We start from the raw sequence: 53,953 nt of genomic DNA, 5'->3' as shown, positions 1-53,953 counted from the left end.
TAAGTCTTGAACTATAACCATAAACAGTAAAGAGGCTCAAAAGCTTTATTTACAAATGTTTAAGTAATACAACAACTATTTTCTGTTGGGTTTTTGACAGTCTGTAGCTCCAAGGAAGCTTCCTCAAGATCCTGTATGACATTCTATGGAGTTAAATATGCCACAAGCAAGGTAGTTTACATAGGGGACCTTTATCCCCTAAACAGAGAGCTTGTCTAGCTGTGGTCACCAGTTCCAGAGACCATGCAAAGACTGTAGAAGTACAGCAATAAGGAGAGCAAGATGTTTTCATATAAAACCTCACAGGAAAAACAAATATTCCATCAGCATGAAAATTCATCCAATACGAAACTTAGGTTATCACCCAGGTAATGTCATCTGTATTGCAAAACAAAGCTGTTAAAATTATTATCTGAGACATTTTGGCAAACAGATTTTTTTCTTTCCGAAACATGCTGTTTATGTCACTACATTAGCAAGACCATTATGAAGAGGTGCAGAAACGGTTGGGAAGATAGATTCTGTCCTGATTAATTATTTTTTAAATAATATTGACACATAGAATATTTTTATAGTTTTTTCTTGTATTTTTTTACCAAGTGTAATTAATTGTTTGCGTTTTTTTTAATTTAAATGTTCTTGCTAGCTTTTACTGTTTGTCAACATCACCAGCTGTGTCATTAGAAATCCAAAAGAAGTATCTGTTACAACTTGTATTCCCTGTGTTGGCACTGCAGCAGCAAAACACAGTGTTTTTTTTAAATGGTTGTTTCTCTCTGTTGCCTGAGGTTTGAAAGCAAGAAACAGAAGCAAGAAACATGCTTCATTTTCTCAGAAAAAAAATAATTTCTTTGGAGGTGGTCTTCACTGTTTTTTAGTGTTGTTCCACACAGCCTCAGGTGTTACCAGCTTGACTGCTAGGGTGTTCAAAAAAAAAAAAAGCATGTAGTTTTCAATAAAAGTATAAGGCCTCCGGCTTTATGCCTTAGTTTCTTGCAAGCCTTTTAGTGTATGTATTTTTCAAAGTAACAGAGGATAAAGAAAATGACCTGAAGATGTGCAGAAGTCACTTTAAGTAACTCTGAAATCATGTTATTGTTGCTACTGCCCTTCTTTCCTTGTTTTCTCCATCCTTAACTGTTTTTGTTGCTCAAATTGGTGTTCTGTACAGAGAGGAAATATACTTTGTTATTTTCTAGGATGCACTTCTTTTAACTGTTCTGCAGAATGATCAACTGCTTTAGGTACTGCATAAATAATGTTACATTGCCTGTTGAATCTTCACTAACTATGCTTGTTTTACCAGGTCAGTTGGTATATTTTAAGTTCTTGCCAGAAAAAAGCTCATGATATTTGAGATAAAAATTAATCTGTGGCTGTCACAGGGATCGAGGTTATTTTGCTGAGCATCAGGTAATTTGAACTTATTTTTATAGCTTCAAAGCTGCTTTTCTCATGTTTATTCAATCTAATTATTTTTACATTTTAATATTTTAGTATTTTAGTTTACCTCTAATAACGATTTTGATTGGTTTTGAAGTAGGAAAACTACTTCTGCATATTTAGGTAAACCAGGAAGAGGAAAATATTTATTAGTCTATAAACCCTCGCTTGCACAAGTAGCCCTTACAAATGCTTCTAACACCTCAAAATTACAGCCGGTTATTTTGCGAGTGCAAATTTATGCACAGTTCCCATTTGGCTCACGATCACTACATTGCGGATTTGATCACAGTTCAAAACTGCCTTTGGAGATTTTATTGCTAGTAGCAACAGCGCTCATTGCTAATGTGGCCGTTTTGCTCTGGAGGAACGTGCATGTCCTTTGAGAAGGCGTGAGGTCTGAATATACCTTACAGGGATCCAGTAACTAAATGGTGCGGTTAGCTCTAAACGTGAAGAACTAATGACGTGTAACTCTCCTGCGCACCGCAGCTGCGATACTCCTCCGCTCCGTCGGCGGCTGCCCGGCCCCCCCCAGCCCCGCCCGCGGCCGCCGTGCCCGCCCCGCTGCGGCGCGGCCCCGCCCTGCCTGCCAAGGGGTCTCCAGCGGCAGCTGCTGCAGCTGCTCGGGAGCTCCTGCTGGTTCCGGGGCAGGGGTGCAATGTCTCTGCAAGGGGCGGCTGGGGCTGACGACCTGATTTTCTATGTAAATGGGAGGAAGGTAAGTGCTCCCTGAAAGGAGCGTGAAGAAAGGGGGGCTGCAGCTCCAGAAGTAGCCCCAAAGGGTGCAGGCATAGATTTGGTTTCCTCGGACTTCCTCATGGGACTATAACCAAATCCTCACACAGGCCTCCAGAAGCATTTCTTCCCATCTCCTCCTTGCTGAGTAAGAAGCGAGACAGCGTCTGAGTATTGCGTTACTTAGCTAATGATCTTCTGCATACAGCAAATGCTGTTAGAAGGCGAGAAGAAGCAGAGGACAGGTGTGATTACAACATTCCATTTTAGCCAGCTCTGTTGCATTTGGGGGGAAAAAATACATAAAAGGGAAATGAACTTCCAACTGGGTATCAAATCTGGTAGGTAAGCAAACTAGTTTTTCATTTGTACGTGCCTGGCTTCTCATCTTTGATGGTATCAGAGAAGAGGTACCAGGTTTTCAGAGGCACAACAGAGAGACTGCAAGACTTGGGTGCCAAAATATGGACTATTGGCCAGTGTAAAGATAATACTGAAAGATCAAAATTAAACTGGTTGTTGATTCAGTGAACTGGAAGGAACCAGCTGATTCTAGAATAAGAAATACTGTAACCAATCAAGAATTTAGGCATTTCTGTTGCACTCTGTTGTTGGTTAAAGTTTATATAAATAAGGCTGGAAGAAAACTGGTTCCTGCTGACAGCCTTACAGGCTTCCTGTTGTGTTCATCCCAGTGTGTTAAAGTGCCAGGGAGACTCTGAAAGCTGCAATTAATTAATTCTTTGTGCTATGCTGCCTCTATTTTAGCAAAGGCCTTCATTTTTATTTCTAGTGTGGCTGAAGGTAACTTCCCTCAGTATGACCTTCCACTGAGCAGCAGTTATTTTTAGTGGTTGCGAGGTGCCCTGGCACTTCTTTCCTGGAAATGTTTGTCTGAGACAGAATTTCCAGAACAGCCCAAACTCTCCCGTGGTCTTTGGCAATTAGTCTAGTTCTATGAGAGGGAACCAGAGAAGGATTTTCTTCTGGCTTTGTAGGAATGTAGTATGAGCCCTGACTTTTGAAAAGCCTTGATTCCATGGTTAAACCTTGTTTTTAATTTCTTCCTGCAGATAATAGAGAAAAATGCTGATCCTGAACAAATGCTGTTGTCTTACCTGAGAAAGAGACGTATCCTTTTCTTGTCTGTTCCCTTAAATCACTCATTTGAAAGTCTTATTTGAGCAGAATTCTCATAAATGCTAATTAAAATGTGATTTACCAGGTTAGGGAAGTTGTGACTCCCTTAAGATAAAGCAATCATATTAAACTGTGTATTTCTTAAGTCAAATACTCCTCAGTGAGCTGCTGTATTTTTAGTGTAGTTCCCTAAACAAACAAAGTTATGTCATCAGGTGTGCTGTGTATCTGTGTTCCTCCCCTCTCCGCCCATAAAGAAACCTAAGAACCTTTTGGCCAGTATACATAAAGCTTGACAGAATAGTAGTCTCCAGGTTTTGTAAGTGTCTCTCTCCCACGAAAGGGGAGATCTTGTCATGAGACCCTGAGTCTGCTGGAATTTTGAGGTAATCTCTCTTTTCTCATGATAAGAACTCCAGACAGATTTCTAAAATCAAAACCCAGGTTTAATACTAAGTAAATATGAACAAGTGTGTTTTTTAAAGAGAAAAAAAATAAATTAAGTAGACAGAACAGAAGTAGGGAGAGCTAGAGCTCTCACCCTGCCAGTTTTGGCTTTGCAAACGAGGTTCTTTCCTCCTGTTTTGGTTTCAGTCCACAGCTCAGTGCCTTTTGGTTTACTACAAATTGTGCAGCACTTCCTCTGATCTTTTCTCTCCTTCACTTCACCATTTCAGAGGCCTGACCGTGTGTCTGCTCTCAGCTGTTCTTAGGCTACCAAAATCTGCTGTGCCACAAATTTATTCCCAGTGCTCATGAGGCTATTCTGTAATGTTCTGGATACTTGTAGGGACTGAGCCAGGAGCAGGGCAGAATCTCTCCTTTTTGCAGCTTCCCATACTGTCTTGTGAAACATACCCCCACAGGACAAGTGATGTACTGTATACTATAGAATTCACACCAGAGACAGTTTTTAGACTTGTCTCAGAAGAAAAAGTGAAGTCAAAACATGTTTGTTACTGGTCAGTCATAAGGAGTCTGTAGCAGAATAGCTTGCTTGCTGTAGTTCTGGTGCTGATGAAATTATTCTTCGGTAATTTGAACAACTTCAGACTTCATTGGACTATAAAAAGTGGAATTGTAGAGTCATGGAGTCATTTATGACGGAAAAGACCCTTAAGATTGAGTCCAACCATTACCCTAGCACTGCCAAGTCCACCACTAAACCATGTGCATAAGTGCCACATCTACATGTCTTTTAAATACCTCCAGGGATGGTGATTCCACCACTTCCCTGGGCAGGCTCTTCCAATGATTGATAACCCTGTTGGTGAAGAAATTTTTTGTAATATCCAATCTAAACATCCCCTGTCATCTTTTTTGAGGCTAAATGTCATAGGAATTGGCACATTAGACCACTGTTAATAACTGAAAGGCCTGTTGTAAATTAACAAGTAAACAGGAGTGCAAGAAGGAAAGAAACTATCTTAAAATGTATTTGGTTTATCTGACAGCTTAGGATGTCTGTGAAAGGGCTCAGTAAAGCACTTTACAGTGGAAAAAGTGGTAGAGCTTAGATAAGGCTTTAAAGCCATACGTGCATCTCAAAGCTTTATTGCAAGTGAAGAATGCTAACTCTCACATTGACAAAATTTTTTTTTCTTTTGACAATGTGGGGTGAAAAGAAGGTGGCCTGTTTCTCTTCCCCTATTCCCAGCTCCTGGTAGACAATTCTCTTCCTGCACGTTGTGCCAGCTGTGTTGTTGCTCAGACCTCTCTGTGTACTAATTACATTCCTTAGGCCATCAGGAAACTAACCCAGGAAAAAGGCTTTCAGCTGGATTAGGGACTAGGTCACTAATCAGTCAGCTTGTCTTTAGTCCAGGGGTCTTCAAACTACGGCCCACAGGCTGGATACGGCCCCCCAGGGTGCTCAATCCGGCCCCTGGTATTTACGGACACCCCCCTGCTCCCCCCGCCGGGGCTTGAGGGGGAAACCAAACAGCCACAGATGACTGCCTGCCACTTCATCCGCGCGCTAGCCTCCTAGTTAAAAAGTTTGAGGACCCCTGCTTTAGTCTGTTCATGGAAGGGACTGGTGAGAAAACCACTTGATGCACAAGGTCTTGGGTTATGAAGCAGATAACGTCAGGAAGAAGAGGGACAGCAGAGGAGGAAGAAATGAGGAGTGAGGCATCTTCCCTTTGGTGTGGCTCTATAACATTAAATCAGCTTTGTCAATTCACAGCTTCAGGTTGGCCACTGTTCCAGATTCATAGAAGTGAGCACTTCTCTCAGAAGTATGATCTTTCAGATGAGATGCAAGGTTAATATAAATGGGCCTTCTGAGAAAAACTGGGATATTGGTTTTAGTGTTCCACTGGAACTTCATATATATAGCTATTTACATGTCTTGGCTATTAAAACATAGCTATTTATATATAGCCCATTATACATCTTCCTTGCATATTTTCACTTGGAAGACTGTTTTTCATTTCCTCTCTCTGTCCTAACTTGCTCCTCTTCCAAAAGAAGTCAGGATCAAGTTTTCTGTTTTCTTGAGAACAAAATTTTGGTCATATCATTCCTTAGCTTCAGTCTTAATTTTCACTGAAAATTTTAATCCAGCATAAAAAGGACTGTGATACATATGCTATCATACCAAAACAATTCTATGTTCCTTAGCAGTTCAGGAAAAAAAGATGGCCTCGAGCTTTTGAGCAGAATAAAGACCAAAATGAAACTTGATACTTTTTTTTTCCCTAACGGCAGCATTTTCAGTCCGTCTTACAGGAACTAAGTATGGCTGTGGAGGAGGTGGCTGTGGTGCCTGCACGGTGATGATCTCAACTTATGAGCCAGCTTCAAAGAAGATACGGTATCCTTAACAGAAAATTTTGGAAACCATACAGAATTTTATGACTGTAGATACCATTTCCAGACATGAAACTGTAAAAACAAAGTTGCAGAATCTGTACATAGTAATAAAATAATCCAAAGGAAGTGTGACTTTATCCAAAAGAGAACACTGTAAAATACTGTGATTCGACTATGTTGTAAATTTGCTGAATTTTCATGCTTAAATGCCTAATTTGCTCATATATGCTGGCAGCTCCAAGAATTTCAGAGACCTACATTTAACACCCTTTGTATTGACCACTGGAATGTGTCTCCTACCTGCAGCTTTGTCATATGACTGGTGGGAAGACAGGGCAGGCAGAAGTTTGGGTCTTACCAGCCCTTTAATACTGAACTCCTTCTGTACACCCCACCCACAAAAGGAAAGACTTTGAAACTCAAAACCAGAGTTCCATTAAGCTAAAACCTGGAATAAATTACTTATAAATTCATAAAACTCCAGTCAAATTGTTAAACAGTAACATGTCATTGTCATCTGAGTATTTTTTTTTGGGGGGGGGGGGGAGGGGGGTGAAGTCAAAACATTCCAGGTGTTCCTTTTGACAATTGCGTTACATTGGAATGCAAGGGAAATGAAAATGTTTAAAGTTACGAGAGTCAAAATTAAAACAGTCAGAATGACACTTGAGATGAAACATTTCAGCAATTGTAAAGCAAACAGTTTCAATTATTAATGATTAAAAGTGTTGAAGAAGTTTTATTTTGGTATGTCATTCCTATTTAGAGTGGTATTTATTTTACGTCAGAATTTCCTTTGGTTGAGAAATTTGATTATAAATTTGCAGCCATAATTCTTTACTTCCTTCAAGTGACCACACCAACCCTCCCTTCCCCATTTTCCTCTTCCAAAGCATACTTGACAGATTGCTTGTGGGTGGGAGGGACAAGAGGGCAATTAGAAAAGACTGAAGTATTACAGAAGATATAAATTCTACAGAACTGTCCTCATAGATATGGTTTTTATACTAGGGGACAAGAGACACAGCTAGTAAGTGATCCCTTCTATAAAGCTTATTCTCTCGTAATTCCAAATTATATAATAATGACTGCTTTGTAAGTACAAACTATGTCTTGATTGATCACAAAATTATATTAATGCATCTTTGTTATAACACAATAATATTCATGTTCTTTATTCTCCTTTATGTCTCCAAAGACATTATTCAGCAAATGCATGTTTGCTTCCCATTTGCTCCTTGTATGGTGCAGCAGTGACCACAGTGGAAGGTGTTGGAAGTACGAAAACCAGGATTCATCCCGTTCAGGTGAGAGTACGGTGTAACTGTGTAAGAGGATTACTGATTTCTTCTTTTTTATGGGGTGGCTTGAGTGGCAGTGCTTCTAGGGCACAGGAATTTCATATGGTGATTATTCTCCCTGCTAAACCATAACAGAAGACAACACAAGTTTCTGATGGTTGGTTGATCAAGGCTGATGAGATATGGCTCACAGTAGATGCTTTGATACTGACAGCCTGATTAGATGTACAAATTATTGGAATGGATCAGGCTTGTGCTCTGTTTTAGCTAATGTTGCATTTTAGACAATGCCTCTTTAGCTGATGTTTTAGTATGAATGCGGAAAAGTCAGAAGTCCACTAAAGGTTAATAAGTTACCTTAGTAAGATGTGCCTGGGCATCACACCCAAAATAATTATTCTTATTTGAGATTGCATAAATAGTTTTACTCTAAAAGTCTGATTTACTATGAAGACAGTGTTTGGCATGGCATCTCCTGTTTAAGACAGTGTTCATTAGAATGGTGATGTACACTGGAAGGAGTGCTATTTGTGGTGTTTCATTTCAGGAAAGGCTGGCCAAGTGCCATGGCTCCCAGTGTGGTTTCTGTACCCCTGGAATGGTGATGTCCATATACACTTTGCTAAGAAACCACCCAGAACCAACTGCAGAGCAGATGATTGCAGCTCTGGCTGGTAAATATTGCCACTTTTTACTTTGTAGGTATGTCCTTTAATACTTTTCTTCAAATGCTTTGTGAGTGCATGTCTGTGTGAGAACACACACATGCATCCATGTGTGTATGCACTTTATACAAATTGTGCTTCCCAGCAGATTTGCTACTGAATACAGAACTTGTATTCTCTGTCATTCTTTTCTCCTGGAAAATGAAGCATGGAACTGGGGATTGTTTCAGGGACAGCGTTCAAAACATCCCCATATATGTCTTTTGAAGTGCTTTAAATCAGACATGAAAAAATGTTGTCATGTTGGAGAAGTAGTTGTGTCTGAACATCTCAGAGATCCGTGCATTTGGAGTTGAGAAATGTCCTAAGACTCACAGGAGAGCCCATTTGTGGTAGGAATAAAACAGTCAAATAAAGTGGAGAGATACAGACCATCTTCACTAAGGGGAAGTGTGAGCATTTATTGCAGGTAAAATAGCATTCTGTCGTCTGTTGTGCTCCAGAGTCACAGTGGAGCCAAAGACATTCCCAGTTACTATGAGGTGGACTTAGACAGAAGTGTAGTGCTAACAGTCTTCAGTATTAGAAATAAGTCAGGGGGAAGGAGAAAAACATTTTGAGGGTGTTAAAGAATATTGTACCATCTCCTGCATACTAAGCCATAGCCAGCATTCCCTCTAGTGCAGCTCTCAAGTAATTTGTACTGTCCTTGAAACAAGAGCCTTTTTCCTCAGAAGCTGGCAGGGTCCTAAGTCTTGTGATGCTGATCTTTTTTGTCTTTCAGAGAGCTAACACTTCTCCTTAAGCTTCAAAAATACAAACCTCATATAAAGACATGATATTTTAAAGCCACATGCTTTTTTTTACCCATTTCCTTTTTCAGGGAACTTGTGCCGCTGTACCGGATATAGGCCAATCCTAGATGCCTGTAAAACCTTCTGTAAGGTAAGTAGTGATGACAGGAATGCTGGATTGTGCCCATTAGTGTATATATGTGCACAAACCGTCAAGATTTTCATTGAGATCATCTCTTTCCTCTGTTAAGAGATGTAGGTCTGACTAAGGTGTATAGTGGCCTAACCCATCAGGAAAATTTATTAACAGAAATGAACTTGGAGTCTAGCCTGTATTACGAAGAGTAATCTGAAGTAACTCCATGTGTTTTACTGTGGGTCAGTACTGGCATAAATAAAAGCAAAACTTGGATTGATGTTTTTAATAATTTATCATGTAATGCAACATGTCAGAAACCTACAGTGAAAGAACTGAGAGTGAACAGTGGGTAAAAGAAATGATAGAGACCATCTATGTGTGCTCTCACAAGGTCAACTGAATTTCACATAGTATGAATTATTTTGTATTAAGGGCTTCAACATCTAATGATTTTGTTGTTTTTTAATACCACTTCTTTAAGAGACAATCCTTCCAATTTAGCTTATTATTAAACTTCCATCTAGAACCTTATTAAAATATAAAGAGACACTCTTACCAGCTTCAGCAGTGTTTAACTCATTGCCATACTGGGCAGTATTTCACTAATGGAATATTCCTCTTTAGGACTCTGTTTGTTGTCAAAGGAAAGCAAATGGAAAGTGTTGCTTGGATCAGGAAGATGACTTGTTTGACAAGGAAGAGAAGGTGAGGGTTTAAGTATTTTACCTGTGATATTTAGGTGTAAGATTTACAGAAATAATATTGCATGGCTTTTTTCTTGTAATTAAAGTAAATGCAGTCTACTGTCGTTTTTATGCTCCACCTTATTCACCTTACATATTAATTACTGAATAAGGTATTTTATTATTACTCTCTAGAAATTTGGAAACATTCCTAAAAATTAAAGATTCTTTGTGTAGATTTGTATGATGAGATGATGATGTGGTGGCAGATAGTTGGTATAAGGTAGTTTGGAGCTCCAGAGCTGAGATTTGAGCAGTTCTTCAAGTTCAGAAATATTAATACTCTCAGCTCTACTCACACAGTGATCATCATATTGTGCAAGGAATCAGGGCATATGTGAAACTGTCTTAAATCAGTGATCCGTGATGATCTGAATGTAACCACTGATCTCTTCAGAATCTGTCTTGAGTCTGTAGAACTGATATGCTCTTCAAAAATCAGTCATGGTTGTAATTTTATATGAAACCTCTTATCCATACGAGTATTTGACTTTGTTCTCAATTTTCTTTCAGTAATGTCTGATCTACTTCTCCATTTTTTGAGTACTGCAGGTTGGCATGAAACCAGCTACTTTCTTACAGTAGAACTACAGGAAGCCTGTACTTAGTCTTTTAGTTGCTTACCTCCACATTGTCATTTCTGTTAGCAGTGAACTTTGGGAAACTGTTATGCACACTTCCTTAGGTGAAATGCAGCAGCTTCAAATGATGCATGGTAGTTTAGCACCAAATCCAAATGATAATGGAATTACTAATTTTCTGCTGACTTCAGTGGGGACCCTCATGGTTTGGTTTTGGGTTTGCCTTTTTTTTTTTTTTTTAATGGAATTAATGATGAGAGAAAATTCTTGGCCTTTGCTTGTTTTCTTTCCTCTTAAGGTTTCCACTAGACTGTTTTCAACAGATGAATTCCAGCCCTTAGATCCCACACAAGAGCTTATATTTCCTCCAGAACTAATGGTAATTTTTGCTGCTTATAGACTGTTCTTTAGCTCTGTCTTTTCCTTAGTAGTCTATAGTTCAGAACTCATTCTGAAGTCCTGATTAGCAGTAATTCATCAGAAGAAATGTCATAATACTTCAATATAAATCCAAAATTATATTCCTTTTTTTCCCAGTGATCTTATTGAATTTTCACATACAAAAATAATTATATTGGGAAAATGAAGTTGCAGAGTTTGGTATTAAGTGAGAGGGAAAAGTAGTAACCCAAACTGAGTTTTCAGTGCAGCATCCAAAAATAAAAATGCTTCTCTGCAAACTGAATGGCAAACACTTTCTAACATTGGCAAAACAATGCATTTTCCCCATTTTGGCTCTTAATAGTTTGGTCTTCTCTGTCAAAACATCAGCCTCAGAGAGCCACCCAAACCAAGGAGCTGCAGTGATTAAAATATGACAAAGATATAAGCAGCTGAAATAAGAGCACTGGAATGGAAACTGTCAGGCATCCTTACTGACAGCAGTATTTGCCCCAGAAAAACTGAAAGCTGTTTGCTTTATGTTATTATCAATCTACAGATTCAAAGCCAAAATCTCTGTCACTCGTTGGCTAATTACAGAGAAAGATTGATAACTGTGGTACAGGAGTTCTTGGCTGTGGATTTGTACCACCACTAGTTCTCAAGCTATTTCCAAGTGAGCAGTGTTAGAACAGCCAGAGACATCCACATGCATGCTTAATCTAGAGAGGGATGCTGCTGCCAGTGTCACTGGTGACCTCCAAGCAAGCTAAGTGTGCAGACACCTCCCTAAGTAATTTTTATCACTTTTCTAATAATTTCAGCAATTTCAGGATCTATTCTTACCTTTTTTTGCTTGGGGGCTATTTATTATCAATCTTATTAGCCCATTGGAATTAATTGCAGATGTTTCACCCACGCAGTCTAGAAGTTCACCACTGTGCAAAAAGCCAACATAACAGTCCCATTTCTGCCCAATTTTGAGGGATTAAGTAGAACTGCCATTAAGAACTTCTTTTGACTTTGTCTAGTGTCTCTTAGACCTGGCACTTGTCTGTATGTCCAGATATTTAAATCTGCCATATTTGCCCATCAGAGAATGGCTGAAAGTCAACAGAAGAGAGCTCTGTTTTTTCATGGGGAGCAGATGACATGGATTTCTCCTGTAAACTTAGATGAATTACTGGATCTGAAAGCTGCCTACCCCAAAGCACCTCTTGTGGTTGGGAACACCAGTGTGGGTATGTATACAATCAGAATGGCTCCTGTTGCCATCGTTCCAGTGTGCATGGGAGGAGTGGGGCTACATTTATCATTCCTTTTGCGTTTTCGTCCTTAAGGTTACTCTCCACTATGCTGGAGTTGTTATTATGGAAGATGTCTTTTGTCTAAATCTGTTCCTATCTGGTAGGACCTGAGATGAAGTTTAGAGGCGTGGTCCATCCAATTGTTATTGCTCCTGCAAGGATCCTGGATCTGAATGTGGTGAAATTCACGGATGATGGTCAGTAGCCTTTACTTTGTTCAGATGTAGGAAATTCCTCTGCAGTAAGGGATGCTGCTCCATTCCGTAGTGCTGAAGATGTGAAGTGCTGTGCAACTGGTTCTTAAGCATGCTTGGTTCTTTCCCAGGCCAGGGTGGCTGTGGTGACTGTCCTAGTGCATGATACAGTTTTGTTTTCATGACACAGTGCAGTACTGACCAGCAATATTGTCTTGGGCTCCATTAGTTGTAATAGTGCAAGGGTAATTATTCTGCTAATACTGGTTCTGGTGCTAAGTCATGAAATACTGGCTTTGTGATCTCTGTACTGTGCTATGCTGTATAGCAGAGACACACACATACAGAACCACAGAGGAAGTTAGCAACACTGCATGCTTGTCTACATTAGAAAAAAAGGCTGTGATTAAACAGGCATAGCTAATATGCATTAGACAATCTTGTTCTCAGTCATAACAGCATTCGTTATTGTGTATTAAAGATCTCATACTCAATTCATATATATATATAAGATGAGCGTGGAGATTTTTTTAAAGTTAGACTAGGTTTTAGTTTTTAAATAAATTCTGTTGAAATTAGAAATAACTAGAAATACATTTAAACTTGCCATAATAGCCTAAATTAATTAAATATAAATTAAGTTGTTCAAGTTTACTGCCAAAGTTTTAAGGAAAGTCAAGCTCTATATCTGATGAAGATTACTTGCTGTATGCCTGAAGCCGCTTTCTTGAAGTGGTAAACTGTGTTTGACAGTTCTGTCATTGCATTTAGAATACCTCTTTCTTTTCAGATCAGTTATCCAGTTCTAGTCAATGAGTGGTTTGTTCTTAGTTGAAAAGTAGCTGGGAATTGAGAAGCAGGGAGAATCTTTACTGCTTTTTTTTTAAATCTATAGATAAAACTTCGTTATGACTAGGTGAGACTAACTAGGTCTAAAATGAGAGATCTGCAGTTTAGTTTGCCAGCCAGAAATAGTATTTCCTCTCTTTATCAGATTTAAATGTAAAACGTGTTTTGATTAAGTTTTTGTTTTAAATACAAAAAATTTAGTACTGCTTTACTTGATTAATAAAAAGCCATTTAAAAAAATACGTCTTTTATTTTATATTTTTGATGGAATTCCAGTGTTCATTCAGAACATTCATACATCACATAAATGAAGTCTATTAATAATTTTGAATAGAAAGGCACTGTTTACTGTTTTATAATATTGAAAATTGTAAAAAGAATTTAAAAAGATAAAATGTATAACTACTCAAATAAATACATATGGTTATAGGTTGTCTTTCTAGTGGGAAAAATGATACTATATTCAGTGTTAGGACTGTTTGGGTTTTTTTGCAAATACTACCTACCCATACTGTAGGAGAATAACTGGAATGTACATATGCAAAGCAAGATCAAATTATGATGAAAATCATGTTTAAAAATAGGAAATGCCTGTTGAAAACATTTTGAAGCTGACTTACCTTTCGGTTACTCAGTAAAAGTTGGTGCAAGGGAAGCAGCTAGAACAGGCAGCTGGAAGCAGAGAAGGGATTTCCCTTCTGGTAGAAGTAGTGAGCTGTTAGCTAAATTTCATAATTACATGAGATTTTACCCTCGGTCTCCTGAAATGAAAGGTCACAGTCTCTTTACTATGCAAAAGCCCCTCCCTTTATATCTGCCTGTATTTCACATAAGCAGTCGTAGCTCAACAGTATGAACATAGTTTAAAACCCAGGCAATATAGCAGTGCACACATTACATTCACAATCTTTTGGTTACAGGATTAACTCTGGGAGCTGTCTGCAGCCTCTCTCTAGTGACAGACGTTTTGACAAATGCAATATCAGAGCTCCCTGAAGAGAAGACAAAGGTTTTCTGTGCTGTCCTGAAGCAACTGAGAACTCTGGGCAGCGAACAGATAAGGAACGTTGCTGTATGTTGTGCCTTCCTTGCTATAACAATTGTAACAACTTGTAAAAAATGCGAAATTGCTCCTGACCACATGTAAAACTTGCATTTTTAATTCTGTTTTTAGCATGAGTTTTCTATCAATGCATCTTTTCTGAGCTTTCAATATATATAAATTCATATGTAGTCTGCATGTTATATTGTCACCTAACATAAAAACATGAAGGTGATAGGAAAAGGTAACATAAATTTCTTTTTTTCAAGTCATTAGGTGGAAACATCATAAGTAGAAAATCAACCTCAGACTTGAATCCTATTCTGGCAGCCAGTGGCTGTATGCTCAATCTGGCTTCAAGAGGTAAGAGGTATCCTGTCCCTGTAGTAGTGCCAGAGGTACAGGATCCTATTGTATGGGGAGAAGGGAAATAACAATAGGTGAACATTTGTTAAGGAACGCTTTCCCCATGCTCATACAAGATTACATCTGCAAGGGAAGCAGCTTCCAAATGAACATGTCACAAGATTCTCATGTCAAGGGTAAATAAACATTCAGACCAATCAGATTACATGTACTTCTGTGCACAGTGAATTGCTATAAGCACTCATAAAACCTCACAATTTGAGTGGCTGTATACTACCTCCCCACATCCCTGGTATTTTTTTTCTGTAACTGATGCTTTGCCATAGTTTAAAATCACCCTCTTGGCCTGAGGAGGACTCTGGCTTCTTGTTCTTCACAGTTACTCACTTCTGATACATGAGCCACTAGTCTAGCACGTTTTTCACGGCCATTTCCTTAGTTTCCTTCCATCACTGTATATATACTCCCCTCTACCCGCTCCTTTGTTTGTGCGCTACCTTACCGTTGGAAGGTTGATGGAATTATTGGTAAACATGAGCTATCTGGTGGCCTAGAGTTGCATGTTCTCCCTTCTAGATGGCTTATGTCCTTTTTGCTCTTGACCCAGACAGAGTGAGTGTTGCCATTTCAGACCATGTAATACTCCACTCAACACCCTGAAATACACATTCTTTAAGGGGATGTTTCTGAGCCAGGATTTCCTGGAACAGATACACAAAAACTTAACACTGTGTGATTTCCATGACTTCTTCCTGCATGGTTTGGTACTGAAAGGAAAAATACCTGTCAGAATGTTGTTCTGACAAGTGCAAGTACAAGCATTTCCATCTTCTTGCTCAACAGTTCTAACGATGAGCCTACTTATTTGAGTGATGAATAAGATCATTGAATGATACCTGTTTCTGCTACCCTGGCAGAACTTTAGTGCTGGGAGAGGGTTTATAAGCATTTTTCACAGGTTTTTAACTTACTTTACCAAACGGTGGTCAGTAAAACATAGAAAAAATAGATTGTTCAAGAAAAGGAGGTTGCAGAAGCACTGTTAGTTATTATTATTTATCTTAGATCCCAGTGTAAGGGAAAATGCACCTAAATCCTTGCAGACTCAAAGGTGAGGTTAGACAATGATCTTTATGTATGTAAACCAGGGGTATTCTGGAAGGAATTGCAAAGGCAAAAATCCAGAAACACAAGTGCTGCTATTCTTAAGAGTTTTATTTTTCAGATTCACAGTTCAGCAAAGTAAAATTCCTTTAATGAGGTTTTGCTGTCACAGTAGTTATATCTGAGGAATGCAATTTTAATGCTAAATGATATTCTACAATGAACAGGTTACAGTGACATCGTCACATGTAACATGAAAAACATGAAGAAAATAATCATGCTGTAAAGCAGCCAGTCTTGAGGAATCACAATCATTGAATGTGATGGGAGTATTGTAATATATAAATCTTTTTAAAATGGCACAGGAGATTATCTGGTTATAGAAAGTCTTGGGGTAGATCAGGGCTACTGTAAGATAAATAGTGTCTAGTGATAAGAAATCATTTATTTAAAAATGCATTGGACCTCTTAGGTAGCATGTGAAAAGTACAAAGAAGTGAAAAGTACAAAAAAGTACAGAAGACTAGTGAAAAATCCACTTTGACTTCACCTGTCTAGCACATGTGGATAAATTCCACACTGGTGAACCACTGTGGATTTCCATCTGTACAATGCTTGTGCCTCTGTGTTCTTGCAGAACAACAATGCTGCTTGACAGTTGTGTTACTGGCACAGTTGCAGTCCTACCAACAAAATGTCTTGAGCCAATGGACCTTGCTTAATTAATAGAACCAACTATATGTGTTAAAATACTGCATTTCCAGAAGTCTTGCTGGCTTTACTGTGTAGCAATATTGGCAAACCCAGTGTAGCATAGATGAAGTTTAAGTGTTCAAGGGGCTTTTAGAAGTTTAGGTTCCTTGCCAAATTTTGCCCTACTTCCCTTTTGAAAATTCCATCTTTAATAGTATTTATTGTAGAATGACAAACATAGTGCTGTTAGAATAATTGATCAAAAAGAGAGAAGAAAAGGCTGTAGCATTTATTCCCTTCTGAATTCCCAGAAGTATTCAGAATCTCAGAACAAAGCAAATAAACAAAAAAAGCCAATGAAAACCCAACCACCCAATTTTTTTTTTTTACTTTTGCAGCAGTTCTTCCCCATTCAGTTTTCTTCCTCATTCTTGATGTTTTAGAAGGGAAGGTAGTGATGATGGCAGCTGCTAAGATTTGGAACAGATGGACAGAAGTGAGGATGGGATGGGATGGGATCATCAGTATCAGAAGGGAGGATTACAGAATGGAAATTAATCTCTGAGCACTTTCTTAGGACTCTGGTGTTATGATGCTATGGAAGATGGAGCGGTCATTTATATTTATAGAGCATACCACTGTTCATTTGTTATGTAAACTCTGCAGTTATTTACGCAGGAAGGCAGCAGGTATTTCTTGACAAAATATGATTGATGTATGTTGATTGCACAATTGTACAGAAGTTTCTGGATTTGGGATTTTTTTTAGGAAGAAAGCGACAGATTCCTTTGAATGGTATTTTTGTAGATGGAGTTGGTAACAATGCCATTACACCAGAGGAGATCTTAGTCTCTGTCCATATTCCCCATTCTAGGAAGGTAAGTTACTAGTTTGTTTAGGTTTGCTTTAAGCAGAGTTAAAGACTATTAAACAAAGAGCAGGAGGGGGCATAATCCCAATGTTTAAAGTCACACTACTACTGCTCTCTTTCTGTATTCCTTGCATTTGATCCTGTCAGTGCCATGCTATGTCCCAATTTCAGCCAAAAAACACAACTCTGCAAAACAGCTGGTGATACATAGTGATATTCAGACAGAAGTTTACCCTGAAATGATGAGGGCAGTAGCAGTTATCTAGATGCCCTACAGAAAGGGTCTTGGACAAGCTGCCATAGTCCTCACCAAAGCAGGCTGCTCACCAGTGTTATGGTTGGCATCAAGTAGGTAAAGCATTATTACCTCTTGAGGATTTTTCTTAAAATGAGGTAAGATTGGACATGTGCGTGGTGCTTCCAGAAATGTGGCTGAACTGAGTAATAGTCTTTAACTGGTATTGTGTTTGCAAGAGTGGGTATGAGATCTTGTAAGAGAATTACAGGTCATGTTATCTGAGTACTAAACTTTGGCAGTACTTTGAAGCCTCTAAGCTTTTGGTCTTGTTGTAAATGCAACTCCACAAGATCCTTGCCTTCCAGCTATCTACCAGGAACAATTCTAGGCCATCTGAACTGTGTAGCTGATGGAAGACTGGGTATGGGCAGCTAGAAAATCAAAGGTGGTGAAGCTACTGAAAGGTCAAGAGAAGGAAGCGTATGGTCTTGAATGCTCAGGAAGTTGAATTTGTGCTCTTTGGGTTTTTATTCTCATTTCATGCAGTGCAATAATAAGTTCTACTTCCAGATACTTTCATGTCTGCACTTCTGTCTGATTTTGCTCAGGGGGAGTATGTCTCTGCATTTCGGCAAGCACCAAGACGGGAAAATGCTCTCCCAATAACCAATGCAGGAATGAGAGTCCTTTTTGAGGAAGGTGCAGACATAATAAAGGATTTAAGCATTTTTTATGGAGGTGCTGTCTCTACCACGGTCTGTGCAAAACAAACCTGTTGGACACTTATTGGAAGGTACAATTTTTCTCTCTTCTCTGTATTTCTGAATAAAGGGACTTCGAGAGCTTGGGTGTACTTCCTTGGAGCCTGAAAGTACAGAAAGATTTCACTTGCCTGGCCAATGCCATGTCTGTTCAAGTGAATGACCTGGTCAAGCCTTAGTGATGACTTTTCAGGACTGTTACATTTTACAGTCTGCACATGGATGCAACTGGGTGTGAAGTATGCAGAGAGATACGAGATGTGAGATAGGTGGATGAGATATATGTAGTCAGTTGTGCATCTGAATGCAGGCATTTGTGAATGATGCTGGATCCTGTAGGTTTGATAATCCCCTAGTACTGGTGTTCTTCGGTCCTTCAGTTTGGCTCTAACAGAAAGTTTAAGAACTTCAGATGTGCCCAATATACTTAGGAGCACAAGTCAAGCCTTACCAATCTCTTCATCTACAAGATCCTAATAATCTCTGAAATTAATCCCTGACATTCCCTCCCACTTTGCAGCATCTTTCCAAGTTCTGGAGGAAAAAAAAATACAAATAATTCAAGCAGTATAAAGCTATTTATGTAAACACTCACACAGGACTGTTTTACCATTTAATTTACAACTGTTTCACTAGTTGAATTACTCATTATTTTTTGCTGCTCTACATGATTGAATTTATTCTAACAGATTTGTGTTTTGACATCTAGGCTTGTGTAACTGTGGAGAGCTAACTGTGTTGAGATACTTCAAGGAGACAGCCTTTTCAGAAAATATACAAACAACTATACAGCACTAATCAGATCCCTTGAAAGCATCTACAGTTTGCATCAATATAGTTATCCACTTTTCTTTAAATACAGAACAGTATCTGCAGAATAGTGATGCTCTATAAGACTGTTAAATCAGCTTTAAAACTGTAATAGGGTTTATTTATTTATTTTGATTTTTAATGTTGGCATAGCACTCGATTCCCCTGACTCAAGGGACCTCACTTCTGTGAGCAGCATTGACCTACACTGTTTTCCAAATTGCAGATCATTACTAGAATCAATATTTTCTCTTCATTGTGAGCAGGATTATGCCTGTGGTCCATGGTACAAATGTATTACTGCTTTTTTTTTTTTTCTTTTTTTTTGAGTCCTGGCCTGATTGTATGTATTATTCTTCCTGATAGACACTGGAATGAACAAATGTTGGATGAAGCTTGCAGACTACTTCTTGGAGAGATTGCTCTTCCAGGCTCAGACAGTGGTGAAAAAGTAGACTATAAGAAAACTTTGATGGTCAGTTTCTTCTACAGATTTTTCCTGGAAGTATTGCAGTCATTAAAGACAACGGTAAATTAGTTCTCCATGTCTGCTTTTCTGTAAGCAAATGAAAGGGTTTCTTCCTATCTGCTGATGCTTGCAATTTATACAACACGCTAAATATTGTCTTCGGTGTTCAGATCTACAGAAGCAGATAAGCACTTAACTCGCAAAGAAATTGATGGAGAGATGCCTGTTTAACTTTAGGTGCTGAGGTATCTTTACCTTGAACATTAGGTTTTAAAAACAAATGAGCAATGTTAATGCAACAGTGTATCAGTATTGAGCTCCCAGGCCCAAAGAAAACATGCATGAGGTCTTACTCTGTACCTGTTCAAAACATAAACAGACGGAACAGAAATAAAGGTTTTGGAAAGCAACTGTAGGTGTTAAACCAAACCTCCTTCTTGTATGAGTTGTTGACTGGGAGAGGACTCCTCCAAATTTTAATGTACCTGTTTTTGTTTAAAACTTGTTCTTATGAGGAAAAATACCCCTTTTGACTTTTTTTTCTGTGTTACCTTGAGCTCTTTCCTCTGAATTACCATTACTAGGTAATTCATTATTACCAGGAGTGATTCTGTGCCAGGTTTGATCAGATCCCAGAACAAAACTCTTCTGACTATCCCTGCTTTATGTTGCTTACTTTAAACAAGCGTATTTGTTGAATCCAATATATTTTTAAATACTATTTAGTGAAATCTCAAAACTCTGTGTTGTTTTAAAATTGTTGTTTTAGAGCCTTTCTAGCTTGCGAGAGTCTGGAAGGATTTTGTGGTATAAAGAGTTTGTATTTGGTTATTTTGGTGGTTAGCTTTTTTTATTTGGAATGTTCAAAATGTGAGTTTTAGTAGTAATTCCCTTCCTTTTCAGGATCCTTGCTGCTATCATGGCATACCTATGGAATATAGGAGTGGCCTACAAGATTTCAAAACCAAAATGCCGCAGAGTATCCAATTATACCAGGCAAGTGATTTTATTCTAAGGTTGTTCTGTGATATGTAAGACTTGGTAGAAGGTCACGGTTCAAACATGACCCTTGCCATGAGGCTCAGTTACAAATTTTGCAAAGGTTTGAAGGCAACAGTGTCTTAGCGGATGATTTTAGTTGTATCTCAGTTAGAAAAAACTTGTCTGTAAAAACAGACTTATACAGTTATGCTGATATTTTCTAAACAGTTCTTAAAAGATAAATATGCTTAACAAACTCCACTGTCAGACTGCTTATAACTTGGTATATTGCAGTGTGCAAACCAATTGGAAAAAAATTAGAAGAAAGTAAAAAAGATTGAAAAACCCGTCTATAGCTATCACTGTAATATTCTTGTCACGAGATACATGTTTCTTAAGATCTGAGAGAGCTCTTAGGTGTTGCTGTAGATGTAGGAATCGAGATGGGAGTTTGTGATGGCTGATCAAATTAGCAAGCCTATTCGAGAAGTGAGCAGTAGAGGGCAGCAAAGAACAAACACCTTTTGGATTTTCTGAGCTCACCCATCTGACTAGGCCTTGGTGGGAATGCCTGCAAGGATTTTTGATATTTAGATACCCTCGTCACAGAAGTAAAATTCTCAAGTTTTTGAAACATAAAGAAAATTCAAATTAAATCTAAATAAACATCTTTTTTCAGTTTCAGATACTCTTTAACATTTTAGCTTTAAATACTTCGAATTTGTTCATCATTGTGTTCAGCTTTCTTCAATTATTGTCAGGAAAAAAAAAAAGAAGACATACTACAGATTACTACAGATGTATAAAAGGGGCCAAGATCAAAAGAACTGGTTCTTTATAACTTTCAGCAATGTATTCCCTAGTTGCAAGAAAGTGACTAAATAACAGAAATTGAAACAATATCTTATACATATCAGTTGTCATTGAGCAACAGAAATTTAAAAACCTGGAAATTTTTTTTTTTTTCACTTTGAATTTCTATCTAACTTCTGCAAGTCCCTATCTTTTGTCTGAACTTCTTCCTCTGAACATTATTAAGCTTTTAAAATTAAAGGGAAAAAAGAATGCATATCCAAAGATAAGCACTTGGTTATTCTGTTAGAGGAAAAGTTGAGACGGCTGAGACAGCCATTCGAGGAACTCTGGGCACTCAAGTGAAAAATGTCTGTTCCTGGCCTTGAGTTAATAGCAGATCACAGTGTGCCAGAAAGTGCAGGAGGCAGAACTATGTACCCAGAACACTTGTGTGCTGGAAACTATAGAAGAAAAAAGATTTTGAGCAGTTAACCAGTTCTAAATGTAGACAAGGAAGAAGTTAGTGTGAACACTGACCCAGAAATTGGAAAAGTGTACTGGAAGTTGGCAACAATTAATTGGTGTGGCAGAATTAACAGGCAACACTGAATTAACTTTCAGGACAGACTTAGCAAAATAAGGTTAATAAGGCAGCACAATTGATACACAGGTGCAAGGAAATAAAATTGGGAAGGAAATACTTAAACAACTTTTTCTCAAGGATTTACATTGATCAGTTGCAGTCTTTCAGCAAGTAGGACAAATCCTCAGAATCACTGCAAATACCTCAAAATACAACACCAGACACTGGTAAAATACAGAACAGAATCTTGTGAGAGTAATTCAGAAAATTATCAAAGCTTTGTGACACCAGTCAGTAAGGGAGGAAACTGTCCTCCTGAAAAAGAAGTGCTGTTTGTATCACTTTGATATGAATGATTAAGGGAAAAAATCCAAGTAGACAAACCTGTGCAAGTCTCTCAGAAGGCTCCTTAAGAGAAGAAAGTGAAGAAATCCCCAGGAGCAGCAGTCAGGTCCTGCATCCACACCTGTTTTCAGTATTGAACCAGAAGATGGTAATATGAGCGGTTGTTCCTTCATCTGATTTTCTCATTGGTATAAGAATAATATGACTGTTCTCTTTTAAACTTATTTTGAGTGAGGTATGTGTATTTTTGACTGTACAGGACATAGAGCCGAGTCAGTCTCCTCAGGATCCTGTAGGACGGCCCATTATGCACCAGTCTGGAATTAAGCATGCCACTGGTGAAGCAGTGTACATTGATGACCTTCCTTCTGTGGATGGGGAGCTCTCCCTGGCTGTCGTCACTAGTTCCAGAGCTCATGCTAAAATTGTGTAAGTGTTCAGGGTGTATCTGAAGAAAGTGTTATTATGTTATTATGTGTTATTATGAATTGCTGTCTGAGATTTTGAGAGCAGACGAATGAGTTATGTCTATACAGAACAGCATGCCCGATACCTGCACTGGCTCAGGTGCTGGAAGTACTAGTTGTTCTAATAGAAAGCTCTGTTTGGATTTAAGTGTCTCATTCCATATTACTGTGCTAATAAGGATGAACTGTTTCTGGTCCATGAGCTAGCCTAGAGCCAGCCTAGGTACCCCCACAAAGGGCTGAGCTGGGCAGTGCAAGCAGGCACTGAAACTCAGCTTTACCAACACAGCTTTGAAATCTCAATTCTATTATGAAAAAAGAGAATTGTTCAAAATGTAGGAAGTAGCATTGCAACATTGCAGCAACAAGGTAACAAAACTCATAGGAGGCCTTACAGGAGAAGATGGGAAGAGGATTTTATTTTGAAAGAAAACTGTTCTCGCTTATGCTTTTATACTCCCAAGATACACCTATTCCAGCAGTTTGTTCAGCATTCAGGCACCAAAGTGCACATGCCCAAGTTGTCTGCCCAGCATTCAGGCACCAAGACATGTATCCAGGTGGTCTGGTTAGGATTAATTGTGATGACAGAGAGGACTGGGGCTTCTAGCTATAGAGTCCTTGTCATATTTCCTGGCTTATTCTTAAGTTGGTGATAGCGTGATGGGTTTGGATGTGCTCTTTTTGGTACCATCAAGGAGCTGACATCAACCCCACCTCTGTGAGTCAGTAGGATTTATTAATTTGCCTTTGTCTTCTGATCTGGGTGTCCAGAGAAGAAGCCTGTAGATGTGCTGAGATTTTGATGACCTGCTAAACTAGGTGGTATCAAAACACGCCATTCTTTTAGACCTTCTACTGTTCTTTCTGATCCTTCTACACCCATACATTCCCATGAATTGGGAATTTTAATTTGCCTTTAGCCTGCACTACTACCTATGCCAGAGATAGAAGGAAGAGACATGTCTGAACCCATGAGCAGATCCCAGCAGTACAAGAAACATACCTCTGTATTGTGTTCCCTTCCTGTGTGCAATGCTTTGTAAAACTAGTGAATTACACTTCTCTCTTCTCATATCCCAATCAGATCTATAGATACCTCAGAGGCTCTAAACGGACCTGGTGTGTTTGATATCATAACAGCTCATGATGTACCAGCTACAAACGAGTTTTACTATTCTGATGATCCAGAGATTATATTTGCAAGAAACAAGGTATAAGTAATATCTTTTTTAAACTATTTTCTTCATTTTTACTGTTTTCTTCAGCCTTTTATAATGAAATTTTACTTAGGCATATGACACAGAAAAGTCTTAGAATTTTTTCCTGCTCCCTTTTCAGTTTCAGAATAGCTGATACGTATTGTATTCTGCCTCGAGAAGAATGGAAGAATACAGAGTAAACCTCACAAAACCATCTAAGCTGTTGGGAGAGTATATTTCATTGAAAGTTAGGTTCCCATTATCCATTTTTGAATATTGTATTTTCCCTGATCCCCCAGTTATGTTGATGTTTCTAATAATTTGTTAGCTTCATGGATGATCTAAAAAATACGGAAGTCCTAAGTCAAAACAAAATTCTAAAACTAAAACATGAATAGTGGCTATGTGAAAGAAGAATATCAGCAGCACATATGGGAATCATTTGAATCCACTGTTCTATCAAGTGATGTGTATATTACAGGTCATTTGTGTGGGTCAGATTGTCTGTGCTGTGGTTGCCGATTCAGATGTTCATGCCAAACAAGCAGCTGCAAAAGTCAAGATAGAGTATGAAGTGCTGGAACCGGTGATCTTAACAATTGAGGTACTAATAATTTCTTTTCTCTTGCTTTTTTTGTTATTTTATCTATTTAATTAATGGAAGCAGCAGTTTACACTCTTCACTTGCTTTTTAAGCATGATTTTCTAAGGAAACAAGGTGAATATGAACATCCATTTAACCAGTCTGTCAGTCTCTCTTTAAATCAGTTTTCAGCCTTTCAGCTAATTTTGACCACTTGTGATAGATAGGCAACAGTCTCAGAAGTATTAAAGATTCCCAAAAGTTTCGTAATAATGAACGTAAGAGGACAAAAGAAGAACTCTTTAAATATTCCCAGTGAGGCAAAGGCAATGAGCATGCTAGTTGTTTATAATTCTTTTGGTAGCTAAGAGCTGGTCGGTCAGCATATGTATATTGGCTGGACAATCAGCTCCTGATTATCTGTAGCAGTTTTATCTGTTGTCCAGCTAGCAAGCCAGCAAAGTTAGGCTGGAGACATAGGAAGTGTTGGGAGAATGTGAGGAGAAAGATGTTAGGGATACAGAACATTTTGGAAATGTGATATAGGAGTCATAGGGGAAATTGACTTACGCTGGATTAAAGAGATGAGTGGAACAAAGGACACACTTGCAGGGAAACAGCATAAATTCTGGTAGTCACTTCATAGCTTTGTTCCATAATGCGTGTGCGGTGTAATGTAACAGTCCTTCTGATATAAGAATAGAAGCTGTCTCTTTTTGAAGTCTTACTAGAAATAAAGAAAATCATACCTAATAGATTGCACTTTTACTTAGTCCTTGTGATTTCTTCTCTTAATGGTGTCACTCTGGATGATGTGATTGCATTCTTACTCGTTGCTGTCTTGGTCATTTGCTAGATGTATGAGAGGGAAGAGCAGGTTCTATACAGTGAATGCATTTCCATCAGGAACACCAGGTACATCAGGAAAGGATTGCTGGAACTGAATACACAAACTCATTAGCAATGACAGTAAAGTGATGAATACTGTTGTTCATTGACTTTGGTTGCTGGTGGTTCAAATCTCTGAAAAGAATGGTGTTTCTTCTGAGAGTGAAATGCCACAACAAGCTGAGAACCTTTAAAATACTTAAATAAACTCTTTCTCTTTTTCTCCACTGCAGGAAGCTATAAAGCACAACTCGTTCTTTGAGCCAAAAAGAAAATTAGAACAAGGAAATGTTGATCAGGCATTTGAAGCTGTTGATAGTATAATTGAAGGTAAACTGCAGAATACATTTGGTGAGAAGTTGTTGTCAGAATTTGGGTTTGTCTGTCTGTTCTTCAAGTCCCAGTTCTACCTTTTTTCTATATAGCGATTAGGCCTGAGAAAGCTCTTGGTCACCTGGAAGAAAGTGTGATTAAACCTAGTGGTCTTATGGTCCTGCTTCTACATTCAAGCTTTCTGCATCCTCTGTCCTTGAAACAGATTCACAGAATAATTAGGTTAGAATCTAGTCCAACCTCCTGCTTAAAGCAGATCCAGTTAAAGCAGGTTACTAAGGGCCATGCCCAGTCAGGTTTTGGATATCTCCAAAGATGCAGATTCCACAACCTCTATAGGCACGTTTTCCAGTATTTGAGCCCTTTAGTGGTGATTTTTTTTTTCTTATATTGAGTTGAGATGTCTTATGTTCATTGCCTCTTACGCTTCCACTGTGCATCTCTGAGAACAGTCTGGCTCACTCTTCTCTACATCCTCCCATCAGGTAGTTGTAGACAGCAATAAGATCTTCTCTTAACCCTTTTCTTCTTGTGGATGAATAAATCCAGTTCTCTCAGCCTCTTCTGATATATTCTGTGGTCCAGCCCCATGACCATCTTGGTGGCCGCCGCCATGACCTGGTCTAGTGTGTCCATGCTTTGTTGAACTTATCTCTTTTATTTAACATTGTCACCGCTTGTAGGCAATATTATTCTGCTTTTGATCAAGTTCTGTCGATGGCACTGGAACAGGACCAATTTAATCCTGCAAGGATTTTTGCTTTTATTTTAGGTGTTACTTCTTCATACAAGAAGTGTCAGAAGATCAGAAGACAATTACCGTGATTGGTAATTGTCATAATTATCATAATAACCATGATGATGATGGACCATTAGTTCTTTCCTGGTTCATTTCTTGTGTCCTTTTCCATTAGGAAAAGGATTGTAACATTTGTGGTTTTCTCTTTGGATCAGGGGAGCTTTACATTGGGGGACAGGAACACTTCTACATGGAGACTCAGAGTGTGCTTGCTGTTCCAAAAGGAGAGGATAAAGAGATGGATTTGTATGTATCAACACAGCATCCAGCAATTATTCAGGTAATACAGAGCATTCTCGGAGAAAGTGGTTGAACCTGTGACATAAGTTTGGTTTACAAATCCATCTTAACAATTTAGAAGCAGTAGGAGCATGAAATTGCACGTCTGGATTATCCAACAGCAGCAGCTTTGTAGAACTGCTATACCCTGATAAACACCAACAGCTACCCTGCAAGGATAAGGAGGAAGTAAAAGTATTTTATTTCCCTTTGAACAAAGTACCACATGCCTTGCTATTGCACTGTGGAGTGCTGAGGCTTCTCCATCCCTGTTAGCTTTCTGTTGAGATGAGGAGCAATCAGCACCCTGCAGAATCAGTCTGCTGATGGTTTGATCAACTCTCAGTAGCTGTAGGTGAGACTGCTGCTCCATGCCATAGTCATCATCGTAGAATGGTGTGGGTTTGAAGGAACCTTTAAAGATCATCTAATCCAACCCCCCTGCCATGGACAGGGTTATCTTTCACTAGATCAAGTTTCTCAAAGCTCCTTCTCAAACCTGATCTTGAACACTTCCAATGATAGGGAGCCCACAACTTCTCTGAGGAACCTGTTCCAGTGTCTCAGCACCCTTATTGTAAAAGATCTAACCCTGTCCTCTTTTCAGCTTAAAGTCATTGCCCCTTGTTCTGTCAGCAGGCCTTCGTAACAAGGCCTTGTTTCTTATAAGCCCCATTTATATATTGAAAGGCCACAATTAGGTCTCCCTGGAGCCTTCTCTTCTCCGGGCTGAACAGTTCCAACTCTCTGTCTTTCGTCATGGGAGAGGTATTCATTCCTCTGACCATTTTCACAATGATAAATGGTAAAGCAAAGCTGACAGTGTATGGTCTGCATAGCAATAGCAATGGTGCATGAAACTGATAGTATTTTGGACTCAACACTGACATTTTGTGTTCAAAGCCCAGTTCAGCTCCTTTTATCATTTCCATTATTATTATACTGCCAATAGCCAAGAAGCATGAAGGTTTGAGAAAATTATTTGAAGCAAGAACGTTCCTAACACTAGCAAGACCTAAGATTATTAAAAATCAAATGGTTTTATTTGAATTAAAAATAAAAATCACATTTATGATCTTAGTAATAAAAATAATAAAAAATACATTCTAATCCCTTTTCCTTATACCTGAAGCTTCTTACTGTTTAGATAATGAAATCCAAGGGTATTATTTTTCACTTCTGCTCATGACCCTTCCTTAGTCTCTGTGACAGAGATTTTAAAAGTCAACATTGCTGAGTGTTTGTTGTCATCTTTTTCTTGCTTTTTAACCTAGGGTGAAGGAAAAATTATTTTAATCGGATTAAAACATAAACCCTAGAAACATCTATAGAACCCTTTTCTAGAAAAGGTTTTCCTTTCACAACTTAATTTTTAGGCTTGATTTGAGTTGACATAAAAGATTTAAACTCATTTTACAGGAGATGGTAGCTGCAAGTTTAGGTGTTCCAGCCAACAGGATCATGTGCCATGTTAAACGAGTTGGTGGAGCTTTTGGTGGGAAACTCCTGAAAGCTGGCTTACTGGCATCAGTTGCTGCAGTGGCAGCAAACAAGTAAGTGCAGTATATGTGTATTGGGATATGAAGAGAAAATGAGGTAAACAAGTTTTGCATTTTGACTAAAATGCTTTCTACTGTCCCAAAGTTGCTAGCCAAAAAGTCATGAAATCCTGACTGTTCCCATTTTGTAGGACTGTTCAGTGCATTTCTTTATTTTGTTTTGTTAGACTACTTATGTTAAGCAGCTCTAGTCTAAACTAAATTAATGGGACTTGAAGATAATGGTATTAGTATGAGCTAGAAATATTCTTGAAGTGATTAAACATTTCAAAAGGACCAGTCCCTAACTACTGAGGCTCTGTGTGGATGTTCAAAACATGACATTAACCATCTAGATGTGAACTTCACTGGCACAGCAGCCTGCAGAAGGAATAGTTCACAAGTGGAACTGCTTTTAAGGACAAGTTGTCCCCAGCATCTTTCAGTCAAAATTAGCTTAAATCTATAAAGTATTATGTTTTTGCTAATACTAGTTGAATTAGCTTAGGAACCTTAATACATAAAGCTCCATCTTTGGCAGGACAATATGGGCATTTAGCTGTCAGGGTGTAGTAACCTCTTTTAAAAGCATAACTGATACGCTGCAGAATGTATATTGGGCTGCATCTTGTCTTAGCCAAAATGATCTTGTAATCTGAGTGGTTAGCTCAACATGTTTCTCTTGTTACAACTGTCACTGTTACAACTCTTGAATATTTTTGTCCATGTTAGCTGTGTTTTGGATTAACCAGGCCATGCTAAATACTTTTTTATAGTTCAAACAATCTTTTTTTTATTGTTAGGACCTTATTTTACATCTTAAGTCCATTTTTTCAAAAGTAACTATTTTAAATGGTATATGCATTTGTAGACTAATTTTCATATTTTTATCATTATGCATTTTTTATTTCATTCCAAGGCACCCTATTTCAGTACAGTTCTGAATAGCTAAGAGGCGACTGTTGATTAAAGTTGAATTCTAACTGCTGTTAGTTTGCTTAACACAGTTCTGTCTTAACACTGAAATAACAATTTCTTCAGAAAGTTTGCAGTGAGTTATCTTGTTGGCTTTCAAGAGATGAAAAAATTCTGAAATTACTGTAAATTCAAAAAAATACAATCATAGCTTTAAGCATATATTTTAGCCTATTAAAATTAAGTTTAATCTAACTGCATGTTTATATGTATGGCTAGATCTGGATACATGATGAATAGCCATCTTGTTAATAACATCCCTCATTTTGACTGAAATTTGACTTTTCTTTTTTTCATTTAGAACCGGCAGAGCAGTCCGTCTTATTCTGAGCCGAGGGGATGATATGTTAATCACTGGTGGCCGACATCCTTTTATTGGTAAATATAAAGTGAGTGCCACAAGAATTCAGTGAAAAAATACCTACCCATATTCTGTGAATAAGTATTTCAGTGTTACTGGTTAATACGTGTTCTAGTAATGAAAATGAGTATAATACATTTGATTTAAAAAAAAAACCTACTAGCCAGGAAACAAAGAGATAAAGTTGCTGTACAGCCCTTTCTCTGCTTCTGCCTCTGTCTCTGCAGGATTTTGTTTTGTTTTTTTCTAGCCCCTTTATGTCCTTTTTCTTTCATAGCTCGCTCTGTCTTTCTGGGATGAGAAAGCGAAACAAGCTCAGACTTCTCCTGCAGGAGTTTATTTTAAACCATCCATATGGGGTTCACACAAAGGAACAGCTAGTTTTTCACAGAAACAGTGTCATACAGGAAAACTCACCCTATGGAGGAAATTAATCTCTTCCCTACTCATGCAATAGTCATAACTATTTGTTAGGACAATTTCTGCTGCCTCTCCTGTCTCTGCTTGTCACGGAAATTACACTTGCCAGCCACCGTAACAGGGTTCGACCCCAGGTTTCTGCTGAATCAATAAGATGAAAGACAGATTCCTCTATAAAAGTACTTTTTATTAATAGCGCTACAGCTTGAGCTGGGTGCCTCTGAAGAGGGACTCCAAAAAATGAAATCCCTGGGCAATTATACCCTTACAATCCTAAGTTTCCCACCATTCATGTGATAGTTCAGATCAGCAGTAATATTGGGGTCTGGGGTCTTCCCATTCTTCATTGGGTCCTTTCATGTCTCTAGGCAGGCCATTTTTTTTTCATATCTCTAAGGGTGCAGCTTCTGGTGATTGTAGCTTGCTTATCTTATGGCTTGAGCCAGCTCTGAGGCCTTCTTTTTCTTAACTAGATGAAAGTTCAACATAACTAGGTGAAAGCTCACAGTTGCACCCTAAGGCTTCAGCAAATTTAGCTGCTAATGCTAAGCAAGTAATGCTAAGCAAGTTCTATATAAGTAGTATATCAAATCACACAACATACTACATAGGTAAAGTAAGGTATGTTTTATAACATGTTTGCATAAAGTTGAAAATTAGCTGTAGCTCATGTTGAGAATCAGGGAATATTAGTGGCAATGTGTGAAAAGTAAGATATAAGATAAAGATAACGTTTCCTTGTTAAGAAAAACAGATGTCATACTCCATCCACCAGACACTATGCTTACAGTCAGAGTGGGATTTGACTTTGCTACAGTGAACATTCCAAGATGACTCACCAGCCATCTCAGATAGTACACAGGAAGCCACTGGGCTTCCCTGCTTCTTTCTTTCCCAATGGAAACATCAGTATGTTGCTTATTGTATGCTGTACATATACAGATCACAGATGCCAGGTAGGAAAGCTGGTATCTTAGGAACATGCTTTCTTTCTCTCTTGCTCTTCTGTAGTTTCAGTGGATGCTGGCCAAAAATTAATAGTGCAGTATAACTTTATTTGTCAAAATATACAAACATTGAAGAAATGAATGAATGCCAAAATCTAAATAGGCTATTGTTGATTCTTCTAGGTTGGCTTCATGAATGATGGTAGGATCAGAGCTGTGGATGCCAAATATTACATTAATGGAGGATGTACCCCTGATGAGTCTGTCCTGGTAAGGATTTTATAAGCTGATGAATCTTATAACAAGGAGGAATCATTAGCTGCGAAATGACGAAGGCCAAATTCCTTTGCCCATGTATTGTTAATCGTACAGCATTTTGATATAGAAACTGTGGGCTGTTGGAAAATCTACACGTGCTAGTTTAGCCTTTTCTTATTCAGTTCAGTGTAGCACTGAAATACTTTTTGATCTTTTTCTATGCATTCACTTCATGAACAGTTTCTCAGGCTTGTTTTTGCCACTATAAACATGTCAACTAACAAAATATTCCTTTTAAAATACATAGTACTTGCATTTGTGCCTGCCTAAAGCGTTATGTCTACAATTCTGGGAAGACCTTTCTTAACCTTCAGGAAATTCATAGTGGTAGTTGTCCTGTTACTGTCTCTGTGTGTTTCTGTACTGGGTCTGCATTTACTGTGCTGTATACCTCAGTTCCTCACTTACAGGTCTGCAAAGTATAAAATATTGCTTGCTTTAATATCAGTCACCAGAAATTCATGTTTGCATAGCTATTCTAGCTGTAACTGAAATGTTTGTTGAGGTTGCTACCCCTCATCGGCTTGTCATTTGCCCCACCTATGGCTATTTTCTGCACTCTGAAATCTGTCAGTGTAACTGCCCATGCTATTGCTGCCTACCCTGGTTCAGAAAAACAACCTGGGTTTGAAAAAAATCCATTAAAATCATGTACATTGATGCAGATCACATGTCAGAACCATATTAAGTTGAAGTTCTACAATGGTATAGTGAAGCAGATGGACTTAGAATTATTCCAGCTGCAGCTGGAATAGTACATATGATAACATCTTAACTCTCTAACATCACTCCCTAATTAATTAGATTGACAGCCAATGGTCTAGCTGTGTGATTCCATTTGATTCTATCAGTATAGCATTAATAATCAACACTTTTGGGAGGAGGAAAAGGTTTATTTGAAATAAAACTATAAGCTTTGGTAAACAAAAACTCCAGGTTTTTCTTCTGTTGCAGTGTGACTTATCTGTGTTTTCCCAAATCAGTATTCTGAGATTTATTCTTTCTTTAGTGGGGACCTTATTCTGTGGGAGCCTAGCCCCAGAAAGAGCCAAGATGCTTGATGCTTATCGTCATAAAGACTGGTCTTCCAGCATGGGAGTTGAATACCAGTAATCTATGCTTAACTTAGTTATTGTTCAGTCAACAATTAATAATGTGTTTTAATTCTGTATGATTGCATCAAGATTAGAACAGACATTTCTGGGAAGAAATTTTGGCATAGGTAAGAGTTGTATTATAATAATATATTGTGTTCATTCTGTTTTATCAATAACTTGTCTTAAGACAGATCAGTTTCATACACACACTTTCTCTGAAGTCCATAAAAGTTGTGTTCATAATTAAAAAAACCCAGAATACAAAACTTTTTTTTTCTCCATTCCACAATAACACCTCAATTTATATTTCCTAAGTGGAAAGGTAGTGTGACATTATTCACATGCACAGTTATTACACCAAAACTATCTTCAGTTGTTTCTATGCAGAAAAGTTTTGAAGTTTATTGTTTAAAGCTCAGTGGGAACAGTAGGAATACAGGCTTAGATTTTCCATTCTGAGAAATCTACTTAACATTGAAGAGAGCCAGTGGACTCTTCCTCTTCATGAGGCATCAAAACATTTTTAAACTTACTTATTTTGATACTGACTCCTAGAGCCTAATTTGAAGTCTTTAATACGGGATTTTCCTTTTCTTATGTTTTTGTGTTTGTCATGTGAAATCTCTAAAAGGGAAATGAAGGACCAGAGGACTGCAGTACATATGCTTCCTGGTGGAACTAAACCTTAACTGTGAATTTCCATAGGACGTGATAATTCAGAATGCTTTCATCAGTTCCTTTCATAGCTCCTATTGCTTTAAATCTAATCTGCCAATTTTTAATTGGGTGGCTTTTGATGTTGAAGTAGGAGCAAAATCAATTGTGAAATGGAGTATCTATTACATCCTTAACTACTGACCAGCACTCAACTACTAGTAACGTCAGCTGTGTTCTGAGAATACCAAAATATAAATGAAAACTAATATGCTGCATGAGAAATGTATGAGTAAAGTCTGTGTATGTGCACAAGATTATTCTTACTACCAGCAATTGACAGAAACCCAATTTTAAAGCTAATTGTCTCAAGTTAAGCTCTTTATATGAGATGAAGTAGATTTAAATGTGAATTTGAAAGAAGCAGTGTTCTGACATTTAACTAGACCTGTTTGTTCCCTACCTCAGGTAGCAGAAGTATCTTTATTAAAAATGGACAATGCATACAAGATTCCCAACTTGAGATGCTGCGCTTATGCCTGCAAAACAAACCTGCCATCAAACACAGCATTCCGAGGCTTTGGCTTTCCCCAGTCAGCACTGGTGACAGAAACTTGGATAACAGGAGTTGCAGATAAAACTGGTTTATCACCAGAAAAGGTGACAGAAATGAACACATCTTCTCTCCTGAAATGAAGTCTGTGCAATTGGGAAGTTAAAACCCTTTAGATTAGCTCAACTGTTTGAACAAGTATTTTCTAAGTCAATGACATAATTTGTGCTAAAATTCATATATTTTTTTTAATCATCGTCTAGTTGTTGCATGATTAGCATGCTCTTGCAAACTGCACCGAACTGGAAATTGTTCCAAGAATATAAAGCAACCTTCTTGTTGTCTACTAGTCCCTCCAAATGGTCAATCTGCCTTTAACAAGATTGTGATAGCTGTTAATTTTATTATTTCAGATTAGGGAAATAAATATGTATAAGGAAATTGAGCAGACACACTTCAAACAAAAGCTTGATCCACAAAACTTAATACGGTGTTGGAATGAATGTATGGAGAAATCTGCATACTACAGCAGGAAAACAACTATCGAAGAATTTAACAAACAAAATTACTGGAAGAAAAAAGGGATTGCCATTGTACCAATGAAGTATCCATTTGGACTAGGCACACGTTATCTTACTCAGGTTAGTTTCTTTAAAAAATAAGTGAGCTAAGCTTTTTATCCATAGAAGATCACAGTTACTCTGCCTTAGGATACAAACCCAATGTGTTATCGTCCACCTTCTGGAAACCTATCATCCTCATAATAGTTGTTCCCTGAAGGCTACACTAGCTTCTAGATCTCTTCAAGCTGAGATCAAAGTTGTCTGGTTTTCAGGGCCCAGGCAGCTTGGACACTGCCTGCTTCAAAGGCCAGTCCCATCTCTTGCAATGTGGTATTGGTGTAGATGAGTTGAACACGTTTATTAAAAGTGTTTGAGGACTGATGGCAAAGTATTCATGGGCTAGGTTATCCATTCCAGAAAACAGCTCTGAGCTTATTCTTTCTGACCATGGGGGCACTATGGGATGCTGTTCTTAAAGACTTAACCCTTTGATGTCATCAAAGACTAAGTTTAAGGAAGAAAAGGAGGACAGTAGTGGTTTTGGTCTTTGTATTTTGTTTAGTGTAGGTGTCCAGTGCTTATGGAATATACAGCGTTTTATCAACTGAAAATTGAGTAGCTTGTGTCATATCAAACTGGCTGTCTCTGTTCAAGACTAAAATCACAGGGGCTTTGTAGTCTACAGTGCTACTCCCAGCTAGCCCAGGAGGAGAATTTCATTCAGAACCTTACTGCTGTGTCTAATGCTGACAGCCTGCCCAGCCTATGCTGTTGAAAAACCTGTGTCCAAAGGCTCTCAAAACATCAGTGGGAGAGAGAATGGAACTTGGAGGAATTGGCATGTACAGCCACTAGTGAGGAAGATCCACCATCTTCTTTTGGAACCATTAAGATACTGTTGCCAGATGTAGATTTATTTCAGGATCCAGCAACAGAAAAAGCAGACCTCCAAGTGTTTATATCTTTTTATTTTGAAGTCATTACAGAGGAAGAGCAGGGACTAGCATTCCATATTTTGCATTCTGTTCAAAAGCACTAAACAGATAAATTGAAATACACTTCAAAACTGTGTCTTTTTCGATTCATCAGTTCGTCGCAACATACAATACATTTCTCGCTAATCTTGATCTTGGTTTTCTTTTTTAGGCTGCAGCTTTGGTTCATATTTATACTGATGGGTCTGTGCTTCTGACACATGGTGGAATTGAAATGGGGCAAGGTATTCATACAAAAATGATCCAGGTAACGGATGACCCAAACAAATATTTCCTTGTGCTTTATCTGTCATGCAGATAAACAGTGTGAAGGTTTTCTTCTTAGTTAATTAATGTACCAGTAGGACAATTTCTTTATCAGCATAGCCGCTGCTTCTTTGCATTGATAGAGTTAGAAAGCAAAAATACCTTCATTAAGAGTCATAGAGGTAGCAGGAAGAAAAACAAATTGATTGGGTTTTATTCTTCCAGTGGTATGTGAAGAGGTTTATTTAGAAATAAGAACTTTTTGGGGCTGATCCCATAAAGCCCATGATAAAAAAAGACAGTATTCAGATTAGTATACAGTTCAGATATTATTGTTGTTGTTGTTATTATTATATTTGTTTAATGCAGAACTGAGAGACAGATAAATATCTGTAAAGATATTAACCAAGTCAATGAAAGCTTGGGATCTGGGCCTGCATAATTTTCACTAAGTCATACAGGACATAAGCAGCAAAATGCAGAACCACATGTTGCACTCCAGTCCCATTGCAGAATTTGAATACAGCTAAAACATTGCCATTCTGTTCTGTTTCTTTGTACTGACAAACTGGGCAGAATGATTTCAGCTGGAGGTTGGAAGGGGACTTGCTGAAACTTTATTCTTTCTTGTATTGCTGACTTCTAGCAAGTACTGGAGAACTGTTGGAGTGTTTAAAATGTTTCTAAACCAGAGAATAACGTGGTGTTCTTCCTGAAACAGGTTGCTAGTCGGGAATTGAACATCCCCATGTCATATATTCACTTCTGTGAAACCAGCACGACAACTATTCCCAATGCATGTGCCTCAGCAGGATCTGCAGGGACAGATGTCAATGGGATGGCTGTGAAGGTAAAGGGTAGTGTTTAGTTTAGCAAAACACCCTACCCTTCATGGTACTTAATGCCTGCCAAACTTTAAGCATTAGTGATCCCATAGAAATAAAGTTTGAGATTACCAATAATACCACTGGAGGTTGCTAAGAAGAAACACCACTTGTTGACAGTTTCTCAGTAATGGTGCTTACAAATTTTCAGAATATGATCTGAGCTTTCCCTCAGAGGCTTATGTTTGACAAAATCTTTGTTTTGCCTAACAAAATAATTAGTCCTGTACAAATTTGGTACCCTGTTCCTGTTCTAAATCTACTGATTCATGCAGATTCCAGCCCTTGTAACTTAACCCTTTATAAGGTTTGTGTCTATGCAATTTAAATGACACCTCCTATGATACCTTTTCAAACCAAGATGATGGTAAAGCAAATACTAATTACTAACTAGAACATATCTTGAATAGTACCAAATGTATCTGTGTTAATTCTGTGATATGTTCTCCTGACTTCTCACCAGGATGCTTGCCAAACTCTTCTCAAACGCCTGCAGCCTATCATCAGCAAGAACCCAAAAGGGACCTGGAATGATTGGGTAAGACAGATCAATCCTACTAAGTGTGTTTGCAGAAGCTGTGGTATATGCCTTGTAGTCTATCAGTCTGTTCAGCCTAATAATCCTAAAGTTATAAACTGTAGAAACAGGTTATTTCACAGAAAGATGGGAGTGTAGGTGCTTGGTTTAGATAATGGGGAACAATCCCCTGATCATATCTAGTTATAAAGGGTCTGTGAAGTCACATTTGGAGGCATGGAAGTTTTTAATATGCAAAAAATACCAGGTTCTGCAATAATGACCCACCCCATCTTACCCTCAGACAAGCTGTTGCCAGAAGATTGTCATATGGATACAGTGTATGTGTTGATTTTCTTACATGGCTGTTTTTTATTTTTACCAAATCGATGAAGAGAAGCCTCCTAAACTTCTTCCTTCCATCTCTCTCCCATATGCAGTGTCTCACAGAATTGCACAGAAAGTAGCAGGAATCCTTGCTCCCATTGCTCTAATATGTAATTAGTTATACTATTAGTTACATTTGCAGCAGAGTAGTGCAAAAGTAATGCTAAAGCTGTTTATAGAAATGGCCCCTGTCTGGTGCCCACTTGAAACTGGAATAGAATTTTAGGGCTAGAAACTGAGGTTTTTTTAACTGAAATATTTCTGCTGTAATATAAACTATGAAGATATGGCTAAGAATCTATCCCTATGTATCAAGATGTTATAAGAAAACCTGTTTGTTATGTTTTCGTATCCAGTATTGCTTGTTATCTATGGCCTAATGAAAAGGACATTTACAGATCCAATACGCTAGGGTGTTTCTTTTCAAGTGATTAAATACTAAAATAACTATGAAAATTTAAACGCTTTCTTGACAGTAATAATTCCTAGCAATAGCAAATAATGTTGGAATACATGTGGTAGCTTAATAACTGACAGCTGTGTATGCAAAGATAATCTCTAATAGATGCCAAATTAATTTGGATAATTCAGACATACACAAAACATAGCAGAAATGGCTGACCTAAAAAAGAATATATGCAGAGAAGTAATTTTATATCTTGCAAATTCAGTAAATTGCAATTAATTAAAAATTCAAAAAAAGACCCAAACTTCTTGACTTGTAAACTGAGTAAATCTAACATGAGAATCACTGAAAGGGAATAGATTTGGGACCTCATACCGTTATTTTTACCACTGGTAGAAGAACACTGCAGAGAGTATTTCTCTTGTCAGCTGCCATTTTTGTGCAAGTAAATCATACAGATCTTCTATGACAGGGGGCCCCATTTCTGTTAAACTTGAGCAGAAAAATTGAGCAGGGCCCTTTCTGACTACAACATTACCAATGATAAAGATTCTGCAAGACCACCACTGTTGACAGGTCTTTTCCTTACTGTAGTGCCAAAAGAATTCAGATTGCTCATCCAAAGGGGTTTTAGTTCTACAGTATTAGGCACCATGGGGTTTTTTTAGCACTAAGTAAACACACTTAGCTGGTCATCTTTTCTTTACAGTTTGTTACAGTTTGGTTTTTAAGTAAATACAGGAAAATAAGTAAATATATGTATGCTGTATTCCTTCCTGACTCCTTCCTTGGTTTACCACAAATGCTGCTATATTTTACAGATTAAAGAAGCTTTTGAACAGAGTGTGAGTCTTTCAGCTACTGGCTACTTTAGGTAATATATTTTTGTTCCTTAAAAGTGCATAGGTTAGACCAGGGCTGATTTCCGAAATTAACCAATGCCATGAATAGAAGATCCTGTCCAGTAGTTCTTTCTAATGGCTCAGCTTATGTTTTATGCAATTCTTTTATATATGGGGAGTTGGAGTTTAACGTTTAAGTGCTGCTAATTTATGCCTGGCCCTATGTGGGCTCTCTAGAAAGTATCAAAAGACTATTTAGTCCCATCTTTACTCCATGATTTGGTTATTAGCAAACCAGTAAGCATCAAAAAAGTGACCGCTGCCCATAACAGTAGGTGTGCAATGTGGGATATAGTTCATTTACTGGAAGCTGTATTGCTATAAACCATAAATATTGTTGTACTACAGGTTGTTTACACTTTTACCGACAAACATAATCACACCAAGTTGCATGACAGGAAGAACAAGTGGCAGCATTGGAGTATTTATCCAGCACACACCTGTAATTAGCAATTAGGTGCATTTGTGGAAAATTAGGCTCATTTAATTCTAGATCTGAACCTTAAGGTTATTTCTCTTTAGAGGAAGGAGAATTTAAAATGTCTGGTTGAGTTTAAGAGAAAGCTCATGGTAATTTTATTTTTTTTTAAACTCACTCAGGAATCAGATGCTATAATTCAGCACTAATTAAAAACTACAGAGGGACTTGGTGCTCACGTGAGAAGTAGGGTTGGTCACTGACTCTAGTTTTGGAGTTATTGTTTTGACAATTTTAACAATATTGTTTTGCATCTGGAGCCTCAGAAGATTCCCACCATTTATACTCTTAGACAGGGATTTAGTCACAACAGCAATGCTATTGTGAGACACAGTAATCATAAACACAATTCCCTCTGCTGTCTCTCAGTGCAGTCTTGTGGTCCTTTTTCTCTGAATTCTTTCACGGTATTTATAAAGAACTAGAAAGGAAAAAATTCTGTGCTATAACTCAGGTGGGATTCAAAGAAAAGTTTCTCTCAGCCTGCTGTGCCTTATATCTTCTCTCCCTCCACCTGTATTTACCTGCTGATCAATAGCAACTTTTCAGGTATTCAGGCAGCCTGGAGTAAATTGGAGAGGCACGTCACAAAGCCATACTTACTTAAAACACCTAGAAAAGCCCAAACAAAATGTCCCTTCCTTCTGTTAAGTCTGTTCAAGTCTGTATTCTGCTTATGCAGCCCTTTAGGAAGTTGATATCTTGAATGCAGTGAACGACAGCCATACTTTGCTATTGACATTTAATGGTGTGCAAACCCATCTGCAGATCCCTGAGCCTCAAATCCTGTATTGATCTAGTTCTTACCCAGTCATGTTCTCCACATCCAAGAATCTCAAAGCCAGCTGAGATAGATGGAATGTGAGAAGCTGAATACGTGGATTTTGTGTAACGCTTTTTAAATGCATGGTTCAATGCTCTGAATTATACCACAATTGTTTTATGGAGTATAATTCTAAATGTGCTCAACAAAAACATTTCACTCATATATGGTCAGAGAGTATGCCTTGGTCACATAGCTGACATGGTTGGGGGATGCTGCATTTCACATCTTCTTGTGTTTGTTGAATTTACCCCATCAGTCCTGACTACTATAGTCTCCTCAGTTAGTCCCACTGCTTTCTAAGGAATTACACCTTTATTTTAATACTCCTGACTCTCTCACTCATTGTGTAGGCAGCTTCCGTAATTTTTACTCTTTCATGTCTTGTAAATTGTTCTTTCATAGATCCTGACCAGTTTTCCTCCCTTTTTCTGAATTCCCTTATGTGCTATTACCTCAGCAACCATTACCCTAAATTTGTATTCTGTACCTGATTACCCTGTCTTTATTAATATGTTTCTGGGATTATGCTGGTTGTAGACTCTCCTGATCTGAAATAGCTTGCTTGCCTGCTAAATTTTATATAAATACAGATCCATCAAACCTAAACTACTAGTGCTCTGTAGGATTTCATGGAACTTAACTGCTGGGGTTCTGACCTGTTGTTTAAGATTTCACTTGAAGTCGTTTCAAACTTTCATTTGCTCATCTGCTTTGTTATGGTGCAAACATTCACTGATTTTTTTTCTTGTGGATGTCATTTCTTCCATCAGAGGCTACAATGAAAAAATGGATTGGGAGAAAGGGGAAGGACAGCCATTCACATATTTTCTTTATGGAGCTGCTTGTTCAGAGGTTGAAATTAACTGTCTAACAGGAGATCACAAGGTAATAATGGAGTGTCATGGAAGTTTTGTAAGTAATGTGAATGAGGTTTGTTTGTATCACTGGGTGCTGCAACAAACATTCAGATTTTGCATTAGTAAGTCACCTGTCTTCAGATGATAGTAAATATATCAACAGTGTAAATGCAAAGTACAGGTGGAGCAGAATGAAAGCCGTGTACTGTTAACCAGCTTTTTGCACATCTGTGTTAATGTCATACATTAGTGTCATAGATCTTTTGGGTTATGACAGACATCTGACATGTTCTTCACTTGTTCCTTCCCTGTTTGCCAGCAAATTACAGCAGAGCTAAATATTCTGTTTCCAGAATCTAGACCATCTAGACAGCTAAATCATAGACTGCTGATCATATGCCCTCTATCTGTACTTAGTTATGTGGGGATTTCATTGTGTGATGGGAAAAATCTTGCAAGGCTGCCTCTGGTGAAACTTCTGTAAAAGCTGAGACAAGCCCATTTTGCTTGTATCGGGGTATTGGAAATTACTTTGAAATCGTGTACGTGGCGGGGGCCTCTACCTTAATATATATTATGCCACTGAATACCAGCTCTAACCTGAATTATGTTCTAATGCCTCCACGCCATGCATTTCTCTCAGTAATATGCATTTGAATTTTATTGACAGAACCTTAGAACAGACATTGTTATGGACATTGGATGCAGCATAAACCCAGCTGTGGATATAGGACAGGTATGTGCCAAGAATTTCCTGCTATCCTTATCTGAAATAAAGATTACCTCATTAATTCAGAAAACATTATTGTTAGATAATGTTATAATTCATAGATTAGAAGGCCCTTTACTTGTAGACTTGCCCCATTTGAGTCAGTGTCAGAGCTTCATAAATGTCAATGAAGCTTGAATTTTACCCACAGTGTCAACCTGTAATACTTCCTGTATGTATATATGCCCACTGTCTGCTGGACTTTAGTACTGTTTGTGATCTACAGTCTCTAAATTCTCCTATTGTTCAATCTGCCTTCCCCACACGATAGCAGGGAAACACCTTTATTCATTGCAGGCTATTCCACAGATCTCATCATTTCATCATGAAAGCATTTGTCTCTGCCTGGTATGAGAGAGGGGTGTGAAAGCTTTTTCCATCCCAGTAGCCCAAAATGTTGAAGAATCCCATTAGGCAAACAGGACAGAAAATGGTCTAACATACAGTAATACAAATCAGTTCTTGCCCAAGTTTTACCCATTTTAATACATGAGAATGTAAATGCTATTTCTTTTCTTTCTTAAAGATTGAAGGTGCCTTTGTTCAAGGCATTGGACTGTACACAATGGAGGAATTAAAGTACTCTCCAGAAGGAGTCCTCTGTACTAAGGGTCCAGATCAGTATAAGATCCCTGCTGTTTGTGATATTCCAGAACAATTTAATGTTTCCCTGCTGTCATCTTCCCCAAATCCTTATGCCATCTATGCATCCAAGGTAAGCAAACAGTCACAGGGCCTAATTCTTAGATCCCAGGACAAACAGAGGAATTACTTTGATATACAACATACAAAGTTTTCAGTTCTTCTTCTTAAGCATTTCAAAGAAGTGTCCATGAAATAGTTTTATTTATGACATCAGGGGAGCTAATATGAAAAGACATAATGTGTGATGTTGCTGCATATCTTTCATGATTGGCAAGTAGTAATTTTAGGGATTTGTTAACAGACCATACACAGAAGCTGCAAGCTGAATTTCAAACCATACTTTTAAAATGTTGTGATAATCTGAAGGGTTAGAATAAAAATACCAAAGAAATTGATGGAGAAATAATGAGAGTGTGCAGATTACTTATGTGTGTTACACAATAAGAAATAGGACTGTATGCGTGTATTTATATGAGAGATTGGCTCAAGTATTCAGCTGGTGTAATCATTGCTTGAATTTACACCAACAAATATTCTGGCCAGTTGTATATAGGTAGTAATGGTAAGTCGAGATGAAGGTACTTCTGCAAATTTCCAGCTGTTTCAAGTATTAGATACACTTTTAGAATACAGTAAAATAAAACAGCATGACATAAGGAAAAAGCATTTTTACAGCAAAAGTTATTAAAGAACAGATAGGTCCTTTAAAATTATTTAAAGCTGTCTCAGTAATACATAATTAGAAAAGTGTTTGAAAAAGCATCATTTAGGTGAAGTAGTTACATAGTTGATTGGGAGTTGATCGAGAGAGCTGATACTAATATCCCTCTTCAAACAGCTCTTTTCCTTTTCTGTGAATTTACCTCCTATAATTACCCTTAAAATTCACTGTAACATGATGTGATTCTGTCTTCATGCAGCATATTTGGGGAAGACATTTGGTTAGCAGATTTTAGCAAGGAGGTAAGATTCAGTTGCAGTATCCCGGTCCAGATTAAAACATTCAATACCACAGTACTGAGAGGACTATGGAATAAGGGTAGATTTTGACCTATCTTTGCACTAAGGAGCAAATGTGAATCTAATGTCAGAAGCAGTGAGAGGATGTCAAGCCCACTGAGGTCAGTGGTGTCAGGTCAGGTGCAGGGAATTATCAGGAGTTCAGGCTTTGTTTCTTAGTTGTATCTGTACCTGGTTTTGGATTGTTTTAATTTTGTCTGCTAATTATTCTAAATTTCAGTTTTGCAATGAGACAAAAAGGTTCTAAAATCAATAGCCAATATTTGAAATCAACCTTTTTAGCTCCATCAGAAGACTTGGTGTGATCTAGGCTTGCTTCCACTGAATCTAAAATAAACTTCCTTACAGAAAGACAGAACACTTTTTGAGTCACTGACTTTATAGCTTTTTAGTTGATATTGACATGGCATGTACTTATTTCATTTGCTCAAAACCTACACCTATTTGACTTTTTTTTTTCTTTTTTCAGGGGTTAGGTGAGGCAGGATTTTTCTTGGGATGCTCTGTGTTCTTCGCTTTGAGAGATGCAGTAACTAGTGTGAGGAGTGAAAGAGGGCTGACAAAGACTTTCGTACTGAACAGCCCTCTGACTGCTGAACAACTACGGGCAAGCTGTGCAGATGCCTTTACTGAGATGGTAATAGGAAGGTGGGGGAAAGGTCAAAGTATCTCTGGGTAGAAGTGCATGCTGCTTTTGCACCCCTGAATGGTGGGATGCCTAACGATGTTTCCAATTGGAGATGCTTTGTATACAGCCATATCACATGGCTCCTTGTAATTGAAACATCTGATAACAGGTCTCACTCACACAAGTTATTCCAACAAATGCCATTGAAACATTGTACTGGCATTTCCCTGGTTTTGTATAACCTTTTTTCTATTCTTTGAAATGTACGTAATTGTTACAATCTCCCCTTTCTCTTAAGTCTCCTCCTTTCTTCTGTATGTCAAATCCTATAGAGGACTAAATAGCTCCTCTTATTGACAGCAGTGGATCAGCCTCTGAGGATCTTCAGACTCCTTCCAGGTGCTTTCCCCCAGTGACTTGCAGTCTGGTACTGTCATCTCATTCTGGTACTCGTTGCTATGCCCGGTACTCTTTGGGAGAAAAATAATTAACTCAGAGCTAACAAAAGGATACAGAAGAAAAACAAATGAGACAATACACTTCTTACCATGCTGATCTTTTATATTCTGTGTTTTCGGCCACTGTTCGCTGTAGTCATGTTCCCACTGCTATTACAATTCTTTTTCTGTGTAAGTTTTTACTTAGCATACAACATCTGTTGTAGGCAAGGTCCTTGTCAGCATGTAAATCCATACTGTGCCCTGAACTTCTCTGAGGCTCTTCCATGGAAGCTTGAACTTTCACTCACAGATTATTCCCATGGTATCTCTGTGGTCATGGTGGGATATCATTGGAACCCGGATCAATAGGTTTGTGGGCTTACTCTCATCAACCTTGCAGGAGGTCAGGTCCACCAGTGCAGAGATTGTGCTTCTCCACCCCTGTTTGGCCCTGAGCCCAGTTATCACTGATCTTCCTTCCAGCCACCTTCTGTAGGTATCTCCTGTAGGGCACCCTGCTGGGTAACTTGGAGACACCTGATAAGGGCAATATTGGGGGCTTGCCAATCAAATAATATTAACAAGTATTTTCATTTCTCGCTTGTTTTCTTAGATCACAGAAAATGAATCTGCTTCCTCCACTCCTCGGGCCCTATCTGTGTGAATGACAAACCAGACTGCTTAAGACCTGAAAGGAATGGAATGGAAAACTGATTTACTGCCCCAATACACACTAATCAACACACAGATAAATATATTTCCTCATTTTCAGAATAGAACTAGCTACCCAAAATAGGCACACTACATCTTCCATTCATTCTCCATCCAGTGTATTCATTACAGTACTTTCCTTAAATTACTGCATTTAATTGCTAGAATACATGTCCTGCATTTGAAGCATATATATTCAAATAGATCTGCTGAACAGCTTAGCTCAAGTGCTGCAGGAGAAGAAAGGTAGGGTGAAGTATAAAGGTATGTTAGATAACTTACTGCCACTTACTACACTTAACAACTTCATATGATAAATGATTTTTTAATGGCTTCAGCTAATTTTCTAATTCAGATTTGAGTCTTGCAGTGGAGTGTGAGTCCAGAGGTCTTAGCTGAAGAATCAGAACCTTGTTTGTTGGATTCAGTCCCTTTTTGATGAGAAGCGATGCTCTGATCTGTAGTAAAGCTGGTTTAGTTTCTTTTGACATGGGCATCTTTGTGTTAAAAACATGGAAGAAACAAGTGTTATGATTTTCTTTTGCTATGCCAGGCAAATTGCTATGGCTGACCTACAGATATATGGGAGATTAATTTTATCACAAAAGTTGGAAGAGTCACTTTGTAGAGGGATGAAGCTGGGTTAATTAACGTTGATAATATACAGCTGTGGGCTGGCTTCAGGGGCTGGGGTGTTGGCTGATGTAGATAAGATGCAGCTGTGGCTGTTTCTGTTAAGAGGTTGGGCAGCCAGTGAAGAGGGAGCAGCCAAGGAAGAGAGGAGGAAGTAGCAGAGAGAATACGCACCCTGGGTGAGGAGGGATGAGGAGAAGGCAGCAGAGGGACTGGCATGAAGAGTATGTTGGTACGAGATGGTAAAAGACCTTGCTGCAGCTTGATAGTTTGGAGAGTGCTGTGACATCACTTAGTTGTAGTTTCCACTGGAAGCTTTCTTTTTTCTCATGGAGCAAGCCAAAAGCCTCTGAACTTAATGGGAAGACTCACATGGAGTTCAGTGTGCTTTGAATGGGAGACTGGATGAACCTGTCTCTGGAAAGGATTTGTAAACAGTGCTTAATCCTGTGCTCGGGACTACACTGAGCCATGAAAGTACAGTTGAGAGTTCTCTCTCACTCTTGGCTACTCCTCTGATAAAGAAGATAAAAAGCTGTAATGAGATCAAAAGATGATCTGCAAAGATCAGTCATCTGATGCTGCCTACAGTGCAGTGGGATTAGACCACATCCAAGTAGTAGCAGCTGGAGAAAACAGGAAAATATAAAGCAGCGCTGTTATTAAATGGTAACAAATTCTGGTGTTATTAAATTTCAGGTATGTATGTATTTGTAACCTAAGATGAGACCCAAGAAATTACATAGGCTGTATCAAAATTAATGTATTATGAAAGTTCTAACCACAATATTCAGATTTCAGCGTCAGAATCCACAATATTGAACTGACTGAGAACTTCAGCCTTTCTTTCTCTTGAGGTGCAAACCTGAGATTTCAGTTCTGAATGCACACACACACAAATACATGAATCTCCATGGTATTTGAATTTGGGGCTTACATCTGGGGTGCATCCTAACACAGAGAAAACACTTCACTTTTTTTAGTGAGTCCACAGAAGTTATGCAAAGTAGCACCTGAAAAATTGCAGCAAGTTTTGCAAGTAGAACTGGGAAAATAGCTAGTTTGTACATTCAGTGTGTGGTTTCGGTGAACCTCTGCATCAGTTTTTCCTTGCTGAGCATGGGGATTGCTCTTCCAGTTGCTCACAGGTCAGATTGCTCCAGAGCCATGAAGATCTGTAATGAAAATAAATGGCTCTAATTTGTTTGAAGAGCCTGAAGGCTCTTGTTGTTTCACTGCTCCTCAGTCTTCCACAAACTGTTTTCTCTCCTTGCCTTCCATCCCTTTTATGAGTTGATACTGTATCTGTGACAGAAATCAAGTTAGTAGGTTAAACTGCTTTTGCATTGACTATTAAGAAATCAAATCTTTATTGTTTTGATTTGTCTGTCTCTCTGTAACCACTATGAGTAGATGAAATTCAGCTGCTTAAACGTGGGGGTCTAGACATTTTATATGTCATAAGACAGCAGATACATAGGAGAGCACAGGACTGGGAGATGCAACATAGCAACTGGAGGCCCAGCAGGTTATAGTGGCACTAGAAGTGTGGTTTAGACAGCTGAAGCCCCACTGATTTTTACTTATTTTTCCTCACTTTCTTTGTGTTAACTTTGGCTTTTATATAGTGTGAGAAAGTCAATAAATCAAATGAAATGTGAATGCTGCTGCCATTAGTTTTTCTGATTTGAAACACCTTAGTTTCACTGCGTGGGCTTACTGATGACAGCTCCCAATCCCAAGTGTTAATAGCAGCCCCAAAATACGGATAAATCCTGGGATCTGCTGAAGCAGGCAGTGTGTAGCTCTACTGAACTGGAGGGAAGGTGCATTGTCTGTTGTTCTGTGTACCAATGCATCAGCTGGTTAGTTCCAGACAAGTCAAATCTTGGAAAAATCATGGCCCAGCCCTTGCAGGCAATGATGTTTCCCCACCTGCAGTGCTGAGGTGTTTGACCTCTAGGGATTCATCATGTTCTAGACCTGCACTTTGTTTTCTGCAGTGCAGATCACATGTCTGCTTGTCAGTATTTCTCAGTTATTATTAACAAAGATTCCTACCTGCCACTTGTAAAGTGGCACTGTTGTCTAGTTGTGTCAGTAAAAGCTATACATGTAGCAAACATGGGTTGTTGGGGTTTTTTTGGGGGGTGAAACATTAAGCTGACTTCTGGCCTTTAGGTGTCTGAAAAACTGCATGGAAGCTAGAAATACCAGCAATTAGACATCCTGACAGATGACACTATGGCTACTTGGGATATTATGAAATAAATTTTCTTAGACTATACAGGTGTTAGAGGGTATTTTGTTACATTTTTAATATTTATTAAAATGTGCAGACTCAGAGGGCTAGGTAAGCAGAAAGGTTAGGGCTCCAAAGGCACTGACATAGGCTTGGCTACTTGCGGCGAATGAAGAGACAGGACACTGCTTGATGCAAGATGTCGATTTATTGTACACAATCACGAGTTTATATATGTTTTCAGAAGCTGCACACTTTAAACAGATTGGTTCTTTAAGCTAAGCATTGCATACTAGGCAATCCCTGATCGGTGGTTAACTACAAACAAAGGACACTTTAAGTAAGTGTTTATATCATCAATTAACAGCAAGGTGTTACCTCTCCTTGGCCCCTCTGTTCCTCATTCCCTTATCTTCTCTCAGCATGACTCATCCTGTTGATTGTTATCTGTTCACATTCCTTGTCCTCCCAGGGTTTGTGGCCTACAAGCTCGAGCACATTCCTTTCAGCTAACATGGTCCTGATTTCCAGGCCCCCTCCTGCATCTCCCCCTTCTTGTTTTTGAGCGTTCTCGTTGTAAGCATTGAAATAAACAAGGAACACATAATACTAAAACCAACAATACTGTCAATACCATCAATGCTCCTTTGATCACATTTTGTAACCAGCCCCCTAATCCAAGGTTTGAAAGCCAGTCTGTTAACCCGTTCTCAATCTTTATGGCCTGTACATTTTTTCTTAACTCAGCGAGCTGCTCATGAATAGAGTTAGAGTGATCAGTCAAATTCATGCAACACTTCCCTTGGTGCTGTTCACTCTAGGCTACTCTCTACTGTTCATGCCATTTCCTTATCTTCTAGAGGCGAGATCACATTCCTCCTTTGTTTCTGTCTCGTCCTAGTTTCTTCTCATACTTCCTCAAAATTACTTACCTCTTTGCTGCAGGATCACAGCTGCACTTCGTCAAAGCAAGGCCAAAACTGCACATCAATGTCAAAACAACCCACTGTCTCTATTCTGTACAATTTTACAATTCCCCCTTTTTGTTTTTGAACAGCTAGTACCAGGTTTGCCATGTTCTGCAGGGCCCTTGCAAACATGACAGCAACCAAGGTAATAGCAAACAAACAATACTGCCAATTGAGTGAATGGATGCCAAAAAGGCTGAGATTTCCTCAGATTTTGGTAACATGTTGCTGCAATGGGGCGCCTAAAATCCACGCAGCACATACCATCAAAATCCTCACAGCCGTGTCCTTGAACCAACAACAAAAAGCAGTGGCAAATTTGACTCACACTCTTAACTGCCTACCAAACAAGGTGATTTAACTCTTTAATGCTTTCCCTGCTGTCAGTCCGGATAAGAGTAAGAGAAGAAGCGCTGCAATACGTTCCCATCATAGCCTCCTACTACGTTAGCATCTACATAAAGATAATTATCGACATTCAAATTGCAAACGATATCAACTTCTTTTGGATTAACATTATACAGAGGTAATCAATTATCCCAAATATCAAGGCTTTTAGTAAGATTCTTCATTCCCCACGTACATTCACTTTCTTGCAACAATTTCTGCAAGTCAGTTTCAAGGAAGGGCACACCAAACAAGGACTGGTTCAGTCAAAAAGTTCAAAACATCGCATGCCTTCTCTGAACATACCTCTGGGGTCATTCCCTTCGTTCCCTCTTTTTTTTATGCAACCAGAGACACTTTTACCATAACAGAGAAGCCCCTATTTACATCTCTGAGCCCGGACACAAACCGCAGCTGTATGCTCCACCAGGCTCAGGGCAGAAATCATTCATGTAGTTACATAGCTATATATCTCTACAAGCGTGCAGACACCTATTAGACACTAGATAACCATGTTTATCTTTCCTATTCTCCTTCACAATACCTAGCTGTTCTCTCATCTCCTGTTAGGTCAAATATTCTCCAGCTTCCTCTCCTATATCTCTCTTCAGACATTCTCTATCCTCCTCTTTTTTGCTTGTTAATTGCAACAAGGCAAAGGTTGTGTGTAGCTGGGTGACCATGACCTGATTTATGTTACAATCAACTGAACACTGAATACAGGAAAAAAGGCATGGGAGACATAAGGCAAACATCACTAAGGTGGTTGAAGATAATTATAATAAATCCTGTAATACTTTTGAGTCATGGCCCAAAGTTTCCCAGCCGTGAGAAGAGACCAAAGGCATCCCGCCCCTGGCTCTGCTGCAGATCTTTGTTTAAGGCTTTTGAGTTTTGTATACTTTTGTGAATTAATTCACAGTGGTCACTCAGATTCATGTAACACATCCTATCAAAGTCTTCACACTTGTGTCCCTGTGCTAATAATGAAAATCAATAGCAACTCGGTTCTGTAGCAACATATGATGGACAGAATCAACATCTGTTAATAAGCCAGAAAAAAAAAGAATAGTATTTGTAGTATTACATTGTTTAGCAAGCTAGCAGCCTAATTTACTAAGCAAGTTAAAAGCGTGTACTATTCTTACAGAAGAGATTAGAGAAGCAAAAATCTGTTATGCTGCATTCCAGAACTCAGCCTGAGAATTACAGTCTGCTGTGAGTTCTGCGTTACAATCATTTGACACATGTTGGGGTTGCGATTGTGAAAGCTGCCCGTTTACAATTTTCATTGACATTATCACAGCTAGTTGTTTTAAAAGCAACCCTTGAGCTTCCTGATGTTCGACTTGTTGCAAAATATTCTGAAGCCAATCAATCAAGTTAGTATTACAGTTAGTGACTCTCTAGGACCCTGCAAGACTGTGGCAAGACTCCCGCACCCTGACTGCCTTAATAGCCATTCCTTCATTTGCAAACAGCTGTCCCTGGGATACCTTGCCTGAGTCACAGAATCGGCACAGTTATTTTCTCCAGCCACCTGCTCATAGTTAACAGCAATTCCCCGATTAAGGTTTTCAATCAAGGCCACTGCACTTAGCTCGCAAAAATCAGATAACCACATCATGCACTGTGTCGGAGTTAGTACCACACAAAGCAAAGACTTCCAATAGTCATGCAGTGTGAGTGTATAAGGCTCTGCCATCACTTCAAGAAGGGACATAGCAAATGTGCTATGAATCCTCCCTTCCCGCACTGCTTTGTTTAACTCTTTAACAGCCTCGTATTGCACGGGCTGCCACTCTGCAGGTTGATTTGTCTGACAAAATACTGAACATGCCATAGCGACTCCCAAAACCCATCACTTAAGTGTTTCCCACTTGCATTCCTGCCACCAATCCCTCAGACTCCCTTTCACCCTCCCCCAAAATACAATCAATGCATCAGGAGAGACAAGGGGGTGGGGGAAAGGTCTAGCTCCTTTTCCAGATCTATAGGACCTGGATCAAAAGGTTTATCAGTGTCAATAAAATCATTGTCCGAGTTGTCCTGTTCCCGTGCTTGGTCCTGTGTTGTGAGGGTCGCTGCAATCAGTGACAGAAGCTTTGGGGGCAGAGGAGGTGTGGACGGAATCGCCATCGCTGACGGTGTCTTGAGAAGAGTCGCGCTGTCGGTGGAATTTACAGCCTCCTCTAGTTCAGTGCTTACACTGTTGGCAGAATTTACGGCTTCCTCTGGTTTAGCACCATTAGTAGAATTAGTCCACGCTTGGCAAAGAGTAGTCAGAATTTGCCACCAAGGTGCTAAATGCATTCCCGACGCAGAGTCCCCCTCCGCGGCAGCATCATACAATTGTCTGCTGACCGCTTTAATTTCTTTCAAAGTCTCTAAAGTTTCTTGACTGCTCGCCTGTCTCAATGAGTACAGGTTTCTAAAGCTTCTTAAAATTTCTCCAAATATTTAAAATCTCTAAGGTTTCTTGGCTGCTCACCTGTCTCGATGAATACAGGTGTTATCCGCGGGGTTTAGGTTGTTCGCCTGGTCCAGACAGCAAGACGATCGTTCAGCCAAGCTGTCTCCTCCGGAACGCAGCCCTCTTCCACGAGCTGTCTTTTTTCCGTCCTTATTCTTCCAAGGCTTCGGAACACCACCATAGGGGTCACCATTTGAGGAGATTGAGGCACAGACTCCTGCATCTGATTAGAAGACCCTTTATGAGTCCATATACGTCTCTTTCTGGGGACGAAGCCTGATTCCCCGTTACGGATTTCCCACAGCTCACCTTTCAACTCCGGAGGGATTTCAGGCCGGCTCCTGCTTCCTTTCAGCAGATCATTCAAAGTTCTGTGGGATTCGCTGCATGTCGCTCAGATAGGCGATTCGAGAGCCCTTCACGTCAGATCCTTAAACGCATCACGTCGGGGTCACCAATTTGCGGCGAATGAAGAGATGGGACGCTGCTTGATGCAAGCAAATGTTGATTATATTATATAAATATATATATTTATATATTTTTATATATATTTATATATATATTATATATAAAACATTATATACGTTTCTACCTCCTACATGTTAGACACTGATTGGTTAAATCTTAAGCGTGAACTACACAGATTGGTTATCTTCTAAGACGCATCATTTAAACAATAGGTACTGATTAGTCTATCTTATCTTAGCATCAATCTTTATTCTAAGATTAGGGGGTTTCTTTCTACTTGACTTTCGTGAATAACAAAGTTCCTTATCAGCACTATCCCTTCCCTTATCTTGCTGTAAGTCCCTCTTTTGTCCTTCGGGTTGGCATCTCCACTGCTATGGCTCAAGAGTCTGCTGTTAACTTGTTCCTTTGTTCCCAGGGCTTATGCCCTACAAGTCCTAACACGTCTCAGTTCATCAGGCTAACAGTGCTCAGACTCTCGTCCTTGAGGCCTTGCCCTACAGCTACTGACACATTAATGTGCACTGTACAGAAACACCTGAACTAGCGATGGTTGAGAACTTTCTACTCATTTTCTTCATGAAACAAGTGTTTCTATAACTATCCACCCTCGGCACTCCCATTCTGTGTGTGTGTAAGCTTAAACACCTAAAATAAATACCAGGTTCTGTTTGGAGGCCTAGTACTCTGAAAACTAGATCTTGGACTGCCCAAATCTCATATTGCATCTGGTTCTTTCTCTTCTTAGTCCTTTGAACCTGTATCGTACGTATAACATGTGAAATACTACAGAAGTGCTGTGGTTGGCAGGACCTATTCAGGATTTTGCCTGTGGGCCCTAGAGACTGGCATCACTTCAGTGCTTGCATTGTGGTAGCTCTCAGGCATACATTAGGGGCTAAACCATGAAAGAAGTAGCATATCTGCTTAGAATCATTTTCTTTCCTTCTAATGGGGATTGGTAGAAGATCGGGGACTGATTATGCCCTGCAGGCCTACACTGGCGCTAAATGAAATACAGAGACCTTTGCTGTGAAAACAGCAAATGAAACAAAAGACATGCATATACAAAAATTGAGACTTTTGAAAGACATATACATATAAATTAAGTCTCCTTTTAAAAAAAAAAAAGGCTGGCTGTAATAAAGCATTTAAAGGTTAATGATCTTGTTTCTTGGATGTGCATCCACAGAAATAGATAAGAATCTAGAATCCCAAATCAAGATTTGGCATTTCTCTCTCTAAGAACATTGTAAATCTAGAGTGTGGTCATCTTCTAATGGCACCCACACAGGTCAGGGTTTAGAGCTGTCATGGCACGGGGATAATCAGAAGGAAATTTTAAATGTGAGTGTAGTAATAATCTTGATGCTGTTAAAACTTCATCACTCAGCAGGAAAAAAAATATAGAGAGTTTAGGTAAGTGCCAAGCTAAAATGAGAAGCACTGCTCCACAGCTTAGCATTTGATACCCCACAGAAGTAGATAATGTTGCATGCCCTGGGTTTTAGCTTCAGGAATGCCTATGTATTCTAAATTCATCAGTTACTGGATAATATAAAAAGCCCAGGCCTGGCAGTTGTTGCTCAAACCCAGAAGTCCCCCTCGCAGTTAAGTGCCTTATTTGTTAGGTTACAGCAGGGGTCCTCAGACTTTTTATCCAGGGCGCCGGCGCGGATGCAGTGGCAGGCAGTCATCTGCGGCTGCTTGGTTCCCCCCCACCCCAGCCCCCGGCGGGGGGGCACGGGGGGGTTCTGTAAATACGGGGGGCGGATTTCAATCCGTATCCAGCCCGCGGGCCGTAGTTTGAGGACCCCTGGGTTACAGGGTTAAAATCAGAGGGGTTCAAATTGTTTCCATATGATTTCTGCTCACCAGAGAAGAGTTGGGGTGGGGAGCAGGAGTAGAAAGTTTGGTGCATTAGCATCTCAACATGCATTAATA

General features: G+C 38.9%; 1 protein-coding gene across 3 annotated transcripts; it reads left to right on the top strand.

Moving 5' to 3' along the window:
• The first annotated feature begins 241 nt into the window (after window positions 1-241).
• Window positions 242-46,852, top strand: AOX1 (aldehyde oxidase 1). 3 transcript variants are annotated; one of them, XM_027807104.2, is made up of 36 exons: window positions 242-368; window positions 1,307-1,413; window positions 3,255-3,312; window positions 6,043-6,139; window positions 7,337-7,445; window positions 7,987-8,113; window positions 8,988-9,049; window positions 9,662-9,742; window positions 10,660-10,740; window positions 11,839-11,983; window positions 12,154-12,246; window positions 14,013-14,164; window positions 14,404-14,497; window positions 17,066-17,175; window positions 18,015-18,199; window positions 19,344-19,506; window positions 20,350-20,442; window positions 22,410-22,579; window positions 23,705-23,831; window positions 24,301-24,423; window positions 25,524-25,620; window positions 26,578-26,702; window positions 28,121-28,254; window positions 29,516-29,603; window positions 31,126-31,212; window positions 33,480-33,671; window positions 33,978-34,205; window positions 35,274-35,369; window positions 36,090-36,218; window positions 36,716-36,790; window positions 38,384-38,436; window positions 40,539-40,653; window positions 41,296-41,361; window positions 41,921-42,109; window positions 43,529-43,707; window positions 44,741-46,852. In XM_027807104.2, the coding sequence occupies exons 3-36, from the start codon at window positions 3,285-3,287 to the stop codon at window positions 44,793-44,795; spliced, it is 3,948 nt and encodes a 1,315-aa protein (XP_027662905.1). In that variant the 5' UTR covers window positions 242-368; window positions 1,307-1,413; window positions 3,255-3,284; the 3' UTR covers window positions 44,796-46,852. The 3 variants fall into 3 exon arrangements, with proteins under 3 accessions (XP_027662905.1, XP_027662903.2, XP_027662904.2); XM_027807102.2 differs by lacking the exons at window positions 242-368; window positions 1,307-1,413 and adding an exon at window positions 1,460-2,164; XM_027807103.2 differs by lacking the exons at window positions 242-368; window positions 1,307-1,413 and adding an exon at window positions 1,462-2,164 and having other exon boundaries at window positions 43,529-43,696.
• The last annotated feature ends 7,101 nt before the right edge of the window (window positions 46,853-53,953 follow it).

Source organism: Falco cherrug, chromosome 8 (genome assembly GCF_023634085.1).
Source record: "Falco cherrug isolate bFalChe1 chromosome 8, bFalChe1.pri, whole genome shotgun sequence".
NCBI classification, from domain to species: domain Eukaryota; kingdom Metazoa; phylum Chordata; class Aves; order Falconiformes; family Falconidae; genus Falco; species Falco cherrug.
The sequence above is the reverse complement of the archived record's forward strand: the minus strand, read 5'-3'. Positions and strand labels throughout refer to the sequence as shown.

Bases quoted from the DNA above. Each gene is read 5' to 3' on its own strand.
- AOX1 (XM_027807102.2), top strand. From the start codon at position 1,907: ATGACGTGTAACTCTCCTGCGCACCGCAGCTGCGATACTCCTCCGCTC. The intron at 10,741-11,838 runs GTAATTTTTGCT...TTTGCCCATCAG, and splicing joins TATTTCCTCCAGAACTAATG to AGAATGGCTGAAAGTCAACA. The intron at 38,437-40,538 runs GTAATATATTTT...TTCTTCCATCAG, and splicing joins TCAGCTACTGGCTACTTTAG to AGGCTACAATGAAAAAATGG.